This window comes from Chiloscyllium punctatum, chromosome 51 (genome assembly GCF_047496795.1).
Source record: "Chiloscyllium punctatum isolate Juve2018m chromosome 51, sChiPun1.3, whole genome shotgun sequence".
NCBI classification, from domain to species: Eukaryota; Metazoa; Chordata; class Chondrichthyes; order Orectolobiformes; family Hemiscylliidae; genus Chiloscyllium; species Chiloscyllium punctatum.
The window spans coordinates 30,781,016-30,853,104 of NC_092789.1; positions in this window are offsets into that span (position 1 = coordinate 30,781,016).

Below are 72,089 nucleotides of genomic sequence, written 5' to 3' on the forward strand. Positions count from 1 at the left end.
CAGTCTCTCTCATTGTATGTTTTGTTCCTTTTGTTCACTCTATCAATTTATGTGGCTCCTACTCTCTCGTCTCTCATTGATCTTTCTCCCATTTTCTATCTGCCTCTCTCATTCTGCCTCCTTCTTTTACTGGTCATTCACTCTGACTGTCTCTCTCTTTGTTACTATTTGTCTGTAGGAGACAGTGAAGTCTGCAGATGCTGGACATCAGAGTTCAGCGTGCATTTCTGGAAAAGCACAGCAGATCAAGCAGCATCTGAGGAACAGGGAAATCGACGTTTCTGCTCGGAGCCCTCAGGATTGAGGTTGGGAGCCTCGGTGGTGGAGAGATAAATAGAAAAGGGGTGGGCTGGGGAGAAAGTAGCCGAGAGTGCAATCATTGAATGGACGTGCGCGTTAAGTTGATAGGTGGAGACGAGGGTGGAGGGGATAGATGGAATGGAAGATTGACACGTGGGACAGATCATGAGGGCTGTGCTGAGCAGGATGTTTGGAACTGGGGTAAGGTGGAGAGAGGGAAAATGAGGAAACTGGTGAAGTCCACATTCATATCCTGGTGTTGAAAGAACCCGAGGCAGAAGATAAGGCTTTCTTGGTCCTGGCATCGGGTGGTGAGGGAGTGGAGATTGAGGAGACCCAGGATCTTCATGTCCTCAGCAGAGTGGGAGGGATAGTTGAAATATTCGGCCACAGGGTGGTCGGGTTGATTGTTGCATGTTTCCCAAAGAAGTCGTCCAGTCTTCTCAACGTAGGTCAGACTGCATCGGGAGCAATTGGGAAAATAAATGACGTGTAAAATTGCAGCTGAAACTTTGATGAATATGGAAGGCTCCTCTGGGACCATGAACAGAGGTAAGGGTGGAGGTGTGGGCAGAGAGTTTGCAATTCATGCGGTGGCAGGGGAATGTGCCAGGAGTGGTCGATGGCTTGTTGAAGGGCTAGAAAAGATATTCACAGAAGGAACAAACTTTGTGGAAAGCAAGGGGTGGGGAGGGAAATATATCCTTGGTGGGAGTGTCCATTTGAATGTGGTGGAAATGTCGGCAGATGAAGCAATTTATGCGGATGTTGGTGGGGTGGAAGGTGAGGACGGGGAGGTTCTGTTCTTGTTGAGGTTAGAGGAGTGGGCGTCGAGGGCGGAGGTGCGGGACGTGGATGAGATGCTGTGGAGGGCAACTTCAAACACTTCGGATGGGAAATGTCAGTCTTTAAGGAAGGAAGCCATCTGTTGTGTTCTGTGTTGGAACTAGTACTGCTGGGAGCAGATGCGGTAGAGGCGGTGGAATTGGGTATACTGGATAGCATTTTCGCAGGAGATAGAGTGGGAGGAGGTGTAGTCCTGGTAGCTGTGGGTGTCAGTGGGTTTGTAAAAACTATCAGTGATGAGTCGGTCCACACGGATAGAGACAGAGAAGACAAGGAAGGGGAGGGAGATGTCATAGATTATCCAGGTAAAGTTCAGGTCGGGGTAGAATTTGTTGGTGAAGGTAATGAACTGTTAGACCTCCTCGTGGAAGCACGAGATGGCGCCAACGTAGTCATCAATGAAGCATAAGAAGAGGTGGGGAGTGGTGCCTTTGTAACTCCAGAAGATGGACTTTTCTACGTCGCCAACGAAGAGATAGGCAGAGCCAGGGTCCATGTGGGTGCACAGTGCTAACCTTTTCGACTGGAGCAAGTGGGAGGATTGGAATGAGAAATTGTTAGTTGTGAGGACCAGTTCAGTCAAACAAATACGTATGTCAGTGAAAGGGAACTGGCCATACCATCCAGAGACGAAGAAATGGAGGGCTTGGTGGCGCTGGTCATGGCAGTGAACATGTCGAGCCACGGATGTCGACGGTGAAGATGAGGCGTTTAGTGCCGGGGAAAAGGATGTCTAGGAGAAGATGGAGGGCGTGTGTTATGTCATTTACGTGTGTGGGAAGTTCACAATCTTCTTGTTTCAGGCCCTGTATCTCTTTGTATCTCCCACATTCTCTCACCATATCTCTTTCTCTGCTTCTCACAAAGTCTCTCTTGAGCTCAACCTTTGCCTCCCTGTCTCCTTCTGAAACCCTGCATTTCTCACTCATTATGCCGCTCTGTCTCTCTCACTCGCTCTTCTACTCGGTTTCCCTAACCCGGTTTCTGTCTGTCTGGAATCACCACCCATCCGATTTCATTGCAGACTCTAGTCACACTGATTTTAATGTTTCATTGTAGATTCTCCATCGCCGGTAGTTTATCCAATAGTTTTTCTCTCCTGCTTGAAAACCTTCTTGACTCACGAAGCCCCTGAACATTTTCATCCGTTGTAGAAATCTGTAAAATAGAAAACAGTATTATTATGGAACATTATTATAAACAGTCCGTGCTCAAAATAGGCCGAAGCAATGATACATCGAAGAGAACAGTGCAGTGTAGTCAAATAGAGGAATATTGAAAGCGGAATTATCCAGCGTGCTCCACGTGTTCACCAATGGAAGGATGTAGAGAAGGGAACTCTGCAGTAACCTCTGACAGAGGATCATGGACATCCAGGACTCCGTCTCTTTAAATCCTGCTTAAAAATACTGAGTTACAGTGATCCACAAATGGTGAGCTCAGAAAGGTTTGATAGTGATGGGTTTTTAGACCTTTACAGTACCGATATAAAAACCTGCATTAAAAAACCCAATGCAGTCCTGATCCAAATACCTGGCAGAATAGAATGAACGGGCAGAATGGCCCCATCTGCATTGCCCCTGTCCATACAACCAGAGTGGTTTCTGCAATTTTAACTGACCTGCCAAAAAAACCTTCTTTGCAATTCACTGTCAGCAGTGTTGTGCTGTGCCAGCGCGATGGCAACAAGAATTAATATCAGAGATGTCCACATCATCAGACTTGCTGTTCCAAGCTACAATGAGCAGGGTGGCCCACTGCGGATGTTTATATGGACTCAAGGGAGTCTGCTGGGGTTAATCATCACACATGTATGTTTGGATACATTAAAAACAACACAAACACACCAAGACATGCATACTCGCGCGCGCACACACGCACACACACACACGCACGCACACACACACGTGCACACATACACACACACACAGAGGTACAGACACAAACAAACCAAATGCACACACAAATACTGACAGGAACACACGCACACGCACAGACGTGCATACACATCCATTCAAGCACGCACACAGGAACACATGCACACATACACACGAAGGATACACACCAAAATACACACACAAACACCTCCACCCACACACCCACATACAAGTTCACACACACATCCATACACGTACACACATTTACAGGCAATCACATGCACCAACACAGAGAATCAGTCTCACATATACACATACGCATCCACACACACATGCACATACAAACACATCCATTCACATATACCCGCACACAACCACGCACTCACACCCACAATAAGATACAAAGCCAAATACACACACGCACACAGACAACCACACCCACACATGCACGCACACACAATCACACGCACACCGCCATACACACTCGCACCCACATCCTCAGATCCATGCATAAAGATACACGCATAAACCAAAACACACAGTTGCGCACACATGCAGACTATGCATATTGATACCCACTCAAAACTACACACATACCTATACAAACCCACTCACTTACATACACATGCACACACCCTTTCATACGCAAAAATCCCCTGACTCACGCACACACACATGCAACCACTTACACACACAGACACTCCATCAACACATCAATTCCCCGTCCACACACACACATTATGCATGCACATGCACACTCTCTCTCTCACAATCCCTATTAACTCCATGTCCTGGCCGATGAAGGCCAGTGTGCTGTCAGCCTTCTTCACTGCCATGTCCATCTGTGACTTCACTTTCAGAGAATCATGGACCTGAATTCCAAAGTCCATCTGTTTCACGACACCCCTGAAGGTGCTAACCTTTACAATGAAATCCTACCTTGATGTGACTTTCCAAGAAATGCAAGACCTCATGTGTATCTGGAGTAAACTCCATTTGCCAATTGTCAATCCACTTCCCCAGCATTTCAAGGGCTGCTGCAATTTAGGTCACTTTATTCACTCTCCATGGTTCCGCCTCTTTTAGTGTCAACTGCACATTTACTCCTCCCACCATTACCAGTCTCATCCAAATCAGTGATACAGATCACAAAAAACAGTGTGGCTTGTACCTATCCATGAGGCACTCCATGAATCACAGGCCTCCAGTCAGACAAACATCCGTCCACGATTACACTCTGTTTTCTACCATCAAGCCAGTTGTATACCCAACTTGCGAGCGCCTCTGGCTTCCGTACGAACTGACCTTCCAGAGCAGCCTAATGAACCCTAATCAAAGACGTTCCTGAAAACCATATCGGCCAAGTCTACCGCCCCGCTCTCGATAAACATCCTGGTCGCTTCATCAATGATCTCTAACAAATTTGCGAGGCATGATATCCCAAACAAAAAAAAAGGCATGCTGACTGTTCCTAATTAACCCTATATATTCAAATGCGTGTTTATCTTATTTCAGAATCTTCTCACGTAACATACCTACCACAGATATTCGCCTTCCTGGTCTTTGTTTCCCAGGCTTTTATTTACAGCCCTTCTTGAATAACGACGCACAATTCGCTATCCTGCAGTCTTCCAGGACGTCACCCGTGGCTAATGACTACACTTAAATATCGGACAGTCCCCCCGCAACGTCTTCTCTAGCATTTTGCAGGATTCCAATTCAGATAGCAAAAACCAGGCAAGGCCACATGGATTTGTCATCGGACAATGAAACAAACCAGATGTGATATTTCAATGTAGGGAAGCAGATCGGTGATAGTGACCACAATTGGGTTGTTTTTTCCTTTGGCGATTGAAAGGAAGCGGTACATACCGCAGGGTATGATAGATAGCTGGGAATAAGGCAATTATGATGAAATTAGGCAAGAATTAGTGAAATAAAGTGAACCATATGGACATCATTGAAAAGTGGAGTTTGATTAAGGAATAGGTACTGAGTGTTGTTGATAAGTAAGTGCCTGTCAGACAGGGAGGAAGGGGTCGAGTGAGGGAGGCGTAGTTTACTAAAGAAATTGAATACGTTGTCAAGAGGAAGAGGAGGCTCAAGTAAATATGACACGTGATGGCTCATTTAGGGCCCTTGAAAATTACAAGTTAGCCAGAAAGACCGAAAGAGAGAGCGAGCAGAGTCATGAGGGAACATGAAAATATTTGGCAGGTCAGTTCAAGAAAACCCGTAATCCTTTGTATCGCTACATCAGGGATAAATCAATGACAAGGTTTAGATTAGGAGCAGTCAAGGATAGTCGTGGGAAGTTGTGTGTGGAGTTCGAGGAAATATGAGAAGCACTAAATTAATATTTCTCGTCCTTACTCACACTGTAAAATGACAATTTTGCCGAGGAGAATACTGGCATACAGGATATTAGACAAGGCGGGATTGAAGTTAATAAGGAAGAGATGATAGCAATTCTGTAAGATGTGAAAATAAGTAAGACACTTGGAACGGATGGGATTCATTCAAGTATTCTCTGGAAGGTCAGGGAGGAGATTGCAGGACATTTGGCTTTGCACTTTCTGTCGTCATCGTCTACAGGAATAATGCAAGAAGACAGGAGGAGAGCAAATGTTGGCCCTTTGTTCAAGAAGGGAGGGAGAGATAACCCTAGAACTTACCTTAATTCAATTGTGAGAAAAGTTTGGAAAGGATTACGAGAGATAGGATTTTTAATCATCTGGCAAGGCACAATTTGATTAGGGCTTGCTTGTTAGCATAATTTTGTAAAGGGTACGTCGTGCCTCACAAACCTTATTGAGTTGTTTCAGAAAGTGAACAAATAGGGGGTTGCATGTAACGTTTTTAATGCAGTGTCTATAATTTCAATAAAGTGTTTGATAAGGCTGTTCGCTGTACGCTGTTGCACAAAATATGGAGGCATGGGATTGAGGTTGGTTACCGGTTTGGAGCAGAGGTTGGATCGCTGAAAGAAGACAAAGGGTTTGTCATTAATGGGAAATGTTCATTTCCTAGTGGTATATCGCAAGAATCTGTTTTGGGACCGGTGCTGTTTTTCAATTGTTTTGAAGGAACTGGATAAAAGCGTAGAAAGATGGGTTAATGAATTTGCGGATGACACTAAAGTCAATGGAGTTGTGATCAGTGCAGATAGGATGTTGCAGATTCCAGACCGACACAGATAAGCTGCAGAGCTAGGCTGAGAGATTGCAAATGGAGCCTAAGGTGGAAAAGTGTGCATGGTAAGATTCTTAGCAGTGTGGATGAGCAGAGAGATTTCAGTGTACATGTCCATATATTCCTGATAGATGCCACACAATTTGATATGGATGCCAAGATATTGTATGGTGTGTTCGCTTTTATTGGTAGAGCGATTGAGTTGCGATGCCATCAGATCATGTTGCTTTAAGAATCATTGGTGCAGCTGCACTTGGAGCATTGCATACAGTTTTGGTCGCTGCATGAGAGGAATGATGTGGACAATTTGGAAAGGGCGCAGAAGACATTTACCGGTTTGTTGCCAGGAGGTCTTAAGATGAAACGCTGATGTCTTTGAGGCAGCTTTCGTTAGAGAGAATGTTGCGAGGTGATGTAATTGAGACATAAAAGATGGTGAGAGGATGAATAAGTTCGATACTGAGAGTACTTTTCCTCGAATGGGGATGGCTAGCACGAGGGGACATAGCTTGGAAATTGAGGGAAGATTGACGGAGTACAGATGTGAAAAGTAGGTGTTTTAATTAGAGAGCAGTAAGGGCCTGGAACAACTTCCCTCCAACAGTCGTCCACACTCCAACGTTTAGGGCGTTTAACAGTCATTGGATAAACAATGGATGACAATGGAATAATGTTAGTTAGATGGGCTTCAGATTGGTTTCACAGTTCAGCGCAAAGATCTGCTGTGACTTTCCTTTCTGATTACGTATCGCTTTCCAGGGGTATATTGTATAACTGAGTGAACTTCCAGTTCTCGTTGCCATGGCATGTTCCAGTTAACCAAACTTGAAAGCGTTTTCCACATTCCCCAAATCAGCCTTTTCTCAGTTCCTATTGGTGCATCTCTACCAGTGACTGAATCTCACCCAACCTCAAACGCTGCCTTGAAGCAGACCTCGAGATTTACCTCCAGTTCTCTGGCACCAATACAAAAACCTCTCGATCAGACCATCCAACACTTCCCTGCTAACCTTGCGAGTATACTGTGTGAAAATTACAAGCCTTATCTCCCCGATTAAATCATTGGCCTCACTAATTTGTTATTACACGTCTATCAAACATTCGAAGACACCTTGGGATTATCTCCCGCTCCCGCTATCCACAGTATTTTATAAAGTTGCTCTACGTCTGTTTCGCAGTTGCTTTCCAAGGCTCCACTTGTCCTTTTCTATCTATTAGCAACTGGGAAAAATGCTTCAACTTTCCACCTTCGTGTCATTGCTATTATGTCAATGTTGAGGTTGGGTCCCTGGTTTGCCAATTTTACTATCCGAATGATGTCAACAATGAAGATTCAGTTCGGGCATCAGCTGAGGTAAAGATCATAAGGAATAGGCTCAAACACCACTTATCCAACACGATCGACAATGCATAACTGAGAATGTACCTCTGTTTGTATGAGCATCTGGGTGTGTTTTTCGGTGGTGTCTGTGCGAATATTCATGTGTTCCTAAGCATCGTTGACATTATGTGTGTATATGTCAGTGCATGTGGTCAGTCCTGGATTTGAGTCTATGCTTGTGCATGTTACTGTTTGAGTCATGAATGAAATGCCTCGCATGGGCATCACAGATTCTAGCCGTCTATTGTTTTTCACAGTTATTAACCACAGGACAGCCTGCGTTATCGAATGAGTTCATTTCATTTTCCAAGTAGATTATACTGCAGCAGAAAATCAGCAGAGATAGAGAACTGTCCAGTTCTTAGTTTTCAGATTCTTGGTGATGGTGGAGGGACCGTAAGATTTGGCTTTGGAAAACGCATAGAAGGTCAGGCAGCACCCAAGGACCAGGAGGGTTGACGTTTCTGGCAGGACTCTTCAACAGTTCAGGGGAATGGAGGGGAGGACTGAGAAATGAATACCAGGTTTGGGGCTGGTATAAAAGTAGGTTGGATGAAGATAGGTGCATATAGATAGAAGGTGATTGCGTTAGGTATGGAAAGCGTGCACAAGAGTTATCCCAGCAAGAGATTTTTATTAGAGGGCATTGACTATAAGGAGACCCTAGAAATATTTCTGCAACAGCGAAGGATAGGAAAAAAAAAGACAGACATGGAAAAGGCTGACGGTCAGAACCTTCTTCGCTGAGTTGAAATGTCTAAAACTAAGGGAACATGTTTAAAAGGCGAGAGGGGAAAAAATCATATATATGTGAGGGGCAGATTCCTTTACACAGAGAGAGTCAGGATTCTGTAACGCGTTGTTCGGGGTGATGGTGGATCCAGGTACCATGGAGGATACTCAGGAACACTTTGATAAGCATATGAATATGCAAGGAATGAAAGAATGTAGACAAGGGCAAGAAGAAGCGATTAATCTATTTTGACGTCATGTTCAGAACAAAATTCTATGATGAAGGGCGTCTTCTGGTGCTGTAAGCTTCTATCATCTGGCAGTTTCGAGCTTCTAAGGGATTCATGCGATGTGATGCGTTCTCAAAAAAAATCTGTTTCTTGTGCAGTGAAGTGGGGAAGCCAGCAAATGTTGGCATTGCATCAGTTTTACCACGAACGAGTGAGTGAGCGAGAGAGTGAGAGTGAGAGAGAGAGAGAGAAAGAGAGAGAGAGAGAGAGAGAGAGAGAGATAGAGAAGCACACAGAAACACACAAAGAGAAGCAGAGAGACGCATTAACACAGAGACATAAACACAGGCACATGCAAAAAACCACAGATGCGCACACACGCACACTGACAAGCACACATGCACACACATTCACAGGCACATATTGACAGACATGTAAATCATGACAAACACACAAATGCAGACACACATGGTAATCTATACAGAGACAGACATAGACATCAAAATGACGAGAATCACGGATATGCACATACGTGCTCTGAGTGTCGAAATGCAGAGCAGATTCGGTAAAATGTTCATAAATATGAGGTTAACGAATTTGATTGTAAAGTTATTAAGGTCGATTATTATTTGAGTGACTGCAAATTTGGAGATTTGATTGTTCAGTGAGAGTGTGGGGTTTGTGTGTTCAGTATGGGGTCACTGTGGGGGGATGTGTTGAGAATAGAGTCTGAGTGTTCAATGAGATCAGTGTGGGTTCAGTGTGCGCGGTATGTGTCTGTATATGTTCACTTTGGGATCTGGATGTTCAGTATATGATCTGTATGTTCAGAGTGGGGTCTGTGTGGTCAGTGTCGATGCTGTATGTTCAGAATGGGGTCTATATGTGAAGTGTGAGGTCAATGTGGGGCCTGTATATTCACTGTGGATTCTGTGATTTCATTGTGGGGTCTGTGTCTTCAATATGGCAACTGTATGTTCAGAATCAGGCTTGTGTGCACACAGGTTCTGGTCAGCATATTCAGTATGCACATCTCTGTGTTCAGTGTCGGGTCTGTGGGATCAGTGTTTGGGCTTCTGCGTTCAATGGCGAATCTGTGTGATCAGTATTGGATCAGTGTGTGTTCAGTATGAGATCAATCTGTTCTCAACGTGGGTTCGGTGTTTTCAATGTGGCGTCTGTGACAGCACCAAAGAATGGGGGAGGGAGAGAGACAGAGAGAAAGAGAAGGAGAGAGCCTTCTGAAACCCGCATACGCCCTATAATCCTCCTCCACTTCTATGGTTCTGTCCTGCCTACAGGGAGAGAATACATGCAATCAATCTGCATCACTATTGTTGCACCACAAAACGCCGATGAATTTCGACAGAGGTGAGTTACTGATGCGATTTTGTTTATTAGGGACCCTGGTGGTTAGGGTTATTGGGAATTGCCATTCGTCAAAAGGTGCCATCACAGAAAACCCTGAATTGAATAAGTCAGCTGTCAGAATCTGCGACGTCGTTGGGTTAGCTGACATCTACCCATCAAGCAGTTCGTCTCATCTGGTAATACGTAGAGTGCGTGTGCAGCCGTGTGTGGCTGGGGATTGTCCTGGTCGGCAAAGAGGTCTGGCGCAGTTCCATCCCAGGCTTTGACATCCCAGTATCATTCCTGAAAACAGCAAAAAGAAAGCTCACTGCTGGCCCCGGTCATCTCCCCACTCCCCCACATTATCTCCCTTTGAATGCGGCTTTCATTATCCAAAAAATCGTTCATATTCCCCCTTCACATCTTTGTCACATAGTCCACTCTGATAGCCTCCCAAGTGAAGCTCCACTCACTCATTCAGCGATCCTGACCTCCAATAGCATTTCCTCATTGAATCACATCACTGTCAATATCCCAGATCTACCACTGAGAGAGAATCTCACAATTGCCACTTGATGATCAATGCCATCACCATCACCGTACCAACCCTCGTCCCTCACTGGCTTAAAATCCTGGACTTCCCACTCTGACAATTTACCTCGAGTCTGTCTTCACCATACAGGCTGCAGTGTTTAACGACAGAACCCACTCCCACCATCTTCTCAAAGGGGAGTGATCTACGGGATGAGCAACAAATGGTGGACCAGACAGGGCCTACCACATGCCGTGAGTGAAAAGGAATAAAGGGTGATTGAAGACAGTGGTGCTGTGTTTTAGCGGGCACGAATCCTTGCAATGTCTTTTTCCCTTTCCCACCCTCTGACAGCACCACCCTCTCGAATTGTTATACCCCGCCACCCAATCCTATTGCTCAGTTGTTCCAAGCGTTCAGAAGTGTATGTTGGAGCATGGATCGTGACGAGAGTCGAGGAATGTAAAATACTTAATATGATGTTTAGACAACCACCTTCGAGTATATAAGAAACAAATCACATCGTACCAAGATGCTTTCTATCTCCATCCCTGCTGTCATTGAACCTTTTTCCTCTGCTTTATGTTGTTATCATTAATCTCTCAACGCCTACTTCAATCTGTAACATCTTTATTTACAATGCCTCTCCGACATGACTCAATCTCTCTCTCTACTCTATTGCTTTATATACTTTCCATTATTAATCAAACTCTATTTCTCGAACGTGTTTTTCCAAATATTTCCGTATTGTTACTTCTGTACCTCGACTTCTCTCTCTTTGAATCTTATTACTCTCTCGAGCACATTTATCTTTTCACTCTGTTACTCATTATTACCGAAAAGCTTTATTTTCCTGTCTCTTTGCCCCTCACTATTGTCTCTCCTGCTACTTCAGTTTTTCACACCTTTATCATCTCTCTCATTCCATCACTGCTATCTCAGTCTTTGCTTCTCTCTAATAAAGTTATTTAGCCTTTCTCTGGCCCCAATGCTCTCTCAATCTCCGTTTCGATTCTTCTTGCTCCCTTGTTCCACAGTCGATCTTTATTTCGCTCTCTCTCTCTCTGCCTTTATTTCCGTGTATCGCACTTTTCTGACCCCATTTTGCAATCGGGTGTTTCCCTACAAACCGATCAGGTTATATGTCAGTGACGGGACTATCCAGAAACGATTAATTTTGCCTTCCTTTGTGAGGGTTTCCCCAAACCAGTTTATGGAAGGTCCACCCACTTGTGGCTAGGTACCTCACATTCACTCTTCTGGGGCCAGCGACACCCTCTCCGAGCACCAGCATTGCTACGGCCAAGAGCAGAGCTTTCATTCTTTCTCACTCAGCTCTGCAGATTCCCGGTGAGATTGCTTCAATACAGGAGCTCTCTATTGGCTGCTCGGAGAAACACCTTTAGTTAATAATTTATGAGTTTCTGTGCGAGGATTAGCACAGCCCGCCCTTCCAGACAGTCTTAGACTTGTTAACGTGGCAGACAGCGAACAGAGTATGGCAATGTGCCCTCACTGTGGAAAGGGTATGTTGTTTCCACTACGGAAATTTTAAGCAAATGGCCGTGATCACCCCCTAACATCATGTCTAGTATGGCTCCTTTCTGAGCTGGACTACTTTTATAATGCTCTATAAAACTCTCCTGGATGCTCCTTAGAAACTATAATCTATCTGTTCCTCTAACATTTAGTGAATCCCAGTCAATTTTGGAAAATTTAAATGTCTTATCACCACCTCCCTATTGCTCCTATATCTTTCCATCATCTGTTAAAATATTTGTACATCTATCTCACGCTCACTCTTAGGATGCCTGTAGTATAGCCCCAACAATGTATTCACACCCGTCCTATTTCTGAGCTCTGTCCATATTGCCTGAATGCTGAGTCTTCTATTTTGCGCTCCTTCAGCACAGCTGTGATAGTTTATCTGACTACAATTCAAATCCTCCACCCATTTTAAGTCCCTCAATATTCTGAATTATCTAAACCCTGGGAATGCTATTTGCCTTTCACGACCTTCCCTTAAGCAAGTCTGTGTAATTGCAATAACGCAACACAGCCAGGTACTAATACAAACCCTCAGTCTATCTGACTTACTTTCTCCCCATCTCGCATTAAAACGAATGTACATAAAATCAACTGTCCCTTTGTGTTCATCATCTATTCCTGCCTAACCTTCCTCTTAGTCAGGCTGATTTCATTATCCAGTTTCTTCCAGGGTTTAGTTTAAGGAACGATAACTTTTTTCTGTACACTAATCTACTTATTTAGTTCCGATTTACCTGCACATGAGTTTAAACCCTCCCTTACAGCGTTAGCAAAATACCCGTCATTGGTTCCAATCCGGCTGAAGTGTAGACAGTGCAATTTCGAACAGATGCACCTCCCCAGAACGTGTCCCAATGACTGACTCTGTCTATGCATGTTACATGCACGATGGTTAATATTGAACTGCCTACTGTCACATGTGACTCCAGACCCAGAGCATTGTGGCTAACACTGACTTACTCTGTAGACAAATGTGATCCTCGACGCACAGAAATGTTCTTGTTCTTGACCTGGTCTGCTCCTATATGGGACACCAGACCAACTTCACAGTGGTGACCAATGATCTGCGAATGTCATGTTGTCCTTTGTTTCAAATGGGATGAGGTACCTGCCTGGACACCCATCTTAGGCAGGATGTTGCATATTTCCGCCACTCGTTTGAGTGAGAACAATATTCACTTCTAAAACAATTATTCCTGGGAGGAAACTGTTAGGCTCTGGTCGGAGACACACCAGCAATGGGGAAAAGATTCATATCATCTGCTTTGTCAATAATTCCCAAGATTTTGCATATATCAATCAGTGCCGCCCCTCCCCCACCCCCCACACACACACACACCCAGCGATTTCTGCCCGTATCAGAACAACACAACCTGTCAATTCATTCATTATAACTAAGACATTTCATCGCCAGCAACTTCCTGGTCAATCATAACACCGTCGCCTATGTACTCTCGCCCTTCTGATAGGTGGCATAAGAACGGCACGTTGCATTCCATGTGTGGCTGAACCAATTCTTTAGTAACAAGCCTTTCTTGCTCCAAATTTCTAATGCCTAATGATGGCAAACATCCCGTACGTATTCTTCAGCACTTCTTATTACTGTGCTGATATCTTCAAGGATTTATTAACTTGTACACCAATATCCCTTTGCTGCTCAGTGCTCCCTGTGGAACTAGCAGACATTGGGGAGATATTTCCCTTTTCTGACCTCGCCAAATTCTTACCACTCTGAGCAGAATTTAAATACACCTGCACAGTTCGGTAGCTGATCAGTAACAGAACGCTGCCTGAGACAATCCTCCTCACTATCAGCAATACAATCAAGTTTCGAGTTTGCTGCAAACCTCCTGATTATCCCTTTTACATTCTCTTTCACGTTGTGAATGTACTGTCCATAATCAAGAAATATATCTTCGTCATTTGAAAGTAAAGAGATAGAACTGAGATGAAGAAACATCACGTTTCTTTCAAGGTTTGTGAATCTTTGGAATATCCCTCCCTAAAAGCCAATGGATGCAAACACTTTAAGGCAGATTCAGAGAAGTTTTTGATGACCAAATGAAGGGAAGATGATCAAGCACTGCGAAAGAGTGCAGAATTGTGAATACATTTGGAACAACCATGACCGAACTGAATAAAGACTGAAAGAACTGTGCATCCTATAAAGTAGAACATAAAATAAATTTCTGGAAAAGCTCCACGTGTCTGGCAGCTTCCGTGGAGAGAAATCAAAACTAATGTTTTGGGTCGAGTCACCCTTAATTAGAAGTCAGGTTCACTTGCCCAGATCTGATGAAGGGTCACTTGACCTCAAACGTTAACTCTAATATCTCTCGGCAGATGCTGCCAGACCTGATGAAATTTATCAGGAATTTCTGTTGTTAATAATGGTATTGTTTTGGTGGCGAGTAAACGTGCGGGGCTGAGTGGTTTAAACCTGTTCTTATTGTATTTATTGGGATGACTTCACTGAGAATATCTGGCAGACTATCCTTCAGTTAACCGCTGATTGAATACCGAACATTCTTTTTGTGTGTTCCGCCCGCGCAATGGTTTGTTCATCTCCTGATGCAAGCCAACGTTAGTCGAATGTTCACTCCGTGATTCCACAATGTGCATAAAAATTGCTATGAATGATGGTCACTTGAAAAATGGCCAGCATGCAGGATAAATTTTGTCTCCTGCTCTGTACAATGTCGCTGACAATTTCCTTTCCAATCTATGACCTCAGAACGCGAGACAATGGTGATTCTTAGCGTGATGCAACTGTGCAATGCCTATCTTCCCTCTGCGTGGAATATCACGTCCCCCATCTCTCTCCCAACAGAAGGATGCTGAAAGGCCCAGTGACTTTGGGATGTGGTGTGGGTGTTATCATCGTAGAAACATTGAATCAGAGTATGTCGGAGAGGTACTTCAGCCTATCGAGTCCATACTGTAAAATATTACATGAAATCTATAGCTGCCCTACATTTTAAACCATGGAGCATGGCCTTCAATATTTGAACAGTTCACGTGGCTCATAAAAGCGCGTTTGAAAAGGTGCAGGTTTCCCACATTAGCTACACTCCCAGAAAGATTATCCCAGATCCCACCACCCTCAGGTTGAATACATTTCCCTTCAACTGTCCAAACCTTTTGCCTTTCAATTTCAGATTATTCCCACCTGCTAATGACATTCTGACTGATGGGTGCAGTTGCTATCGGTTTACTTCATCTGTGGCTCTCATCGGAATACACATCTCAAGCGCATCTCCCGGCAACCTTCCCTGCTTAAAAGAAACCAAGTCGAACATACCTTGCTTATCTTCGTAGCTGAACTGCTCCGTTGGATATAACACTGGACAGCACAGTAAGGGGTCTTTCGGCCCACCATGAAATCCATTTTAAACTGATGCGAACTGCCTGCACATCGTGTGTATCCGTCTATACTCTAGCCGAACATCTGTGAATCTAAATTCATTTTAAGCTTTGCTATCATATCCACTACCATCTCCCTGGCACTGTATTCCAGACACCAACTACCCCCGCTATACAAAAATACTTTCCTCAACCATCTCCATAAAATTTATTGCCCTCAGCTTTAATCTAAGTCCACCGATATTTGACAGTTCAGCGCGGGAAAGAAAAAAAATCTCCTCCTGGCTAATCTTTCATTATTTTCTGTACTTTGATGAGGACGCACCTCTTTCTCCCACACTCTAGACGAAATGATCCAATGTTTGTCATACACTCGTTGCAGGTAATCCTCTGCTGTGCTGGTAAACCACTTTTACAGCCTCCCTGAAGCCTCCACATCATTCTGATCGTGTCAGAACCAGAACTGCACATGCTCCTCCAACTTCAGTGTAACCAAAGGCCAGCACAGCAGCTAACCTGCTGCGATGGGAATGCGAGCACATTATCTCGCATATTTTTTAACTGCAGCCTTCCTTCCTCTCACTATGTTAAGACACTGATCTGAATGGGAAATGAAGATTGGACAATTAATATTTACCAGTGTCACTGAGTTTTATTCACGTGTCTGAGAAAGCAGTGCACCAGATCACATTGCATAGACTCCGTCAAATGAAGCCTTTATTGAAGAGAAAACAAATCTCTCCAACCGGAAATTCAGATGCTTTCCAGTGTTGCATGTTGTCTTTCTTACTTCGCTGGCAGGAAACGCATACAGCACACTTGGAAGTGTGGGCATGTCCCTTTGGTCCGTACTGAAACATTCTCATCACATGGTACTTCACTGCAGGAACTGTTCTCTAACACACATGAAAAGATTTCATCTAGGACAGGGAAGAAAAGAGAAAAATGTTTTTTTATGTTAACATTCGGACACATTAGGATATTGCCCTGTGATCTCACTGCGGTACACAAAGCCAGAACAATGGAAACTGCTGCTTCCGTTTCTAATCAGAATATTTTGAGACTGGAATCATGGAGATTGTTTGAATTGGTCCACACTAAAGTTTGGTGAAGTCGAGAACTGTGTGTAGTGGTGCATTTCTGGCCGAATATTGAGAAATGATCAGCCAATTGAGAAATGATCAATTTTGTTCCAAATATTAAGTTATTTCGGTCGAGGGACTGTAACGCTCTCAAGCAGTTTGCGTTTGGTCGTAAGAAGTTTTTGGAAACTTCAGCTGCGTTAAAAGTGAACAGATCCCCAGGTTCGTAACTCACTGACGTTTTTACTCAGAGAGTTGTTTGCGTATATAACCCACTGCAAGGGACACGGTTGGAGGCAGATTCGACAGGAGGTTTCGAAAGAGAATGGGATATTCATGTGAAATGGAAGAATTGAGAAGGATATGCAGACAGAGTTGGGGGATTGTGCTTACAGGGCAGCTCGAATATGTCGAACAGTTACCCTCTAAACTGGAGAATTCCACGACTCTGTTATGATGCAGAGCTGGATAAGCCTTGCTCAAACTGGTATGGTATCCGATCGATATTAAAGGAGGAGATAGACGTGGTTACTGTTAAAGAGGATCTAATGCAACAGACATCTTCGGCGTAAACAACAAAGGCAGTTTTATTTATACAGTGAAGAACACAGAAGGCCAGCCTTGGAGGAATGCAGATATTGTGAAGGCTCTCCAAATGCAACCACTTGCAGAGATCAGACCAAAAGATGGAAGAGCGAATGTAGGCCATTCAGCCCATCGACTCTGTTCTGCCATTCAAATAGATCGAGACAGATCTCATCATTCTCAGCATACATTTCCCGCCATTTTGAAATAATTCATCGATTCCCTACGTATTTGAAAATCTGTATATCTCACCGTTGAACATGCTGAATGATTCAACCTCGACAACCCTCTGTGAGAAATAATTCCCCGAATTCACCACCTTATGATTGACCCAATTCCTCCTCATCTCTGTCTTAAATTAGCGATCCTGTATTCTGAGATGAGGCCCTCTGGTTCAAAACTCTCCCACAAGGGCAATCGACCTCACATCGATTACACTGGAATGTCCTTCAAGAGTGAATGATTCTTCAATATGCTCAACACTCATTCGCCGAAACTTCAGTAAGTACACACCCAACCTCCTAGAATTCCCCATCTAAGACAATCCCTCCACAACTGGCAACTAGCCAATGTACTTGCTCTGCCACTGCCTTCAATTCCAGTCTATCTTTCCTCAGATGCCGATGACTTCACAAAATCCCTGTTATGCAGACTGGAATTTGTTTATCTTTAATGAAACGTCTTAAATTTCATACTCCATTGCCTTTGAAATTAAAGTCAGGCACAGCCATGCATGTATAAAAAAAAACCTGTTGAAATGTTGCAATTCAATCTGCTCGGTGAATGTTATTGCACAATACGAGAACAAGTAAACTTGAACACTCCACTACACTACGATAACTCACTATCACTGTGTTTTCATAAGTCAATCGCACGTGTGAGAGATCATGGGTCATCTCCTTGGCGAGCAATATTTGAATTAAGAAATATTGCAAGCGTACAATTTTCATACGGACTTGGAAACATGATAGATATCTTGCTACGTGCAATATTATTCCTGTCCAGGATTACAGAAACGGGAAGGGGTGAACTGTTGATGTGAATGAGCACACATGATCAACCCGAGCGGAGCAATAGCACAGTGGCCACTGTCCAAACTTTTCTTCTCTTGGTTGCCCACGAGAAGTTTTGCAATTCTCTGCACGATTAACTAAAGTACTTACAAGTTTTGACTTCCACAGACGCCAAGGTTCCAAGCAGCAAAAGCAGTGTCGCCCACATCATCACTGTCATTATGAGTGGAAGACTGAAACACAAATCCTCATTGCATGGGTTCAAATATTGCACTGGAGTTTTTCATCACTGACACATTGAAGACCGGCTCCAGTATGGTTGGCATTAAAAGGTAGATCATTCACTGAGACTGGCAATGACTGGAATGAACGATTAAAACTATCTTTTGAAAGTTTACATTATGTACCGAAAGAAGTTATTGACCTGAGGAATAAGTGAACTGATGAGGAACGAAATAAATTATTGGTAGGAATTCACGAACATGGCTTGTCCATTTTGGTACCGAGCCTGCTCAGCCACTTGCTAAACCGTGTGTAATCTGCAGGCAATATCATATGCATGCCTTGAGCCCGTATCCCGTGCCACCCTTGCTTAATAAAAACGTATCTTTCTTAGATTAAATTTGCCAATTCAATGATGATCAGCCGGAATTTGAGGACGAGAACTCGAACCCTACACTATTATTTGTGTATAGAAGAGCTTTCTGTTATCTTTCCTGAATGTCTGGCCAGAATTCTGTACAATCATGTGGACATCGCTGACAAGTCCCCAAATGTATTGCCTGTTTGTGTTTGACGTCTCGAGAAGGTGTTGGTGGGTTGACTTCTAGAAAAGTTACAGTCCATTTGCTATAGGTTTGCCAACAATGCTCTAAAGGAGGGAATTCGGAGATGTTCTCCGAGCACAGTTTTGACTTTTACTTTGATCTGTCGAAATAGTTTATCTTTATCATGCCTGTCTTTGTCTATTGATGTCCCGAAGGTCTTGATTAGACCAAGCATTAAACTTTCAGATTCCAGAGATGAAAAACTGAATGTGCCTCATCACTCCTCGGAATGTAACGCCTCATATTCAAGGTTTGTGATTGTACGCTGGTAATTAACTCCTTCCAGGGCCTAGGTCTACTTTTTGCCGACGATTGCAGAATGAATGATTTCTCTCTTTGGGGATTTCCGTTTTTTTGGAGTTCTGGACCAATCCCTCATCTTCTGGAATGGCCTCTGTCAATGGGCACTGGACGCAGACCTAGAATAACAGATTCCCCGCAGTGTGGAAGCAGGCCATTTGGTCAATCGTGACCACATCGACATCCTGAAGATTATCCCACGCAGACCAACCACCATGTCATGTTCCTGCAAACGTGCATTGCCGATGGGGAAATCAAAATAATATGAATATATTGGGACTGTGGAAGGTAGATCCCCTGGAAGAATCGCACGCAAATATTGGGAGATTGTTCTAAAAGTCAGTCACAATGTGTGGAATTGAGGCAATGTCCCTGCACTGTGAGGTAGCAAAGGTTTCCAATGATCAACCATGCCACCCAATAACATTGCAGAGATCGATTGCAGAAATTTTTGGGAAAATAACAAAACAGCCATATAAGCAGAAAAAAGGGGAAATGGAAAGAATTAAATATACTTGATTAATGTGTAGTTTGATGAGAGTTAGTCAGCATGGCTTTGTGAGGGTCAGGTCATGCCACACAAGCCTTTTGGAATTATTTGTGAAATTGACAAAACATAATGTTTAGTGTCGAGCAGTGGAAGTTGTCTAAAGCTTTCATATCGTTCCTACAATGAGGTGATCGGAACTGAACACAGTATTCCAAGTGCGGTCAACAGAGGACTTTACAGAGCTGCAGCATCGCCTCGTGGCCCTCAATATCAATTGCCTGCGCGTGAACGCCCAGCACACTGTAAAACATCTTTACAACCATATCAAATTGAGTGGCTACTTTGAGGGATCTATGGATGTGAATCCCAAGATCAATCCATTCATCCACACTGGCAAGAATCCTGCCATTGGCCCTATATTCTGCATTAAACATCGAAATTCCACAATGCATCGCACTATATTTTTCCTGGCTGAACTCAGTTTGCCACTTCTCAGCCCAAAACTGCATCCTGTCAATGACGCATTGCAACCTACAACAGCCATCTACATGTCCACAACTCAATAACCTTTGTGCCATCAGCAGATTTACTACCCCGTTTTTCCAGGACCTCAAAAAAGTAATTTAGAAAAATCACGATGTGCAGTCATCTCATAACAGGTCCGTGCAGAACAGCACTGGCTACTGTGCTTCAGTATTAATAATTTCGATTTACCACCGCTCTCTGTTTTCCAAGTGGCAGCCAATTCTTGATCTAAACAAACAAATTTCCCTGTATTGCACGTCTCGTTAGTTTTTGATTTAGCCTACCATGTCTAAGCGCCTACTATTACCAAAAACGATATTTCCTTACCTCAGGCCTAAGTGACATACACATTATCCCGAGAATGTGGGCCCAGTTGTAGCCACTCCATCCAAGGGAAGGAGAATGCCTCTCAATAGCTCCACTCTCACACTGCCTCCTCACGTCAAGCAATTCAAAGAGCAGGAATAGGAAATGAGGGATATGGACAGGCAGTCAGAGAATGTAAAACACTGTAATGTGAATACACACAGACAACGAGAAACAAATAGAAACTCATATTGAAGTAGACGTTGAAAAAATAGAATTCTCGATTGGAAAAAAAAGCGAATAATTCAAGCACATCCTTTCACAAGCTCACGGCAGCAGAAGCATCATTAGACCCAATAAGGTCCATTTGAAAGGTGAAGGTGAGGGTTGTCAGCTTCTGAGAATGTTTGATAAAGATGTTGATTCCGCAGTTAATACTGATCATTTCACCAGCATTATAATCTACAAATACATAATTAACCTGTCTTTTTCTCCACTGATGATTCCAGGCCAACTGAGTTACTCTGTCATTCCCGGATTTGTTATTGCATTTCCGTCATTCAGTGGTCTTTGTTTCGTGGTATCATGAATAATGCTTGGAACAAAACTTTTTAACTTCTCACCTACACCTTTAATTTCCTGCTTGAGACCGCTGTCACCGGGATCATGTTGCAAACATACAAAGCGCTGGTTAGACAACACATGGAGCATTGTGTTCCTTTCTGGTCGCCTTGTCATAGGAATAATGTGGAAGCTTTAGAGAGGGTGCAGAGGAGATTTACCAGATTGTTGGGTATACTGGAGAGCATGTCGGATGGAGAAATGTCTCAGGAGCTCGGGCCTTTCTCATTGCTGTGAAGAAGAATGAGAGGGGACCTGTCAGAGGTGTTTCAGATGATGAGGGCTATAGATAAAGTGGAAAGCCAGAGACGTTTTCTGAGGTGGAAATTGCTATCACGAGAAAGCATAATTTAGAGGTGTTTGGAGGAAGGTTTAGATAAGATGTCAGAGAATGGTTGATACGTGGAATGCACCAGCAACTGTGGGAGTAGAGACAGAAACATTGGTGGCATTTAATCGATTCTTGGATGGTCGCATAAATAATAGAAAATAAAGCATATGCAGGCAAATTGATCTTAGAGTAGAATTTAATGTCGGCACAAAATCGAGGTTCGAAAAGCCTGAACTCTGCTGCACTGTTCCATGCTCCAAACATACTGTTTAAAAAAGTAATGCAGGTTTGTTAACTGAACGGTACCCATTGCTGTCTTTATTTTTCTGAAAAGACGGGCATCAATGTTGTGTTCCCTCCATCAGTCTCTCTCTCTCTCTCCCTCTCTCGCTCTCTCTCTCTCTCTCTCCCTTCATGAGTTAAAAGCAATCAGACTGGGTGAAGCATGTGTTACCTTTCTGCTGCTCTTGTTTAATGAGTTGTCAACTCGATCCACAAATGATGCAGCCATCACTTTTTTTGACGTGTCATTCTTACTGACAGAATAACTCTTGAAATTATAAAGAGAAAGCTGGTGGACTGACTTCAGCCCGGAGATGTGAGAAACTCAGTGGAGAATGTCGAAGGCACCAGTCATAGCACTCGATGTCCTTATGCTCATATGGTCCATTGCTTCAGCTGCACATTTAGAAGTTCCCGAAATCCAAGGTTATTGCTTTTTTCTCCCATTGCGTCATTCGTAGGGATACGAGAAGCCTTTCAGTTCTACCCACCCCCTCTAAACTTACTAAGAGTCTGTAAAATCGGTACGTTTTCAGGTTTTCTCTTTTGTTTTTCCTCTCTCCCTTTGAACAGTCCTGTGCTGGCTTTCAGATTAGCGGCACATGGCTCATAGGGCTGTTGCATGTTCCTCCTGCAGAATGTGGCAGGTGAGAGACACTTCACATGTCTCCGCCGATCACATCTACAGGAAGTGCACCAAATTCCAGTTCCTCGAAAACCGAGTTAAGGAACTGGAGCTTAAGCGGGATGAACTACTGGACATCCGGGAGACTGAGGGAGAAATTGAGAAGATGTACAGGGAGGTGGTCACTCCTCAGACACAGGACAAGGACAGTTTGGTTACAGCCAAGTGGAGGAAAGAGAATCAACAGGTAGAGCAGGGATCCCCTGTGGCCCTTCCCCTCAGCAATAAGCATACCGTTTTGAATACTGCTGGTGGGGATGGCCAGCTAAGCAAATGCCATAGTTGTCAGGTCTTTGTCACTGAGCTTGGCAATGTGGCTCAGAAGGGAAGGGGGAAGAATAGGAAAAGGTGAGTGGTAGGAGACTCAATAGTTAGACTGATTGACAGGTAATTTTGTGGTCAGGAATGGGACTCTTAGAAGGTATGTTACCTCCCCGGTGCCATCGTCCGTAATGTCGCTGATCAGATTCTGAAGTTGGAGGGTGTGCAGACAGAAATCGTAGTACATATTGGCATCAATTATATAACTAGGAAAGGGATTGAGGATCTGCAGCGTGATTACAGCGTGCTGGGTTCGAATCTGAAGAGCAAGACAACTAGAGTAATGATCTTGTGTTTGTTACCGATGCCGCAAGATAGTGAGTTGAGGGACAGTTAACGAATGCAGCTTAACGCGTGGCCCCGAGGCTGGTGCAGGAGGGAGGGCTTCAGATACCTAGACGATTGGGACACCATTTGGGGAATGTGGGACCTGGACAGGAAGGACGGTTTGCAAATGACCTGGAGGGGCACCAATGTCTTGTGTGGGAGATCTATTTGATAAGGGGGTCTGAATCAGAGCTAGAGATCTCAGAGGGGGATAGTTGCAGATTGAGCAGTGACACAATGTCGTGAATCTATCGGGAAGATTTCTTACGCAATGAAACGGAGGGATCAGCTAAAGAGTGTCTGCTTCAACGCAATGAGTGTCAGAAATAATAGAGACAGACTTAGAACGTGAATTCATACTTGGAGCTATTTTGTCCTGTCCATTACGTAGATGTAGGTTTCAAAGGGGCTGGAATGGTTGCTTGATGTTCCAGGGTTTAGAACGTTTAAAAAGAACAGAGAGGGTGGAAAAAGAGGTGGGGATAGAGGATTGCTGATCAGAGAGTGCATCACAGCTGCAGAAATGAAGGTTGTTGACGAAGGTTTGTCTTCTGAGTCAGCATGGGTGGACGTTAGGAACAGCAGGGTCTCAACCACCTCGTTGGAGTTTTTCTACAAACCCCCAAATAGCAGAAGAGAAATTTAATATCTCGTCGGCCGGCAGATTTTGGAAAAAATGCAGATATGGCAGGGTGATTGTTATGGGTGATCCCAACTTTCCCAATATCGACGGGGACCTCCTTAGTACAGATAGCTTGGATGGAGCCGTTTTATTCAGCTGTGTTCAGGAGGGTTCCCTTACTTAGTATGCAGACAGACCGATGAGAGGAGAGGCCATTTTCGGTTCCGTGCTCGGCAATGATCCAGGACAGGTGTCAGATCTCGGGATGTGTGAACACTTTGGGGACAGTGGTCACAATTGTCATACGTTTACCATAGCCTTGGAGAGGGAAAGGAGCAGTCACCGAGGGATCAAATTTAATTGGGGAAATGGAAAATTATGACTCTATCAGACAGGAGTTGGGAAGTATAGACTGGGAGTAATTGTTCCACCGAAAGGGCACAGCAGACACGTGGAGACTCTTTAAGGAGCAGTTATTGCGAGTGATGCACGAACCTGTTCTCTGAGATGGGTAAAAAGGGGTAAGATTTAGGAACATTCGATGACGAGAACAGAGGAACTTCACGTCAAAAGGAAGAAGACAGCTTATGTCAGGTGGAGAAATAAGGATCTAGCACATCTTTAGAGGATTGCAGGCTTGTAAGAAATGAGCTCAGAAATGGACAGATGAGAGCCAGGAGTGGGCACGAGAAAAGGCTTGGCAAGAAAGATTTGGGAGAACCCAACGGCATTTTACTCTTACTTGAGGAATAAGAGAATGATCAGGGAGAAGGTAGGGCCAATCAGGGATAGCGTAAGGAACTTGCGTGTGGAGTCTGAGCAGATGGGGGGAGCCCTAAATGGTTTTTTTTGCTTCTGTTTAAACTTAGGAAAGGGACCTTGTTGTAAATGTTAATTTTGAGGTGCTGGGATACAGGCTTGAACAGATCAAGATTGATGAACTTGATGCGTTGGAAATCTTCTGAAACATTAAGATTGATAAGTTCCCAGGTGTCAGACCAGATTTCTCCTCGACTGCTCCGCGAAGCGAGAAAAGACGTTGCTAAGCTGCTGGTAAAAAAATAATCTTTGTCTCCTCATTCTCAACGGGAGTCGTATCAGAGGATTGGAGAGAGGTGATTGTTGTTCGTTTATTCAAGAAGGAGAGTAGGGAAACCCCTGTCAATTACACACCAGTCAGTCTTACGTCTGTGGTCAGCAATCTTTTGGAAATAGTTCTGAGGGATAGGAATTATGACAATATGGAAAAGCATAGCGTGATTAAAGAAAGTCAGCATGGCATTGTGAGGAGCAGGTCATACCTCACAACTTATTGAGTTATTTGAAGTGACAAGACTGATCAATGAAGGTCGAGGATTGCATGTGGTGTATATGGATTTCATCAATGAAATTGATAGGTTCCCCATGGTAGGCTCCGTCAGAAATTCAGGATGTATGGAATACGGAGAGATGCGGCTGTCTGAATTCAGAATTGATTGGTTGATGGAATGCAGAAATTTGGTTGTGGATGTAATGTATTCTGCCTGGTGGTCAGAATTGAGTGGAGTCCCACAGGGATCTGTTCTGGGGTTTGTGCTCTTCGTTGATTTTATAAATGACTTGGATGAGGAGAGTGGGGCGTGGGTTGGTAAATTTACCGATGCCACAAAGGTTAGAGATGCCATTGATATTGTCGAAAGCTATTGCAGGCTGCAGAGGGATCTGCGTGTGCAAGTACATAGATCCCTCAAAGTTGCCACGCAATTGATAGGGTTGTTTAGAAATCACATAATGTTTTGGATTTCAATAGCAGGGGTATCGAGTTTATGAGCCACAAGGATTTGCTACGGGTCTGCAATTCCCGGCGTGACCACACTTGGAATATCGTGTCCAGTCTTGGCACCTTACTATAAGAAAGATACAGAGGCTTTGGAGGGGGTGCAAAGAAGGATTACCAGGAATCTACCTGAACTGGAGGGCTTGCCTTATGAAGAGAGGTTAACTAACATCGGATTTCTTCTCTGGACAGAAGGAGGAAAGGAGGTGCCCTGATCATTGTATATAAGGTAATGAGAGGCATGGATTGAGTCAATAGCCAGAGAGTTTTCGCCAGTGCACGATTGACTGGCATGAAGCATTATTGTTCTAAGTTATTAGGACAAAGGTATCGAGGGGATGTCAGCGAGGGTTCTTTATGCAGAGAGTTGTGAATGCATGGAATGTGTTGCTAACTGTGGTGGTGGAAGCAGAGTCATTAGGGAAATTTAAGCGACTGCTGGACATGCACATGGATAGCAGTGAATTGATGTGTGCGTAGGTTGTATTATTTTATTTTATATTTCGAGTAATCCTCGGCAAAACATCGTGGGCAAAACGGCCGGTTCTGTGCTGTACTTTTGTAGCTCTAGATCCATTCCGACATCCCAGAACACTGTATTAGCATTAAGCCAAATTTAAAATATATTTCTTTTGTTTTAGTATCATTGAATTTCTCCAAATAAAACCAAAACTTATTGTTGGATAAGAATGATTTTTGCAATTTATTCGTTAATAATCTTCCACTAATGTCCAATTTTGTCAGTCCTCCCCACACTGATCATTGCCTTTTCTTGACCTCATCCATCCCCTCTTCTGTGTGATCATCTGGACCACACCTTTACTTTGAGAAGAGGCTTTTCAATCTCGGAACTGTTACCCCATGTATCAGAAATCGGAAGAATGAATCCAAAAGATAGTAAATATGTTTTGGTCCACAATGCGACCATTTAGCTCTTTATCTAATACTGGTTCATAAGTTGATATTACTGGAGAGTTGGGAATAATTAGATATTCAAAATATATCCTCCAAGGAATCCAATATAAACGAAGGAAGTGCTTCTGCAACCATAGAAAGCATCATTGAGTCTGGCGTTGGAAAGTTGTGTTGAGTTTTGATCGCCTTACCTGAAAAGTTATATATAGGTAACGGGAGGCAATTCAGAGGGGGTTCAGTCAATTTATTCTTTAGTGAAGATTTGTCTTGTGAAGAAAGTCAAACTGTTAAGGCCTTAAATGTCCCAGCAGTTAGAACACTGAGCGGAGATCAAATCGAAGTCTGCAAGATGCAAGTACGACTAAGAAAGTAGACCTAGAACGGATAATTCATCAGGTCGGGCAATATAGAAGGAGAGGTGCACGTTTTAGAATAAAGGGCACAAAGTCAAAGCAGATATAAGGGAGAATTCATTTTCTCAAAGTGTCGTCGATCTGTGGAACTCATTGATCAAGACTGCAGTGGGTGTCAGGGCACTAAGTAAATATAAACAGGAGGCGCTTCAGTTTTTTACCCGACTATGGGTTGAAGGGAGGGGACTGGAATGCTGAGTTGGGGTTGAGATAAGATCAGCCACGATTGAATGAAATGATCTCAGGCTTGAGGGATTAACTATCCTTCTCGTTTTTCTAGTTCATCTTCTCTCACACATCATGTTTAACGCTGGCCTTGATTATTGTAATGAGATACCGGCATGTTCCCTGAACACCTCCTTACAGCAACACGATTCTATTGCCTCCACAATGCAGAAATGATTCAAGATCTTACCTGCGTACTGTCTCCAATAGGCTCGCCTGTACCAAAAAAATCACAGATTTGATGATGTTCTTCTCTATTTATATTCAAACAATATTTGAACTTCAAAATCATTTGCCTTTGAATTACTTGAAGGCAGCCTACATTCATCTTCCCCTTCAGCACCATCAGACATCCAAATGTCCCATTTATCTTTTTTCCACCAATTAAAGCAGCATGGGACTCAGTTAGATTAAAAAACAAATCTGAGGGAAACTATTGATGGGAAGTTGTAACAGGGAATTTGGATGATTTGAAAGGCAATTAGGGGAAAAAATCAATTTGCTTTGTTGAAGATCATGGTTTGTGGATGCTGTTTGAATTAATTGAGAATGCTCGTTGTCGACAAAGCAAACACGTTAACATGGTGTAAGTAAATTTCAAGAAGTCATGATATAAAGTGCTGCACCGCGGAGAAAGAATGTCTGGTGTGCAAGGATGGTATATCGGCATGGAGAGAAGAATGACTGGTCTGGCAGGAAATACAAAGGAGCTATGAGTAGGACGTTTTCAGCTTTGCAAGTCATGCGACAGAGGATATGGGCTGGAACCTCAAATGTTTGCTGTTTTTACAAATCTTTCACAGAAAGGGACACGAAGTACAATTTCCGAATTTGTGGACGGCAGACAGATAGACCGACAGAAGAAAAAATAATAGCTCAATAAGGCAGTTCTTAACATGACTTCACAATTGGATTTCACCTTGATAAGTTTAGGAAACTCAATTTGGAAGAAGGATCAAGGCAGGAGAGTACTCGTGACTTCTGTATGATGAGGAGCCTCAAAGGAATTAAGGTATCTTCGGGCCTTTGTCCATGTGTTAATGGTATAATTAAGAAGGACCGTTTTTATTAGCATTCAAGGCATATATTATAAAGGCAGGAGGTTTTGCTTGATCTGTAGACAACTTCAGTTTGGTCACAGCTGAACTATTACTGGTAGTTCTCGTCACCACACTACAGGAAGGAGATATTTGTACTGGAAGTGGAGAAGAGGAGCTGGCAAGCTCAATTGAGTCTCGAGGTTGGAGTGATGCAATTTTTCCACTCCGTCTTAATTCTTCGTATTCTCAAACTATGTTCCTTCGTTTTAGATTGCCTGATGTGAGAAAACATCAACTCGACCATAAATTTGTCTTTCTTTTAGAGAGTTCATACAGATGCATAGAATCATACAGTTTGGAGAATCTTCCTGTATGAACATGAAAGTGAATACAAATGGCGGTAGTCGTGCTTCAGTTATGCCGTACATTGGAAATATTGCATCTGGAGCACTGAGCAGTCAGCAATTTCAAAGTTTTCAGATGATTCGAAACTTGGCAGAAATGTAAACAATGGGGAGGACTGTGCAGAGATCCAAAGGGACACTGTCAAAGTGATGGAGTTAGCCGACAGGGAAATGTGGAGAGATGTATTTCGTCAGAAGAACACTGACAGTCAAAATTAAATTGGGAGTGGGTGGTACAGGTCGGAGAAATTAAAGGAGGGGAGGTGTTTACAGACGCAAAGGGACATTCCTATATCTGCACGCAGATAATAGACCTTGGCAGAACAGAGCGAGAGAATTGCAAGGGAAGAATAAATTAGGTGGGACTGTACTCTCTGGAGAGAAGAACGCCGAGAGGAGATCTGACGGAGATTTCCAGAATCATGACAAGCAGGCTGAACTGAGTATATATGGAGAAGTCTTTACCATTTGTAGAAGAACAAGAATAAGAGGGGGGGGTGGTATACATTTAAAGTAGTGTCCAACTGATTCAATAATGAAGTACTTCGCGTTTGGAATACATGGCCTGGAATTGTAGTCAAAGCAAGCTCAATTAAATCTTTCAATACTGAAGTTGGATATTTTATAGGGATGGAAATGAGAGGCAGTGACCTGGGGAGAGAGTCAGGAAATTTGCATCAGTTGACAGAACAGGACTGTACACAGCGGGTCGAATAGCATCAGCGTGCGCCCTAAATAATTTGGGGGATTCGTTACCTGATAATTCGACTTTCTCCGCCCTGCTTTCCCAAAGAATAAAGAACAAAGATCAAATAAAAAAAATACAGTTCAGGAACAGGGACTTCGGCCCTCCAACCCTGAACCGATCCAAATCCACCGAGCAGATCAGACATATAAAACAGTCCATGCTTCCTTGCAGATTATGAAAACGATTGTAAAAATGTTGGTAGGATGTGTTCGTTCAATATGTGCCCGGCACTTCAAGTGAAATCTGTCCGGAGGCTGTGCCCATCTGAACAACACCGTTGTAAGAATCGGCGATCTCAGGCACAATTCCTACACGAGAACCATGGGGATGCTGACTTTGCTTGATGCTTGAGTTGACTGGAGGCTGTGTCAGGTCGTACTCCTAAACTTGTTCTTCACTGAGTGTTCTAAATTAAAGCTCGCGAATTGTTAACCAGTCCTTGTCCATGTCCCATTTTAGCGACATGCACGATGAACGCTGGCAGTTGCAACGTAGAGAGAGAGAGAGAGGGGGGGGGGGGGATGTGGGGGGGAAGCGGAGTTGATACTTCGAATCTGGTCGGACTTTTCTGCACAGAGAAACCCAACTGTTCTGGCAGCAAATATGGACAGAGAGAAGAAGAAGATGGATAAATAGAAGAAGAAGAAGAGGGCTGAGGGGGGATTGAGAGAGAAAGAGACAGAGAGAGAAAAAGTGAGAAAACGCAGAGGGAGAGACATTGCTCAAGAGGTGAGGGAAAAGAAGGAAGCATATGTCATGTACAGACAGAAGAGTGTAAAGGAAATAGGAGGATGCTTAAGAGGGAAATCTGGAGGGCAAAATGGGGACATGTGATAGCTTTGGCAAATTGAATTAAGGATTTTCCAAAAGTGTTTACAAATATATTAAGGACGAAATGATAACTAGGGAGAGAATAGAACGCCTCAAAGATCAGCAAGTTGGCCTTTGCGTGGAGCCACAGAAAATGGGGGAGATACTAAATGAGTATTTTGCATCAGTATTTACTGTCAAAAAGGATGTGCAAGCTATAGGCTGTAGGGAAATAGATGTTGACATTTTTCAAGATGGCCATATTACAGAGGAGGAAGTGCTGGATGTCTTGAAACGGTAAAATCCCCAGGATAAATCCCCAGGACCTGATCAGGTGTACACAAGAACTCTGTGGGAAACTAGAGAAGTGATTTCTGAGCCTCTTGCTGAGATATTTGTCTCATTGATAATCACAGGTGAGGTGCCAGAAGACTGGAGTTTGGCAAACGTAGTGCCACTGTCTGCGAAGTGCAGAAAAGAAGTGCTTCCTATGTAAGGTCATATTTAACTATACTGTAATGACATGTATGAAATTTAACATAGGTGCCAGATTTTTTCCATTTCCAAGCAAAACCTTTCTCTCAGAGGCTGATCGGTAAAATTTTTTTTTGACTACGAAACTATGCCTACAGCTCGTAAACACTCTGAACATTCTGCAATTCTAAAATATAACACTTGCTCGAAATTATTTCCATTGATTAATACTGTGGCAAGTATTGTTTGAAAAAAATGTGGTTGAATTATTTGATAAATATCCTTGAGGTCATTTAGGAATTTTCTGCAGGAACTACATTAATGAGATGATTAGATGTCAATGTAAGCCACTATGTGATTATTTTTTCTTGACCAACGTATTTAGTGTGTCTAATGATTGCGAAACACTAACACACCTTTCAAATCTTGGTGATCCATTGAACCCTTTCTCATTTAGCACAGTTTTGATTGACTGTAATCTGAGTACACTCAACAGCAAAGTTTAGATTTTTTTGTCATATCATCCTGAACTGTGAGACAGAGGCAATAAGTTCATAAACGTCAGGGCAAGTGATCACATTTTCTCATTTCTCCTGGTAAAATTGTGATACATGTTATTATCTTGGATAAGTGTTCTCACTGCATTATATCCGTTGGTTGGTACAATGTAATACTACAAATGAATGTTTGAATTATCTTCCAATCAGTTGAGAAGGCTGTTCTGTGTTTGGTCTGCGGTTATTTGTGCGTAGTATTTCGATGTTGATCTTGCCTCGTGTAGTGTGTGTTGTAAACTGCGTGGCTTACTCTGTCCAGATACGGTTAACATTACCATCTGCATGTCCTTGATAACTATGGTCTGCTTGCACTGATCACAAACGAATCTTTTCACATCACCTCGTTATACAGGACAATAAATCGAATCAAGTCAAATCAAATCATAGATTTTCCAAAAGAAAGCGGAAATATACTGTGTGAATAAGATGCAAAATGACGGTGCACGTTCAGGAATAAATGAAAGTACAACTTCAAGGTACAAGCAATATAATGGAAACAACTGACAACACTTGCACCATCCTACAACTACACGCACTATTCTCCTTTTGCAGTACCTTGGTTTAATTTCTCTGCAGAAATGGCTGTAAAACGATCAAATGTGAAAGCAACTGTGAGCCAAACAAAACAGCGCATCGTCAATAGAAACAGGAAAATTCTGAATGCGTACCGACATCTGTTAGCCAATAATTCAACTGGGAAGTGAATAATGTTAATTCTTTCCAGGTGGATAGTGAAAATGACAGGTAATAGATCTGATTCTGGTATTGCCAACAAGTAGGAAGTGACGAATTTGGAGAGGCTTAAGTCTTCTCGGTGCACGATCACAGTTTCAATTACAAGGTGCAAAGATTCAAGGTGAGGGGGGAAGTTTAAGAGATGTGCCTGTTGGAATATTTCCACACAGAGAATGGTCGGAACCTAATCGCTCTGCCCGAACAAGTGGTGGAAGCACTTCTTGGTTGGCAATATATATGAGGCATGTGGATGTTGATATGACTGGTGATGGAATAGAGGGATAGAGACCGAATAAGGACAGAAGGTTTGTTTTTATTTTATTGCTGCATTGTGATCAGCACAGGCTTGGAGGACCAAAGGGCGTGTCACTGTGATGTATTTCACTTAGGTTCATTGGTTTTGTTGTTAACACATCAATGAATCAGAAACAACACATAAGTGAAAGTGACTGTAGTAGATTGGTCATCACTTTATTTCCATTAATTATGAAAAGAATCATTCTCTGATCCTGTGGCAAACTTTTTTTTTGGTAACAAGTATTTATTATGACAGGTAAATAAATAGCCAGGTTTTCAAAAAAGATGCACAAATGTTCTTATTAATCAATGTGAGTGCATTATCCAATTTTATTTTCTTTTACTTCAATGGGAAAAAGGCAGATTACAATTAAAAATAGAGAAAAACAGAGGTCTTAGTAAATAAAGCTAAGGCTACTTATCCCGAGATAGCTGGAATTCTGAAACGGCCTAAAGTACATCTCCTGTTAAATTTCATGTGGTTATGGTCACTAAACTATTCGCTGATATAAATTGAGTTTATTTTCACTTACTCCAAATTCAACAGCTGGTTATTATACTGAGCGTGCCTTATGTATATTCCAGGGGAAAGTTATATGTTTCTTTATAGCATCTGAAACACTCAGCCACATAATATCATACAAAATTATTGTTGAAACTGAAACTTTCTGATCACCCTATGATTGAACATGGATGGCAATTAAGCTGAATGTTCGACTCTTACCAGTCTTTGCGTGAAAAAAGAACACTTGCCACGCACATCCCCCTTAAATTGACCTCCTCTTACCTTGAAGCTGTCCCCCCTTGTAATTGAAACTGATCCCAATTCGAGAAAACTGAAGCCTCCCAAACACGTCAATTGTTGCTTGTTGGCAATGTCAGGAACAGATCTAATCATATGTCATTTACGAGGTCCTACTAAACATAAGTAGCATTACTCATTCCCTAGTTGATCCTTGGACATCACTACTCTCCATGAATTCAGAATCAGAATTGCCCTGTTTCTTATGCCCCTGCTCTGTTTTGTTTGATTGACAGTTGTTTTCCCATTTGATTGATTTACAGCCAATGCCAGTCTGAAATTAAAGTGAAGGTACTGCAATAACAGAACAGCGACTGCCGTTGTAGGATGTTACGTGTTCTGTCAGTTGTTTTAGCTCAACTGCAAGTACCTTATAATTGAGCTTTCCTTTTATTTCTGAAAATGTGCCGGAGTTTTGCATTGCAACACCACAGTGTTATTCCCCTTAATTCTGGACAGTCTACGATTTAATTTGACTTGATCTATTATCCTGCATAACTAAATACAGCGAAAAGATTTGTTTGAGAACAGTCACAGCAGATCACAGTAATCAAGGGCATGCAGATGATGGGGTGAAAAAGAAACTGGATGGAGAAAGCCATGCAGTTTATGACACACAAAGCATTCACGAGGTAAGATCAACATTTAAGAAAATTGTCGTTAGAGACTCCATTCATAGATCTAAGAACGAGAGTGAAGAAGCTGTACCTGAACTTGTCGGTGTGTGTGTCCAACCTTCTGAATCTACATTCTGACAGAAACGGTTGTCGCAGAGCATTGCAGAGTGGGTTGGGTGTTTGATGGTACTGGTAACATTTCCGTGGCAACAGGACTGTTTCAGTAGAGCCCATGAAAGGGAAATTGGCTTCTGTGATGGTATCGGCTAAGTACACGAACTTCTGTCGATTCTTAGGTTTCTGCACAAAGCTTTTGCCATACCAGGCTGTTGTGTACTCGGACACTATGTTCGATATGGTGCGCCTGTAAACGTTAGAGAGGATCGTCATGGACATTTCAAATTACTTGAGCTGCCTGAAAAAGATGCACCGTTTTTGCAACTTCTTGACAGTCTAATGTACGTCGGAAGTCTAGGACAGATAGTTGGTTGTCGTCACACCTGTGAACTTGAAGTTCTCACCTCTCTCAAATTCCACCCAGTGGATATAGATAGGGGTGTGTTCTGTTTCTTTCTATTGGAAGTCAATTATCATTTCATTACTTTTGCCAACACTGAGAGAGAGATTGTTATCACTCTGCCACGTAACAAAACCCTCTATGTCTTCTCCATTCTGACTCCTAATCGTTGTTTGATATCCTTCTTAGCATGGTGGTGTCAGCACATTGTAGATGGCGTTTGTTTGGCAACACTGTTGTGAATGTTTCAGACGCTGAAAGAATTAATAAATCAGATTATACAACCAATTCAGTCTATCAATATTTTTACCATTGGCTAGACGATTATAAAATTACAGTCAAAGGAGAATATTTTACCATTGCAGGTTGTAGATATTGCGGCACATTGTGACCCAGCTGTTAGCACTGTTTCAATGAAACATTGGGGAATGCTTGTTCGGGGTGTGTCTGCGTGGGATAGCCTTCAGAGGTTCGTTCTGGAACTGATGGGCAGAAGGGTGTACAGTAGGGGCCTAAGAACGCATCGTTGGGGGTAGCTCCAATATTGGGTGTTTTGATGGAGGAGCTGCCGCTGTCTATCTTCACTGATTGACGCCAATGGAACCTCAGGATGCAGTTACAAAGGCTGGGGTCAGTGAACTATCGCAGAATTTTGCGATTAGTCTGGTTGTGATATTGGGGTTTAACGCGGAGCTGTCGACAGCTTTCAAGTTATGAAAAGAAAACATACCTCACACTTCCTTTGCCATACAGCAATATCGAAACACCCAATGTTTCAATTTTATGTAACAACAGTGGTATTTGCATCAGTCTCTTCCAACTTTCTCTGATTGTTTCTGCATTTCACCAGATGTCATTGTAATTCTTCACCTATATTTGTTGAATCTGCCTTTACAAATATTGCTCAGAAACTAAGATTATGTTCTCCAACAACGCCTAATGCACGAATAGCATAAGGTGTAAGGAAGAACTGTATCAGTGTTTGCACCGATGTGAGCTTGGCTATCGTATCCAATATCACCAAGCACTGGCGAAACTAGACAAGTTTCCTTTCTTTATCTACGTCACGCATTTTTAATAACACGTTCACATCTCCCACATTCGGTCGAGGAGGTGAATAACTAACAATGAAGCAGCTTTCCATAAACTTCTCAACCTTCCCTCATTAGAGTATTGGTTAACTTCATAATCATTGATTCGAATGCTCACAAATTATTGAGTGACTGAATTTATAATTTCACACCAATTAATCAAACAGGGAGTAAGTGAACAGAAAATTGTCTCCTCCCCCCCAAAAAAAGTACTTACTTCACTAAAAAATCATAATCACAGTACACTTGCTAGTGGAAAGTGAGTCAACGATAAGTCAACAAGATAAGGTGGCAGGCCAGCAATAATAATAGCTTAATTTTGATCATCAGATGCTGAAACAATGAAAAAGTCAGATTATACAATTAATTCAGTCTGTCAGCATTGTTTACCATTCACTAGACTATTATTAAATTTCAGTTAAGTGAGCACATGATATTATTGCAGGTTGTGGATATTGCAGCTGCATGCTGACCCAGCGGTTAGCACTGCTGCCTGACAGCACCAGGAACCCGTACTCAATTCCAGCATCTTGTGGAATTTCAGCAGTCTCCCGAATGTTCTAGTTTCCTATCCACAGTCGAAAAAATGCCCAGTTTTGATCTTCTGTGGTATGCTTATTTGGGGTGGGTCTGCTTGCGAAGGCCTTCAGAGGTTCGGTCTGGACCTGATGGGCCGAATGGCGTGATTCCAAAAGTGTAGGTGTTTTGTGATAATATTAGCACTGACGTGAATGCGGAAATTCATGAATTAGTTAACGAGAAGGGAACAGGCTGTTGGGAATGAAGCCCAGATCGAAAGAAAAATGCGATTAAGTGGTGATAACAATGATAAAATGTCGAAGCTGTGGACTCGAGAGGACGTTTTCAGTCTGTACAGCAAATGCACTTGCATGTTCAATGGTCAATGGAAAATAAAAACAATTGACAGAGATTCATGTTAGGTGACGACAAGGTACATTTTCAATTTTAAGTACTGGACAGATACCTACCAGGGACAAAAACAAGGAGGAAGGAGCTTCAACGCCTGTGGAATGGAGCATTAGTATCCAGAAGATCAAGCAACTGCTGGAAGGAACAAATAAGGAATTAAAAACGATTGACCACAGGGACAGAAACGGATTTATGGATAATAAGGCACTCCATCACGTGTTATATGCATCCCAGACCAGAAAGAATGGAGTAATGAAAGTACATCCTGTAATTTGTGGCTCTTGGTGTATTCAGGTGAAGTTGTGAACGGTGATCTCTGTGAACGCTCGTTCAATGTATATCGATAAAGGAAATTGAAAGGATAGCTCGATGCACATTTAGGGTCCTTCCTGTCTGTGGACAGCACAGTAGAGAATGGGTAATGGCGAACATACCACTATATGGGTACTTTGTGGACATGGGGATAAATTTGTGTTCCTTTGTTAAAGAGGCCTGTGCTCCTTGTTCTAAATAATCTGCAGCTTTGTCTCTGTATGGATTTCAGGTCTGGGGCCCATGTGTGAGGTGGGCGGTTGGGCGTGGAGATGGGGATAACCGATGGTTAAGCAGATGCAATCTGTATTAATCTATTGAGCTGCTGCTTTTCCCTTACACCTCCTCCGTCTCTTTTTCGTCCCAACCTCCAAAACATGCCTCTTGCTGTTTTTCATAACTGGAGGAAGTGTCCTGACTGGAGGAGCTGTTAGCGGGCTGTATTCCCAGCCAGAATTCCGTTTTGCCACGTGGATTGACCAGTAGCTTAATATCAGACATTGTTTGTCTCTGTGTTTGTGAGTGAGAAAGAGTGCGCTTATTGTTGCAAACTCTAGGCCAGTTTTTTATCCTTTCACGTCAAATGCTTCGAGAACCAGTCAGACTGCAGCAAACCAAAGGAGCCTGGCATATGCCTGAATGATCGGTGGCAGTGAGGGAAATGGTCGAGAGACTTTCGTAAACTCCTATTTGTCTCTATTTCGTTTTCCCCGTTTCTTGTTCACTTTCTCTTTCTGTCTATACCTGTCTAGCTTTTTCTCTGTCTTTGTTTATTTCTCTGTCTCCCTTTTATCCCCGATGTTTTCACCCTTTTTGCATCACCATCTCTTTCGCTCTTTTTAATCTCTCTTCTTCTCCCTCTCTTTATTTCTCTTCTCTTTCTTTCTCACTCACTGTTTCTTTCCATTCCTCTCTCTCTTTTTACTCTATGTGACTCCCTCCTCTTTCTTCCCAATTATCTTTATCCATTTTCTTTCACTTTCTTTCTCTTGCGCTATCAAAAGTCTTGCATTTTCTGTCTATACACTTTCGTTTCTCCATCTCTTCTTCCTTTCTCTTTCTCTGACTGTCTCTTCCTGTGTCTCTTTCTCCAATTCCTTTGCTTTCTTTTTCTTTCCACCTCTCACCCACTTTCTCGCTTCTTCTATCCGGCCCTTTTTGTCACTCTCTGCTGCTGTATAATTCTCTGTCTCTTCTTAATTTTAATCCTGGTTTCACTTCGTTCCCTACTTTTCCTCTGTCTTTTTCTTAACTCCTGGCTCTTTTTCTCTGTTGTGTTTCTTCCCTCACCTATGTTTCTATCCGTCACATATCGCTTTATTGTCCGTGCCTCATACTCCACCATCACATTTTTACTCTGTCTCTTTTCCTCGTCTCTGTCTTCTACTTCAATTTCTTCCCCGCCTTATATTCGTTCTGCCTCATTTTCTACTCTCCCTTTCTCCGTCTCTCTTTTTTCCTCTCATTCATTTCCCTTGTCGTATTTTCCCATCGACTACTTGCTATCCAGACGGTTTCTTATTCCCGCGACTCTTTTTCTCCACCCCTCCCTCAACCTTTCTCTGTTTTATGCAGCTTTTCCACGATTTTGCAGGCACTCTGATGTGGCATTCTCCCATTTTTATGACCCCACGACATTTTGTGCTACGCAATATTGCGGTGGTTTCGAACAAATTAAGCTGCCTTATGAAAATTCGCTGCAGTCTTCTGCCCAATTTTTTGAATCCGAAAATTTTCAGACCACTATTTCACTACATGCTCAAGTTTATGGCCCTCTTCCCAATTTTGTGCGAATCCTTCTATTTCGTGCTCTCTTAAGTATTTCCCCCAAATAGGTTGCATTCGGACACATTGTGCTGTGCCCCATGAACGTTTTTCCAGCCCTTAGGTGTTTGCAGACTCTATTCACTTCGTTTAGCGGCCCCTAAAATTTACACAATCCTGCAGGTTTACCTGCTCTCAATTTTTGCACTACCCCCAAAACGACATTTTTGCTCCCTTTTTTGCAGACAACACATTTGTACCCTTCATCCCTGACGTATGCAACACCCGTTACTTGCTCTACTTGGTTTCATGGCTTCCAAATGTTGCACCCCGAATTATTGCACATCCATCAGACACTCTCAAGCATAATTTGCTTCATCCTGAAAAAATGAAGTGTGCCCAAATTTGGCACTCAACTACCGAATTTTACGTTCCCATCAACTATTACGAAACCCATTAAATGAAACCTCTAATTTGCACTCACCCCAAAGTTTGTGCTGCCACACCTTCCCCATTTTTCAATCCCAAGTTTTTCCTCTGAAGTTTCGTTTCAAAAGTTCTGAACTTCCAATTCTGCATCTCCATTTTCAAATTCCCAAGTATTGGGCACCCCACAGAATTTGTGACTTTTCAAAAAGGTGTGTCAACAAAACCATTGAAGCTCCTACTTCAACAAGATATGTATCTCACATCTCTGACGCTGAAAACCCTTCAATATTTTCAACCTGCCTTCTCAATGTTTTATTCTCTCAACTATTGAACCTACAACCATTTTTCCTCACTCAAAATATTTTGCCCTCAGTTTTGCCCCTCAACCGCAAGCATTAACGCTCCAATTTCGCACCCATCAAATATTATGCATCCTCCCTCAGTTCTTCGGACCAGAGAGATTGAAGACAAAAGAGATAAAACCACGAAAAGAACATTCAGGGATACAGAAGGGCTGGAAAAGGAAGGGAAAACAAGAACAAGAGAGAGAGAGAATGGAAGAGAGAAAGACAGACCGATAGAGAATCAGGGAAAACGTGCCCCTCCAAATTTTTAGGTCACATATATTTGCATTCCCCAAGATTTTGCAGACCCCCGTACAAAGTTAGTTAAACTCTCACACAATTTGTGCCACTCATTCTTCCCATCTCAAACACTACTCATCTTCATCTGTGTATTTTCCCTCCCTATGTAACTTCCTTAATTTCCTCACACTCCACGAGCCCACAAGCTATCTTTGACTTGATGTTAACGAGGTTTCAGAGTATTTGTAGCCCAGGTTGAGGTTTTGGATGCTGAGCTGGAAGGTCCGGTTCAGAGTTTCCGTCAACATGCTAGAAAACATTGTAAGTGAACCTCCGAATGAAGTACTGGTGGCATGGCCCACTTTTTCCTCATATATGTAGGCTTCCTTGGGTCTAGATATTGTAGTCCCGTGATTTTTCAGTCAACGCAAAATTATTTATACATGAAGACTTTCAAATTTTAAATATTGTTATCCCTATTTTAGATCCATCCTTTGTTGTCACATCCTCAAACTTTGCACCTTATCAGATTATGTCTGCTCCAGAAATGTCACGCCAAAATATTTTGCATCCTTCCTAAAGTTTTCCATGAATTTTCCACCCCAAATGTTTTGCCCATCCCAAACGTTATTGCTTCTAGGTTTTGCATGATACCCTCTTCACCTCATTGGCCTTCTCTGCACATCTTCTCCACGATCACAATTTTGCGACACATTATCCACTGTATGTAAAAACACCTATGCATCTCCACACGTTGACCACGCTCCCCAGGACAAAGAAGGAAGTGGAGGGGAAAGGTCCGACACAGAGACTGTGTGAGAAGGTAAAGGCAGAAAATTTGGAAAGGAGGAAGTGTGAGGTCGGGGAAAGGGAGAGTGAGACAGTGAGAAGAACAGACATAGTAATGCGAAAGACCAGATTCAGTGAGAAAAAAATCAGAGCAGAAACAGAGTGAAAGGCAGAGCAAGAGAATGGCAGGGAAAGAAGTCCCATGCAGCGAAAAAATTCTTCTGTATTTGTCTCCCAAAATCCTCATGGGACGCCCAGGCCTTGATAGCAAACGGCGTGCGATGCCCTCTGCCCTTTAGGTCACCGATCCTTCCTTTTTTCAGGTCCTGCACACCCTCCATGCAAACCTTTCTCCCCACCAAATACTTTCCTCCATCGGCCCTCAATGGAACAATACACGATCACATGGATCAACCAGTACTTCACGGGTAGGGTTCAATGCCACATTACACTAATTATCCAATCCTCCAGTTAATCAAACAGTTAGTCATGATGGATCCATCCCAAATCAACCCCCTCCCCTCTTTGAATAATTCCTATTTTTTTGGACTTCTCCGGTCCGTTGTCCTATGCCAGGCAATATGTATGCCACTTCCTTTTGATTGGTGCTAACTCTATCTTCTCTTGGAAATCTTGGTTCTGCCATGTTTTGTTATCATGCAAGTAATGATGTTGCAGTTCATCCTTGCGCTGCTATAATGTATTCTGTTGTTATTACATGGAATATTTCCGGTAATGTTTCACAATCTAACACAGATGTCTTGTGCCTCATATCGTTGTACTTACGGCCAATGAGATCAGGACATTTGTCGCAGAGTAACGTACATTACTCTCCATCATATTCATTATATTACTGCCATTAATTCTCAAGGGTCTTCAGAAAACTACACTGTTCATTGTTCATTCTCATTATCCAGTTCCCATACTGCTTTAGCCTGTTTTCTGTTCGAGGACTCAACATTTTGGTTATGGAAACCAACTCATTTCAACTCCAGTAACTCCTCCTCTATCGTGGTTGATTTCCCCAATACGTACGAAGATTCAAGTGATTGACGATAATAGATAATGCTTTTGTTTGCTCTCCTCTCCCTTTTAATTCGAGTTTAATGTCGCTCCCTGCAATGACCTTGCAGATCAATTTTTATTTCTGAGTCTTGGTATGTGTCAACATAATCCAAACAGATTCCACAAGATGGGAGCCAATATCTAAACGCAGTATTAGTTTAATTTTTCATTCACTATTCTGGTATCTGTCTAAACGCCTCTTCAAAATTGCTATCATACCTGACTCTATTAGCACCACTGCCAATGCCTTCCGGGCACCTACCATCGTCTGTGTGAAGAAATCATCTCACAAGGGTCTTCAAATCTTGCCCCATGTTAGTTCAAATCTATGCCACCCCTACGTGACATTTTCACACTGAAAAACACTTTGAATATCCACCCTATCCACTCCGTTCATCATTTTATACACTTCAATTAGGTTGCCCCTCAGACTTAAATGCTTTTGTGCAAAGCAATCTAAATTTCTCCAAACGATTCTTATAGCTAATTCAATCCAATCTTTGGAAACATCTTCCGCATCCTATACAGAATCTTTACATCGATGCTATAGTGAGGCGACTAGAAATACACACGAAATCAATACGTGGCTGAACTAAGGTTTTATGCAAATATGACATGACTTCCCGTTGTTTACGTTCAATGCTTCGACCAAGGAAGGTACGAATGTGGTACGCCATTGTCCCATCTTCTCGTCAGACTTCTGGGGTTTCGCCATCATCTAAAGCATATGAAAATATACTTATAAAGGTTCCAGCAATCTCTCCCCCTTTGCCGCCTCAACATCCGACGATGGGTTCCATCCGTTCTAGGCGACCTATCTGCCTTATTGTTTTTGAATAGTCTCGATATCTCCCCTTTCATAATACCGACATGCTCCAGGAAGTCGACATACCCAATCGCTAACCTTACCACCACACATTTTGTTCTCGTTGTTTTAAACCGAGACAATGTACACTATCGTGAAATAATTCAACTTTCTGGATTTGTGCATATATTCACTCCTTTGGCCTTGAGTGGATCCGCCCTTTCCCTCGCTTCCCTTTTGCTCTTAACATATGGAAATAACCTCTTACATTTCTCCTTAATCTGAATGGCTAAGAACATTCCATTAACCATTTCAGAAATCCTAATTTCCTTCCTGATTTTGGTCTACCCCTCAGCGGTCATGTTTTAGCTTACTGCACCTTCTGTACGTTTCGTTTCATTTTTTAACACCCGTCTTTCAATATCCTTTGTCTCCCTGGACGTCTGGCTGTCTTCTTCATTCATCCTCAAATGAGTCAATTGGCCTTCAAAATATACAGCACTTTCTAATGTGTACATACGTTCACCAGCTGCCCCAATGTAATTCCACGACTTTCATCTAATTCAGTTGTCGACAGCTTTCCCAAAATTTCGCATTTTTATCCGGGGATCAGTCTTATCGTTGTCCATAATTTATTTAAAACTTACAGATTATGATCATTGCTATTGAAATGTTTTCCTACTGAACGTTTGAATCACTTGGCTCGGTTCATTCTCTAATAGCAGGTCGAGTGTGGCCTCTTACTGAATTCGAAAACTTATATGCTGTATCAAGAGCCAATCCATTCTCCATCAGTTTCCGCACCGCAAATGGAACTATCAAACACTGTCCCTTCAAAATCCCTGGCACGAAGAGTGTCCCAGTCAATAGAAGGAATGTTAAAATCACACACGATAGCTACGCTTTTTTTTACAGCTTTCAATGATCCACTTGTGTATCTGTTCCTTTATCTTCCTTTGGCTATTGGGAAGCCTATAATGTAATCCTACTGTAATCGCAACTTTCTTATTTCTGAGTTATACCACATAGGTTGTTGGATAAGGCCTGCAAGATATCCTCTCTTACAACAAAGTGACATTCTGCCTCTTAATTAGCATAATTATGCCACCCTTTTCAGTCTCTCTGTATCTTGCCTGAACGATCCAAATGCTGGACAGTTTAGCTGCCAGTCCTGCCCTGCTCTCTGAACAGTCGCTGTAATGATCATCACATCGTCAGGCTTGGAATGCAGGCTTGGAAATTCTACGCCCCATCCCCCCGAACCTCACAGTGGACACTCATCTTGTTGCAGCAAAAGTTTTGAGGGAGATATTTCCTTGGGTTTGGCCACATTTGGGAGATTTATGCAAACCTTAGATAAGCACTTGAATGATGTTGAGACAGTGCAGATGGACGAACTAAGAATAGTTCACAGGTCGGCGCAACATCGAGGGCTGAAGGGTGTTCTGCGCTGTATTGTTCTATGTTTGAAATATTACGAACTGTAACATCACATTCTTTCAGAAGGTCAGATCGTCCCTTGAAGAAGCATATCATATAATCCTTATCGAGCCATCCGTTTGTTCAGTTCACCCAGAAATGTGGCTCGCAACATTCCACCAGCTGCTATATTTGCGACCCAGATGTCCCCAAATGTTTTGACAAATCCTCGATAAAGGAGAAAACAATGACTGGACGACACATCTTGTTTCAAATCATTTTCTTCAAAAACAAGCGGATAATTGTGAAAAATCAAGAGCAGAGCAGGATTAGTCGCAGTCAGAAACTGCAGTTCCAAAGAGGGCTGTTTGATTTAATAAGGATTGAGCTAAAGAATTGCAAACGCCCTGCCTCAGCTGTGGCAATGCAATTTAAAACCTGAAATAATCAGATGGGGGAGAAGAGCAAATGAATTCGCTCATGTCTGAGTAATGCAAAACAATAATTAGGAATTGAGGACGAGAGGGTATCAGTTTAAGATAAGAGGGTAAAGAAGAAAAGGGACCCAGAGGGAATTCTTTTGTCACACAGATGTTGGTGTGCCTATGGAATGAAATTCGTATGGATGTCGCTGAGTTGGCTCTTTAACAACATTTAAAGTGCATTTGGACAAGTACATCGATAGGCAAGGTTTACAAGGACAATTGCAAGGAAATGGAGTTAGCATGGATGAACATTTTGCACATCATAAAGCGGTTTGGGCCAGAGGACCTGTCTGCGCGCTGTAGGACTCCAAGACTCGATGACTGTAACAACACAGTAAAATAAAAGAGATGTGAGGACTTCTATATCTACTGGTTAATCATTACATCAAACGAATGAAGGTCACAGAAGTCCATTCAGTGCAACCGATTGGAAACTCAGCAGTGAGTACACACTTCTTCATTGAGTCATTACAAGCATCGTTGGCTTGCTAACCGCGTGCTTTTGGGTGAACGTAGAGTTTCTCCTGCTCATAACTCGTTTTATCTGAGTACAATTTTGGGTAAGGACAAAAAGCAGGAAATGAAATTTTTCTCCTGGATAATAGCAATCTTACTAATCTGAAGAATGATTTCTACAAAGATCGACGAAAAATATCTGTGTGAAGACATATGGGATACTTCACTTCAACAGCCGAGATAGAGACAAGGGAGGCGTTGCCCATAGTGTCCGTAACACCGGCTGGGCCTCAGCAACAGTTTTGAATGCAGTTCTGAGATCCATCGTATTGGAATAGTGACAGAGTGAGTGCCCTGAACAGTCCGTATGATGGTTCCCTTTTTGATATTAATGATTGAATAAAATGAGGATTAATGATGAACAAACACATTCGGGCGTGCTGAGGCTCGGGTGATGAATGTTGATGAGAGATGAGAATCACTGTTTGATATTTCAGTAGACAGAAATGCTATGAACCGATTCACACTTTGTCTGTAAATAGGATTGGAACCTGGTAATCTCCAGAGAGGTAACAAGCTAAAAAAATGTGTATTTATTCAAGTTCATTAATTTATTTTGGATAAAGTCAGAACTTTGGATGCTTTGCTGTAAATTATCTGAATATCTTTATAGGTCTTTATAGGAGGTATGTGCAGAAATCTCGCTGGGATTTATGGCTGTGACTTTTTGTAGTTGATCTCAAGGGCAGGTAGTTTGGTGAAATGGCTTTTTGCTTCGAAATAGATGTGAGTCCTGCGCTTCCAAGATCTCTAGGTTATTGCACACTCCCCTGCGCCACGACCAGTGCAATCGTCCTGGCTGGTGAGAGCTTGTCCTTATTGATATCTCACTGCTATCAAGTTGTATGAGCATGATGGACCGAATGCCATAATCTGTTGTACTAATTCCATACTACTGCATTTAATTGTGTCACGAATGGAGGACCTGGTGGGGATTAGCGTGAGACTAAGCTGCCATCTTTCGTAGAGGAATCGGCTGCATTTTATGATTTGGAGATGCCCGTGTTGGACTGGGGTTTACATAGTTAAAAATCACACAACAGCAGGTTATAGTCCAACAGGTTTAATTGGAAGCGCACTAGCTTTTGGAGCGACCCTCTTCATCAAGTGATATGGAGCGTCGCTCCAAAAGCTAGTGTGCTTCCAATTAAAACTGTTGGACTATAACTTGGTGCGGTGTGATTTATAACCGGTTACATTTTAGGCAGTGTACACCACTGTGTCTGTGTCTTTTGCAGGCCACTGTAAGCCCAATCGAGGTAAGTCATTGTGAGCATATTTCCTATCTGTCATATATTTGGTCATCAGTTCCCATCCTGTCTGAAAGCCTTGACTGACGTTAGACATTCATGACTGTGTCCGACAGCTCACTGCCGCTCTCGTGGATAAATACTGCTGTCTATCTAATCAATTTGTTTCATTCTGTGGTGTGATGGGTTTCAGTGTTGGAGGGAATGCACTTGGGAAAGCTATGAATTGCTGAGATTAATGCGTTGAAGGGGCTGCCTTTCTTATGCAACCATGGTGTGACTTACAGATTAGCGACATATCGTCACTGGTACCTCAATCACAGAACAATTCTCTATTGCCCAAACCTCAGTTTTGGTCAAAAACAAACAGCTAAATTATGTAATTCCAAATTCGAGCACTTGATGCATAGACGCCTATACCTTGGTATTGCAAGTGGATTTCTTAGTACTTCACTGTTCTTAGGGATTGTGCATCTACCACCCTTACAGGCAGCACATTCCAGATTCACACGACATGCTGGATGAAAAGGACTTTCCTCGTGTCACTGAACCTGCTGCTCCTTTGACGTAAATCATTGATCCCACTGACAAAGGGAAGCATTCCCTCCTATCTACCTTATCTTTTACCCTCACATCTCATCCATGCCCTCTCTAATTCTCCTCTGCTCTAAAGAAAACAAATCGAGTCGGCCCAATCTCTCTTCTTCACTGAAAATCTCTGGGGAAGGCAGTCTCCTCTGCTCCCTTTCAAGTGCAATCAAATTTTTCTCTGATGTTGGCTCAGGAACTGCACACAATTCTTTAATTCAATATAAACAGAAAGGGGTTGTTGTGCTGCAGTGTTTGAGAACCTAACTGTCAGCTACTTTACCCGGGTTAAAGTCCCACCTGAACTAGAGCTGTGTCAACATACCTGCAAATAGGTCTGTTTGAAAATATGCGAACTGAGCAAAGGAATAGCTGGGCCAAATTTGGGATCATCAAAGTAATCTGCGTCGGCGCCTGGAAGACGTGGGTTCTACCTGAACACTTACAAAGCATTGGTTTTCACAAAGTGAAAACGGAAACGCAGCAAAATCCATCAGGATGCATCGACTTTAAATTTTAGATAAAATTACTGCAGACAATAGCGAGAAGCTATCGTTTCAGCATCAATAAAAGTACATAGATCTTCAGTTATGGATATGATGCATCCCTGAACAATAATATTCAAAAGAAAACAAAGAACTGAGAACACTGTAAATTGCAACCAACAGCAATAATTGCTCGGAAAGTTCAGCAGGTCTGTCGGCATTTGGGAAGAGATAGCAGAATTCGTTTTCAGGTGTTGCCAGATGAGTTGATTTTTCCCACTGATTTCTGTTTTTGTTTGTTAACTTTCCCTACTTACTGAGGCGGGTAAGAGAGTATAGACCAGCGCCATGGCAGTAATTTACAAACACTCTTTTATTGCGGGTAAGTTGCGAGAGAGCTGGTAACGATAATAAGATTCCATGGGACTCAAAGCATGTTTCACCCCAAATTTTCTGTGAGAGAGATGGCAGGGGGATGCATTCATTGTTGCAGATCTTACTGAGCAGTGTACAGATTTAGGATTTGAATGGAACTAAAAAGTCAGAAGTCGACAGCTGAGATAAAATTTGGTAGGTGGTTAACAGTCAAGAGTACAGCAGTGGCACAGTGTTTAGCACCACTGTTTCACAGCGCAAGAACCCAGTTTCTATTCCAGTAGTTGAGCGACTATGTGGATATCACGCATTTTCCCCGTGTCTGCAAAGGTTCCACTGGGTGGACTTGTTTCTTCCCACAGATCAAATATGGGGTATTTCTGGTGGCTTGCCGTGGCAAATACCCCGTCGTGTTCATGGACGTGCAGGCTAGGTGGATTATCCGCGGCAAAAGCACATTTACTGGTGCGGAGTGAGTCAGGGTGGGATGTTCTTAACAAGGTCAGTAAAAATTTGATAAGTGGAATAGCCTTTTTTGCACAGTCGTAATTCGGTGAGCTTGGCTAGAAATTTCAGGCAGATATCACCGTGTTGATTACGTGTCAAATACAAGACATCTGGAGAAAGAATGTGATAGACTCGATTCATGACGAGCTCACAAGACAAATGATGATATCATCAGGGTGGGACACTGGGAAGTCTGGAAATAGCTGACAATTAAACAATGTATGCGCAAAAAAGTCACTCGCAAGTTTGTTCAGGACTATTTTATGATTCAACTGGCAGAATTTGAATCCGAACACTAACTCAAACATTTTAATATACACGGGTCTCTGAAGATAACAGTTCATGTACATGAGGTGGATTTTACAAGGCCTATGGAATACTTCACTTTATTAAAGAAACAATTACTACATGATATAGACAGAATCGTGGAGAGTGAGGAAGGTTATCAGAAATTGCAGTAGGACGTTGATCGGGAGAGAAATGGGTAATGGAGTTTAATACACATTAGAATGTGGTCTTTCATTTTGGAAGACAAATCAAGGTAGGAGCTTCATGGTAAATGGCCAGACCTGAAGGAGCTGGAGTTCAGAGCATAATCCCATGAAAGTGTAATCACAGATGACCAGAACAGTGGAGAAGGCTTTTTGCACGCTGGCATTCATCAGTCAGGGCATTGAGGATAGGAGTTGGGATGTTATGCAGCAGTTGTGCGGGACGTTGGTGAGGCTGCACTTGGAGTATTGTGCTTAAATTTGCTCAACCTGCTATAGAAATGCTGCTTTGAAACCGGAGAGAGTTCAGAATGTATTTGCAAGGATGTTGCACGGAGTCAATGCTCTATGTTATAGGGAGAGATAGGACAAGCCAGGACGTTTACTTGTTTGCGTACTAGACTACAGGGGCCTGATAGCATTGGAAGAGATAATGAGAGAAAGGTTAGCTTCAATGCTTCAGTCTCTTTGCCAGGTTCATGAATCAAGGAGGGTCGGCATCAGTTAGAGTTTAGAGGGGAAAGTATAAAAGGGAACCTGCGTTACAAACTTTTGAAATGAGGTTTGTACGCATATGGAATGAACAGCGATCCGACGTGGTGAAGGCGGGTACACTAGCAAGATTTAAAAGGAATTTGGACAAATATACTGGATTGGTAACGTTTCGAAAGATATGGGCCAAGTGCAAAGAAATGGAGTTAGTCTGGATGAGCATTTGGTTGGCATCCATCGATTTGGGCCAGGGACCTGTCTCTGTGCTGTAGCAAATATGAATCTGTCTCTCCAACAGACAGTAACCATTCTTAATGCTGATGAAAATACTGCCCCCATTTTAAAATCTGTTTCGTGCTGCCTAGGTATGAGGAGGAAATTTGTGAGACAAATCCGAATCTCCTGAATCAAAGAGAGGTCTCTTCCACTGCACCACATGAGTCCCCAGTAACTTGACTGTTATTGTTACATCATTACAAGAAAACCAGTGTGTGAGAATCTGCTGCAGACTAATCTCGACACAGAAAAGCTCGGGCAGGCGAAACGCCCTATGGATGGCATAATTACAGAAATACTTACATTTTGGGGATGTGACGAGCAACAATCACTGACCATTTTGGACAGTCTACCTGTCCGCTAAATATTCGGCACTCACACAGACCTCACTGGCCCCAAGACTCCATTCAGTCTGTCAGAGTTCAACAAATTTTGTATTGTCTCACTGTAAAGACTAGAAAAGACCCAGAATCTCTTTGTGAGCTTGTGTTTTCAATATACATACAGCACACTGCTGTAAGTATCTACTTTCCGACTGTTGTGAAGCTGAATAGAGGACTTGTGGATTGGTAGGCAGGAAGTTAGAATTTGGTGTTTGCATAATGCTGGCAGGAAAGCATTGCTTGTTTGCTTTCAAAGATGATGCGCTTCTTCTATGCTTGCAGATTTAAAATGGATATCTGTTGGCCGTAGCCAGAGAGCGTGTAACGACACAGAGAATACCCAATTTGTAACGTTTGTATTAAAAAGGCCGTACAGTCAGCAGGACAATCAACAGTTTAACAAGGCGACAGGCTTTTGAATGTAACCAATCAATTTGAACCAGGCACTTCGATTCCAAAATCCGATACATTTATGCCTGCTGGTTTTGACAACATGGCATCAATCCTATTTTAAAAATTATTAGTATGTCATCGTACAAAGAAGGGCCCAGAGCTAGCTGCCATCCACTAGATACAACAGTCATTAGCTCCAGACAGAAAATGTCTAGCTCTCACAAATCCTCCATAACTGAGAGGAAGCCCCATCGAAATACTAACCATAACATAAACGCATCTATCTAATATTCCTGAACTTCGACTCAACACAGAAAGCAAACAGTACTCAGGAAGACTAAATTTTGGGAGAATAAGTTCCAATTTTCTAGAAGAAATGGGACCTGTATTTATTGGAACAGCATTGTGATTGGAATAATTGCAGCTATTTTAATACAAGTATCAAGAATACAAGTATCAAGAATAAATGTGAGCAACTCAGAATGTAGATCATTACTTCGACCTGTCATGTTGTCATCATTACAGAGACTTGAATATCGAAAGGCAGGTGTGGTATTGGATGTTCCTGGGTTTAAACGTTTCAAACCAGAATGGAGGTTTTCTGTAAAGGAGGTGGGGGAGTGGTATTGCTAATCTGCGATAATATCACAGCTGCTGAAAGGAAGATCGTGGAGGAGCGTTTGTCTCCAGAGTAATTCTGGTTGGAAGTCAGAAACTGCAAAAGAGCAGTCATTTTATTGGGAGTTTTCTGCAGTCACCCCAATAGCAACAGAGGCACGAAGGAAGACACTTGGAGTCAGATTTTGGAAAGGTGCAGAAGTAGCAGGATTGTTATCGTGCGTGACTTTAACATCCATGATATTGATTGGAATCTATTTATTTCAAACAGCTTGGATGGAGCAGTTTTTGTGGAGTGTGTTCAGAAAGCATTCCTGACTCAAATTGTGGATTGGTCGGCAAGAGGGGAGGCCACATTGGACTTGGTGTCTGGCAATGAGGCATACCAGGTTTTCAGATGGCAACTGGGAGTGCTTATCAGCCACAGTGATCACAACTCCCAGACGTTTACGTTTCTCATGGAGAATGTAGGAACAAACAGTTTGTGAAGGTATGTAATAGGGGGAGTGGGATTACAATTCTATCAGTCTGCAATTGAGGGTCGTAAATGGGAATACATGTTCACAAGAAAATGCACGACAGAAACGTGAAGGTTGCTTCGGAAACTCCAGCTAATATTGTTGGATAGGTTTGTGCAATGGCGACAAGGAAGGAATATTAGGTTGAAAGAACCTTGTGTGACAAGGATAATGGAACGTCTTTTCATAAGGGAGAAGGAGGGCTACGTAAGATTGAGGCAGCAATGACTAGAAAGGGTTTCAGAAGTTTACAAAGACCAGAAAAGTGTACTTAGGAGAGTTGGATGGGGCCATAAAAAGCAATAGAGCCAAGGATTAAGGGGAACTCGAAAGCAATCTACACTTATTTAAGGGACAAGCGGATGGCCACTGTGAGTTGGGGCTGATCAGGGCTGGTGGAGGGAACTTGCTTCTGGACTCAGAGGAAGTCATTGATAAATACCTTGATTCAGTATTCACAACAGATGGCGCCCTTGACGTTTCTGGTGACAGCATAAAGTAGATTTTTATAATCAAGCCGTTGGTGTTAGGAAGGAGGTTGTGTTGAATATTTTGTAAAATGCAAGAATACATAAATCCCTTTGGAAAACAGAATGTACTCTAAGATATTACAGGAAGCCATACAAGAGTTTGCCTCTGGCCATAATCTTTGCGTCATGACTGTGCACTGGTTTAGGGCCACATCGTTGGAGTGTGGCAAATGTTGCCTCACAAATCTTATTGAATTCTTTGAGGATTTGACAACACATGTTAATAATGGTCGAGCAGCAGTTGTGGTGGATATGGAATTTCACAAGACGTTTGATAAAAATCTCCATTTTAGGGTTATTCACGAAATAAGGAGGATCGGGATAAAGAGGAGGCTGGATGTCCAGATATAGAATCGGCTGGCACATAGAAAATGGAGAATGACAGTAAATGGAAAGTTTACAGCCTGGATTTCGGTGACCAGTGGTGTTCCGCAGGGATAAGTTCTGGAACCTCTGCTCTTCGTGATTTTTATCAATGACTTTAGTGACGAATTGAAGGTGGGTTCAGACGTTTACCAATTATGTGAAGTTTGGTGGTGTTGTGGATAGTGTGGAAGGCCGTTGTAGAATGCAATGGGACTTTGCAAGGATGGAGATATTGGCTGATAAGGAGGAGGTGAAGTTCAACCTGCAAAAGTGTGATATGATTCACTTTGGAAGGTCGAATGTTAATGCAAGGTATAGAATTCCTGGCAATGCGGAGTAACAGAGGGAACCATGCCCATAGATCCACCAAAGTTGCCATCCAAGTTGATAATTTGTTAAGGAGGTGTACGATGTGATCACGTTCATTAGCATGGAGATTGAGTTTAACAGCTGCGCGGTTTTTATGCAGCTCTATAGACCCCTGGTAAGACCACTCTTGGGATCTTTCATTTAGTTTGATCGCCTCATTAAAAGAAAGATTGACAGAAAGTGCAGAGAGGTCTTCCCAGGATATTGCCTGGACTGTAGGACATATCTTATGAAGGAAGGTTGAGGCAGGTAACGACTTTTCTCATTTGGGGGATGACGTATGAGAAGTGACTTCATTTTCGTGCACAGTATGTTGAGAATCATAGATAGAATGGATAAACAGATTGTTTTTTTCCCATAGCGTTCATGTCTAAAATGCGGGGGAATATTTAAGCTCATTGGAGGAATTGCTCAGAAAAGATGGGAGAGCTGGTTTGTTTACACAGGCAGTGCTGGGTGTGTGGAATATGCTGTCAACAGTGGGAGTAAAATCAGATATGTTTTTAAGCGACTAGTCCATCGTCACGTTCGCTCAGTGGTTAGCGTTTCTGCTACACAGCACCACTGACCCGGGTTCGATACCATCCTCACTGGAATGTCTATGTGGAGGTTGCACGTTTTCCCCTTTTCTGCGTGCTTGCCCTCCTGGTGCTCCAGTTTCCTTTCAGAGCCATAAATATATGCAGGTCAGGTAAATTGGCCATGTTAAATTGCCATTAGTGGTCTGCGATGTGTAGGCCAGGTAATTTATGCAGGGGACATGTAGATTCATAGGTGTGGGGCCATGGGTTTGGGTGAGATATTCTTTAGAGGACCAGTGTGGACCTGTTGGCCAAATGATTTGTTTCCACATAGTGGGGATTTTAATTCTCTTAGTGCAATGAAAGGTATGCCGGTTTGCCTGATCTTAGAGTAGGATAAAAGTCTGGCACAACACTGAGGGCCAAATGCATTTACTGTTTTGTACTGTTCTATGTTCTTTATTTAGGCTTGAAATCTCACAGAATCTGGAAGGTTATTGGGAGATGTAATCGAAGATTCGATTACTGACAGGGAAAAATAAGAACAAACAATGTGCAAAAGTTGGCGTTGAAGTCAAATATGTGCTGGTACAAAATCACGGAATTCGCGCCCTCGGGTCATTGTGGGTAAACTGCAATGTATGGATTACTGCGAATCAAGAAGGCAGTTCACCACGACATCCTCACAGAGACCACTCGGGTTGGGCATTCAGTGTTTGCCCCCAACCAGAGATGTCCACATCATAGTCTGAGAGCGAGGGTCAGGCAATGCAGGAAAGATGCCAGAACCCACTTCTACACTAAAACAGTTTTGGAGGTTTGGAACTCACACCCTCAAATGGTTCGTGATGCTATTCAATTGTTACATTTAAATGTGATATTGATCATTTTCACTGAGGCAGAGGAGCAAGCGATATGGTCCCAAGCCTTGCATATGGAGTTGCCTTACAAATTAGACATGATCTTTCTGAGTAGCTGAACAGATGCAATGTGCCAAATCGCCGATTCCTGTACCTCCGTACTTGTGAAAAATTGACTTCAATCGTCGACAGTTCACTCATTACTCGGGCACTTAACTCTGCTCGCTTTATGACATAAGCGTTAAAGAGATATTTCCAATTTTTCATTCCAGTTTCTGTCAGTCTGAGTTAGTGATCTACACCTTATTAGAACGTAAAGTGCAGCCAGTCGCCATTGTATCAATAATTGATCCCAACACCCATAAAGAGAGGATGATCGTTTCTTCTCTCATAACCACAACGATGATGTGTGCGACAGTGTTATTCCGACTTGGAATCCTGGTATATATGAAAGGCACCACAATTCGTAAGTTTCACTTTTTGTCTTCGTTGCAGTGATTTTTTAATCTCCGCTTTGGCATACATGGGAAACATGGCTTGGAACAGTAACTGATGTGTTCTTTCGATGTGTGCTCCCATCTGTGTGTCTCATGTGTGTCTACTCCGTCAGAACATCCTGTTTTTGTCATCTTGGAAGAGAAGGAAATTTTGCTAAGACTGAACAAGAAACTCGACAAAGCACTGGTGGAATACTATAAGTAACGGTGGGCATCTTATCTGAGGAAAGATCATAAGATCGGAAGACCACAGAAATTGGGCCATTTCGCCCAGCGAGTGTGCTCTGCCATTCAAACGCGGCTGCTCGAGTTTTCAACCCCATTTTCACGTTTGCTTCCTTCAAATTTTGATCACCTTCGCAACCAAGAAACTAACTATGTCAGTCTTATATATACTAAATGACCTGGCTCCATGAACTTCTGTGGCAATGTATCCCATAGATTCAACAATGCTTATCTCGAAATGTTTCTGTTTATCTCCATACCAGGAGTTCTTCCCTACACTCAAAAGCTGACTCCTCGATTACTCGTTTTTTTCAGCCAATAGAAACCCCTTCCGAATTCCACTTTGTCAAGGACTTTCAGTATTCTGAAAGTTTCAATCATGTATACGTGATTGTTCTGAACTCCATCGAGTTCAGTCCCAGAGTACGCAAATCTTCCTTAAATGTCCAGTCTTTCATTCCTCGAATGACTCTTGAGAACACCTTCCAGACCGCTGCAGAGCCAATACATCATTCCTGAGGAATGAGGTCCGAACTGTGCACAATACTCCAACTGTGGAATGAACAGACTTACAGTGCCGGGAAGGAAAGCAGTGAGTATAAATACTCACCCTTCGACGCTAACGGTCATTTTGAGTGCGAGCAGCAGCTAAGGTAAGACTGTTTGTTTTAAAAGTACTTACCGGTAGCGGGCAGCGGTGGTTTTTTTTCACTCTCTCTTCACAGAAAGAGCGGGAGCAGTAGGGGGAAGTGACGACGACCAGAGAGGCAGCCGGGAAGGAAAGCAGTGAGTATAAATACTCACCCTTCGACGCTAACGGTCATTTTGAGTGCGAGCAGCAGCTAAGGTAAGACTGTTTGTTTTAAAAGTACTTACCGGAAGCGGGCAGCGGTGGTTTTTTTTCACTCTCTCTTCACAGAAAGAGCGGGAGCAGTAGGGGGAAGTGACGACGACCAGAGAGGCAGCCGGGAAGGAAAGCAGTGAGTATAAATACTCACCCTTCGACGCTAACGGTCATTTTGAGTGCGAGCAGCAGCTAAGGTAAGACTGTTTGTTTTAAAAGTACTTACCGGTAGCGGGCAGCGGTGGTTTTTTTTCACTCTCTCTTCACAGAAAGAGCGGGAGCAGTAGGGGGAAGTGACGACGACCAGAGAGGCAGCCGAGACCCGGAAGCAGGTAGAGCGTAAGCTTACCTGGGTAGGTTTGTTTCCCCTTTAAAAGCGTGCAGCTGAAGAACCCGAGGCACTACGGAGGTAGTGCCTCCCTCCCGCCCTCCTCCTCTAACCTAATAATAAGATCCGTTGTGGTAAGGAGGTAAGTGCCGAATTTTGCTTGTTGTATTCTTTAGACCCAGTTTTTTTAAATAAAGGTTAGCTTTAGAGGGATGGCAGTGAAGGCAGTGCAATGTTCCTCCTGCAACATGTATGAGGTGAGGGATGCCATGGACATCCCTGCTGATTACACTTGCAGGAAGTGCACCCATCTCCAGCTCCTCCAAGACCGTGTTAGGGAACTGGAGCTGGAGTTGGATGAACTTCGGATCATTCGGGAGGCAGAGGGGGTCATAGATCGGAGCTATAGGGAAGTAGTAACTCCAAAGATGGCAGATAGATGGGTGACAGTGAGGGGGACTGGGAGGAAGCAGCCAGTGCAGGGACCCCCTGTGGTCGTTCCCCTCAAGAACAAGTATACCGTTTTGGATACTTGTGGGGGGGACGACTTACCAGGGGTAAGTAACGGGGCTCAGGCCTCTGGCACGGAGCCTGTCCCCGCTACTCAGAAGGGAAGGGTGGAGAAGAGCAGAGCAATAATAATTGGGGACTCGATAGTTCGGGGCACAGATAGGCGGTTTTGTGGGAACGAGAGAGACTCACGTTTGGTATGTTGCCTCCCAGGTGCAAGGGTACGTGATGTCTCTGATCGTGTTTTCCGGGTCCTTAAGGGGGAGGGGGAGCAGCCTGAAGTCGTGGTCCATATTGGCACCAATGACATAGGTAGGAGTGCTGAGGATGTTAGACAGGCTTTTAGGGAGCTAGGTTGGAAGCTCAGAGTTAGAACGAACAGAGTTGTTGTCTCTGGTTTGTTACCCGTGCCACGTGATAGAGAGTCGAGGAATAGGGAGAGAGAAGAGTTAAATGCGTGGCTACAGGGATGGTGCAGGAGGGAGGGATTTCGGTATTTGGATAACTGGGGTTCTTTCTGGGGAAGGTGGGACCTCTATAGACAGGATGGTCTGCACCTGAACCTGAGGGGCACCAGTATCCTTGGGGGGAGGTTTGCTAGTGCTCTTGGGGGGGGTTTAAACTAACTCTGCAGGGGCATGGGAACCCAGACTGTAACTTTAGGGTGCAGGACCTGGAGTGTAGGGAGGGTAGGAATATGGTATCAATCTTAAAGGATCGTGCCTGTAAACAGAAGAGTGGCTTGAAGTGTGTATACTTTAATGCCAGAAGTATACGAAATAAGGTAGGTGAACTCGCAGCGTGGGTTGGTACCTGGGACTTCGATGTTGTGGCTATTACGGAGACATGGCTAGATCAGGGACAGGATTGGCTGTTGCAGGTTCCAGGGTTTAAATGTTTTAGTAGGGTCAGAGGTGGGGGTAAAAGAGGGGGGGTGTGGCTTTGCTTGTCAAAGATAGTATTACAGCGGTGGAAAGGAAGATGGATGAAGATTTGCCATCTGAGGTAGTTTGGGTTGAGGTTAGGAATAGGAGAGGTGAGGTCACCCTGTTAGGAGTCTTTTACAGGCCTCCTAATAGTCCTAGAATCGTTGAAGAAAGGATTGCGAAGATGATTCAGGAGAAGAGTGACAGTAATAGGGTGATTGTTATGGGAGACTTTAACTTTCCTGATATTGATTGGGAAAGCTATAGCTCAAGTTCGTTAGATGGGTCAGTGTTTGTGCAATGTGTGCAGGAGAGTTTCCTGACACAATATGTAGATAAGCCAACAAGAGGTGAGGCCATACTGGATTTGGTTCTGGGTAACGAACCAGGCCAGGTATTAGAACTAGAGGTAGGTGAGCACTTTGGGGACAGTGACCACAATTCGGTGATTTTTACTCTAGTGATGGAGAGGGATAAGTGTGTACTACAGGGCAAGAGTTATAGCTGGGGGCAGGGAAATTATGATGCGTTGAGGCATGACTTAGGATGTGTGGATTGGAAAAGTAGATTCCAAGGCAAGAGCGTAATTGATATGTGGAACTTGTTCAAGGAGCAACTATTGAGTGTCCTTGATAAGTATGTACCTATCAGGCAGGGAGGAAAGGGTCGTGTGAAGGAGCCGTGGTTTAATAAGGAGTTGGAATCCCTTGTTAAATGGAAGAGGGCGGCCTTTGTAAAGATGAGGCGTGAAGGTTCAATAGGGGCGATTGAGAGTTATAAGGTAGCCCGGAAGGACCTGAAGAGAGAGCTAAGAGCAGCAAGGAGGGGACATGAAAGGTCCTTAGTTGGTAGGATTAGGGAAAACCCTAAGGCTTTCTATAGGTATGTTAGGAATAAAAGAATGACTAGGGAAGGAATAGGTCCAATCAAGGATAGTAATGGGAAGTTGCGTGTGGAGGCTGAAGAGATTGGGGAGGCGCTGAATGAATACTTTTCGTCAGTATTCACTCAGGAACAGGACATTGTTGTCGATATGAATACTGAGGCACGAATAAGTAGAATGGATGGCTTTGAGATATGTAGAGAAGAGGTGTTGGAAATTCTGGCAAGGGTGAAAATAGATAAGTCCCCTGGGCCTGATTGCATTTATCCTAGGATTCTCTGGGAAGCAAGGGAGGAGATTGCAGAGCCATTGGCCTTGATTTTTGTGTCCTCTTTGTCTACAGGAGTAGTGCCAGAGGACTGGAGGCTAGCAAACGTGGTTCCCTTGTTCAAGAAGGGGAGTAGGGATAATCCTAGTAACTATAGGCCAGTGAGTCTCACTTCTGTTGTGGGCAAAGTCTTAGAGAGAATTATAAGTGATAGGATTTATGCACATCTGGATAAGAATGATGTGATCAAGGATAGTCAGCATGGTTTTGTGAAGGGCAGGTCGTGCCTCACAAACCTTATTGAATTCTTTGAGAAGGTGACGAAGGAGGTAGATGAGGGGAAAGCGGTAGATGTAGTATATATGGATTTTAGTAAGGCGTTTGATAAGGTCCCCCATGGTAGGCTACTGCAGAAAATACAGAGATATGGCATTGAGGGTGAGTTGGAGGTTTGGATTAGGAATTGGCTCTCTGGAAGAAGACAGAGGGTAGTAGTTGATGGCAAAGATTCATCTTGGAGTGCCGTCACTAGTGGTGTTCCGCAAGGATCTGTTTTGGGACCATTGCTGTTTGTCATTTTTATAAATGACCTGGAGGAAGGGTTAGAAGGTTGGGTGAGCAAGTTTGCGGATGATACGAAAGTCGGAGGAGTTGTAGACAGTGAGGAAGGATATGGCAGGTTACAGCGGGATATAGAGAAGCTGCAGAGCTGGGCAGAAAGGTGGCAAATGGAGTTCAATGTAGCTAAGTGTGAAGTGATTCACTTTGGTAAGAGTAATAAAAAGATGGATTACTGGGCTAATGGTAGACTACTTGGTAGTGTGGAAGAGCAGAGGGATCTTGGTGTCCATGTACACAGATCTCTGAAAGTTGCCACCCAGGTAAATAGTGCAGTGAAGAAGGCATATGGCGTACTGGCTTTTATTGGTAGAGGAATTGAGTTCCGGAGTCCTGAGGTCATGCTGCAGTTGTATAAGACTCTGGTGCGGCCGCTTCTGGAATATTGTGTGCAGTTTTGGTCGCCATACTATAGGAAGGATGTGGAGGCACTGGAACGGGTGCAGAGGAGGTTTACCAGGATGTTGCCTGGTATGGTAGGAAGATCCTATGAGGAAAGGCTGAGGCACTTGGGGTTGTTTTCTTTGGAGAAAAGAAGGTTTAGGGGTGATTTGATAGAGGTGTACAAGATGATTAGGGGGTTAGATAGGGTTGACAGTGAGAACCTTTTTCCGCGTATGGAGTCAGCTATTACAAGGGGGCATAGCTTTAAATTAAGGGGGGGTAGATATAGGACTGATGTTAGGGGTAGGTTCTTCACTCAGCGAGTCGTAAGATCATGGAATGCCCTGCCAGTAGCAGTAGTGGACTCTCCCTCTTTATGGGTATTTAAGCGGGCATTGGATAGGTATATGGAGGATAGTGGGTTAGTGTAGGTTAGGTGGGCTTTGATCGGCGCAACATCGAGGGCCGAAGGGCCTGTACTGCGCTGTATTGTTCTATGTTCTATGTTCTATGTTCTAGATGTACATCCGTGCGTCTTTGTTCTCGTCTTTCGAGATGCTTGACAACATTTTATTTGCGTTTCTGATTACCGAGTCAACTTGCACGTTTACCTGAAGAGGATTATAGACCAGGACTCTAAGTCCCTTTGATCGTCAGATTTCTGAATTTCCTCCCCATTTATAAAATAGTCCATACTTCTACCTGCTCTCCTAATCTCTAATCCTGTTTGAAGCCTCCATGTCTCCTCAATTTTACCCTCCCCTCGACTTATCATTGTCTCATCTGCAAACTTAGACAGAATGCTCATAGTTGTTTCATGTTGATCGCTAATATATGAAGTGAAAAGCTGTGTTCCCAACACTGAGCTTTATGGAAAAAACACTGGCTACGGGTTTCTTTTCTGTTTGTTTCCCACTCTCTGCGTTCTGCCAGACTGTCAATCTTCTATACATGCTAATACATAGCGTTTAACAACATCCGGCTGTTTCCTACCATGTTGTTTCATTCGTCATCTTATCAAAACCCTTCTGGAAGTGGAGATAGACAACATCGATTGGCTCCCCGTGGTCTAACCTTCTCTATGCCCCCCCCCCCACAAACAAAATTAAAAATCCCCTTGATAAAACAATACTGAGTTTGCCCTGTTTTGCGATGCATTTCTAAGTATTAAGAATTCCCAACCTTCACAATGGATTCTAAAATCTGCCCATTGACTTAAGTCAGGCTTTTCATTCTGTAATTTCCTGTCTTTCTCCCTATTCCCTTCTGAAACAGGGGTTTAACATTAGTAAGCTTCCAGTATTCTTGGAGTCTCCATGAATTTAGTGACACCAGGAAGATGACTATTGAAGGCCCCACGATCTCTTCACTTATCTGCTTCAGAACCGTGGGACGTTGCCCATCTATATCAGGTAATTTTCACACTTCCAGATGTTCCGTTTTTTTTCAGCAGTTCTCCTTGTTGCTGGCCACCGTACGAATTTCTGCTGTCCACCCCCACCCCCCAACGATGTAAGTCGCCCTTTTCACAGCAAAGACTGATGCAACTTACTCATTCAGCTCCTCAACCATTTATTTGTTTCCAGTCGGAGCAGAATTTGAGGCAATCCAGAGAAGATCACGGAACTGACATCAGCTATGGAGAGATTGAGTAGGACAGGATAATATTGATGGGAGTTGAGAAGAATGAGATCTCAGCCTGCTGAAACATGAAAGACTCTTAGAAAAAAAAACATTCAGTGGAGAACAGGAGATATTGTTTACCGTTGTGCAAGCATTGTGGACCAGAGTGAATCAGCTCTGAATAAAGTGTAGCCCATTTAAGTCTTCATCGAAGAAGGTTATCTTCTTTTGAAGGGCATTGAAACAGTGAAATTCTTCAGCATAGAGTGCATTTTCATTCAGTACGTTTATGGGTGAGGTTGACAGATTTTCAGTCAGGATGGCAATCGAGCAATTGTCCTGGAGGTGTACGAAAGGGAAGTGGAGATGATCAGCTCAATCATGACACCAGATTCACACACCGTTTTACATTCGAACATACTTACGCCGACCTTCTTGCAGATGCACACTCTCTTTCAGACATACATGTGCAGATACACAGACACACACACTCCCCCTCTCTCCCACCCACACATACATGCACAGACACTCTCTCTCTCACGTCCTCACTCCCTCACATGCACACAGAAGCACACAAAAGTCGATGGGGTGACTTCTTTTTTAAATACAACCTTTTATTATCTCGGGAATACAACTTGAAAGAAGTTCTGGGATTTACAAATTAAGGAATCTGAACCTGCAGCCCCATTCTAAAAGACAAAAGACTGAACAGCAATCTCTGTTTGTATCATATATTGCATATGTGTATGGCATACTGATATGTTTCTCTAAATGTTTCTTTGTCCTATAATCCAACTCCACGAGATACGCAACAAAGGAGCAGCACTCTCCGGTTGCACTTTCAAATAAACCTGTTGGACTGTAAACTGATTTCGTGCGATTTTATAAAAAAAAATGTCCATCAGAGTCAAACATCAGCACTGACATATCATCAAATCGAAGAGCAAGTTTGATTGGCTAAACGGCCGCCTTCTGCACATCCAATTTCTTGTCTAGTGTCTGCAAATGGATGCAGGTTGACAAACGTCGTAGAATCTGAGTTTGTCCAAGTGGGAATTCTGTTCTCGACGCTTTATTAGTGAGCTGGCGTTATTGATCTTGACTCATGACGTCTGTTCTCCGGTCGTGTACCTACTCACAAACGCCAGTCTCATTTAATCCCGATCTTGAAGCATCCTTCCTTACCGAGACCTGTTGAGTTCTCTGTCACATAATCATCATAGAATTGTATAGTTAAAATAGGGCATTCTTACAATCGTGTATGTCCTGATGCTGGAAAGTGCTGTCCATCTAGCCCCATTCGCCAGTATTATTTTGATAACCCATCTAAATTAATTCCATTGAACTCCACATCCAGCTCTCTTTGGAAACCTGCTGTGGAATCAGCCTCTGCCACTATCCAAGGCATTCCAAATCCCAGCACCTCTCTGGGTAAATAAGTTACAGAGTTATTGACTTTGGTATCGTTCCATTCTTACGCTCGCCACAATTGTCGATGCATTTTCACTCCCTGAAGGTAAGCTGCTTGAGTACCTCACAATTCCTCACCACAATGCCTCACAGTGAGAACGCACTTCTCAGTTGTCAGTAGACTGTACCAATACGAGGTTGGACGTGGAGAACTGCATCCAGTTCTGGTCTGCACGAACAATTATTGGAACACAGTTCAAGCAATATGCAAGCTTACAACTCCAAGAATGTCTGGTTAGAACAGCAAGGGTGAAATCTGCAGTGTTCTGGCATTGCGTATCTGAGTCAGGTGCAGGTGGATGTCATATCGCATCTGACTGTTAACATCAACGAATCTTAGTTTTTCTTTTTATTCTCTCTCCGAGCGCCAATATTTTCATGTATTTGAGAAGGGACTTACTGCAGCAGCGTACCATGTGAGAAGGGCATTTCAACGAGGGTTAAAGGAGTGTGCCCCATCTTACAACTGTGTTGCGTACATTTGTGAAATCGAAGAAGGAAAGAGCAACATGCAACACTGGAAAACATCTGTGTTTCTGATTGGAGAGTTCTGTTTTGTCATCAATTCAGGCTTCATGTTATTGTTTCAACTGAATGATTGCTGCCCCACTGCTTTCTAAACTACGTGAATAAAACTGGGTGACATTGCAAACATTGAGTTTCCATGTCACATTTCACTTTCATATCAATGTCTTAACACAATGTCAGGAAGGAAGGGAGTGCCCAGAAAAAGGGTATTATGCATTGATGATCTATACACTGTCGTAGCTTAGCTGACATGTGGGTCTTTGGTGTGTCCACAACTGGAGGATCGTTTGCAGTTCATGTCACCACACCGTAGGAAGGATGTAAACGCTTTGGAGAGGCAGGGAAAGAGGTTTACAAGGATGTCACTTGGATCAGAGACGACTGGTTACCAACAGCCTTTTGACAAAATTTGAGCAGTTCGTGCTCGGGTTTTGGAGTTGAGAGGCGATTTGAAGGAAGTATATAAAACGATGAGGGGCTTGGATAGGTTACCTCGTCGGAATCTTTTGCCCAGGTTTGAAATTTATTTGACAATGGTTGAAGGTGGGGGGACACGTTAAAATGATAAGCATGAGACAGTTTTTGTTTAACAGAGAAAGTTGTAAATGTCTGGAAAGGATTGCCAAAGAAGGTGGTGGACTTGGAAGAATAGCAAAATTGTCAGGCAGTTAGATAGATGGAAGAACAGACAGTGTGTACAGTTTTATGGACCATCTGAAGGCTGATAGGATTAGTTTGGAATAGTACACTTGTCTTCACAGACATATTGCGGAAGTGTTTGTTCCTATGCTGTTCGCTTCTCTGTTCAATGCAGCACTTCAGCTTCGGTGAGAGGCTGGATTTAAACGGGTTGTTTTCATTGGAGCAGAGACAATATTGCGAAGGCCTGTTTCATGTGAAGAGGTTCATGAGGAGCAAGAGTCAACAGAAAGCAGCTACTCTCCTCAGTCCAATGAGGGAACACAATTGCTGATGTGAAAAGCATAAGATCTGGAACGGCGTTGAAAGTAATCTCCAAGCCTTTCTGAATCTCTGCTCGAACAGACACAAACAGCAGCCCGCAGACAATGTAATTGGCTCGTCGTTTCACCTATTACCTTTGGGGAAGGGGAGCGTGATGTTCCATTCATGTGGGCAGTTTGGCCATCTCCAATACATCACTCTCCCGGCTCCAGGACAGGAGGGGGATTTGGAGGCACACTGGGAAGTAACAGGAGAGAAAATGTGCGCTCTTTGCTGGCATACTAGCGAGAGAACACCAGTCGCGTCACTTTTTCAATCATCACAAAAGTAGATTTAGTCTCATGTAAGACGGTGTTAATAATACGGCTGTGAATGTGGATGAACTTGTGAAGACAGAACAAGTTAGTGCTAATCACAATACCTTATGTCTGGCCGCAAATGTATAGACACAGAAGATCAGCAATAATAACAGTGTTATGCATGTGGAGTTACTGCTGGAACTGAAACAGGTCAGTGATAACCACGGTGATGGGAGTCTGGAATCACCAGTCGAAACAAAGTAGGTCATTGGGAAGCATAGTATTGAGGTTCTGTAGTCAATTGCGAGGAAAGTCCATGTCAGCGGTAACGACAGCGCTTTGACTCCGGTTAATATGAATTTAAATGCTGTGGGAATGAATCCGCATGCAGGTACAGAGCAGGTCAATGATAATAAGATGGTTGTGAGGATCGAATCACATGCTGCGGGCCAAGGAGACACTATAGATGCGGCAGAATGAGGAGACGGAGTTATAAAGAGGCTGAAAGCGCTCAACACTATTAATCTCTGAAGAGCTGCCAGGGTCACGGACTAGTGTTGCAAGGAATAGAAAAATAGGGGAGATGAATACATGGAGAAGAAACTGATGCAAGGTGCATGGCTGTTTTGGATCTTGGATCAATGGAAGCTCTCCTGCTGCCAGGGTGAACTGTAAATGAGGCACTGATTGCTCCGAAGTGGAGAACAACCAATGCACTCGCTGCAACTTCCGCTCTTACTAAATGGGAGGGCTTAAACTAGAGTGGCAGGGAATGCAATTACAGCAGCAGGACAACAAGTGAAGACATTGACAGGAAGGCTGGTGCTCAGACCAGTGAATAAGAAAGAGAGGACAAGCAAAGACGGGTGAATGAACACAACAGCACTCATGGTCTAACGTTTATAAATTGACTTCCACCAGTTTTATACCTAACCGAAGTTCAATACAAGGAATATTACCGGTAAGACAAATGAGCGTAGAACTTGGGTGATTACGTTAGACAAAGATGTTGTGCCCACTGCAGAGACGTGGTTGAGAAAGGGACTGGAATGGCTCCAGGATTTCGTTGGTTTAGACGACAAAGAGAAGAAGGTAAAAGATATGGAGGAGTTGTATTACTAATCAGGCAGAATGTTAGATCTTCACTCTGAGAGGAAATGCAGAAGGGCACATCCATTGAGGCAAGGCAGCTAGAGCTGAAAAATTAGGTGGATGCAAACAATGTGCCAGGATACTATCGTAGGATCTCCAACAGAAATTAGGAACAAATATGTGGCCGATTATGGAAAGATTCGATAACAAAAGGATTTTCATAATGGTTGACTTTAACTTCCCCAATATTAGTTGGGACTCCCTTACAGCAAGAGCCGGAAAACAGAGTGGACTTCCTTAAATGGATGTGTGTGTTTCTTGAAACATTATGTGGATAGCCCAACTGGCAGAGCGGCCACAGTGTAACGTGTGTTGGCTAATGAGCCCGGTCAAGTGATGACCTTTCAGTGGGCGAGTATTTTGAAAACAGTGATCATAGCTCTTTAAGATTTAAGATAGCTATGAACATGGAGAAGTCAGGAAATTCGGTTAGGTACAAAACTGGTGGAAGGCAATTTACATCAGCATGAGACAGGAGCTAAGGAGCTTTAATTGGAATACACAGGTATCGGACAAGACAACATTTCACATGTGTGAATTTGTGAAAATCTGGTGTAGAGAATTCCAGACCGATATGTTCCAGTAAGGCGGATGGACAAAGGTAGCAAGGTAAGCGACATATGAAAACGTGGGTGGCTGTGAATTTCTTCAAAAGAGAAAAAGATGCATGTGTAAGTTTTAGGAAGGTAAAATAGTACAGGCCAGAGAATAATATTTGGAAAGCAGGTAAGTACTCAAGCGGGAAACTATAGACCAAGAAGGGGCCATGAAATGTCCTTGAGAATTCAAGTTAAAGAGAGTCCCAAAGCATTCTATACATATAATAAGAACAGAAGTATTTCTCGGTAGAAAGTAGGACCACTCAATAATACAGGATGGTATTTATGCTGAGAGGCAGAGGATGTTTAAATTCCAAAGTGAATACTTTGCATCACCATTCTCTCCGTAAAACGACATGGAGGATAGGGAGATATGTGTGGAGCATGTCTATCGGCTCGAACATTAAAGAACAAGGAAGTGTGAGCGTTGGATCCCTGGAAGAGTATTAATGCATAGAGCTTCCCAAGGCCTGATGATAGCTACTCCAGTTTATTGAGTGAGGGAAGTGAAGCGATTGCTCAAGCTTTGACTAAGAAAGTGATCCTCTCGAACCACTTAAGAGATCCCGGAGAATTGGTGTGTAGGCTATGTTGTCCCCTATTCAAGCAAAGAAGTAGTGATAATCCATGAAACTATCAGCCAATAAGTCTCACATCAGTGGTGGGAAACTAATGGAGTGAACTCTTAGGAATAGGATTTACTCACGTGTGGAAAAGCATGACCTATTTCGGTGCAGTCAACTTATCTTCGTGCAGCGCAAGCAATGTCTCACTAACTAAACTGATCTCTCTGAGGAGGTCTCAAATGTGATTGATAAGGGTAAACCAGAGGATTTGCTTACATGGACTTTAGTAAGGCTTTGAAAAGAACCGACATGGTCGACTCATTCTGAAAGTTAAGATTAATGGAATCCACGGGGACTTGGCCGCTTGGATTGACAATTGGCTTGTCCATAGAAGGCAGGGAATAATGGTGGAATGGTGCCTTTCCGGCTGGAGGTCCGTGACTAATGGTTTTCTCCAAAGATCCGTTTTAGGACATCTACTATCTTCTGTTCTATGTAAATGAATTAGATTAAAATGTACATGATTATGTGAATACGTTTGCAGATGATACAAAGATCGGATGATTTGTGGATAGTACAGAGTTTTTTTCCAAAGATACTGGGAATATATACCAGTTGCAGATATTGGCAGAGTAATGGCAGATACAGTTTAATCTGGATGAGTATGAGGTGTTGCAATTTGTGAGATCAAACCTGATCGAAAAGTATACAGTGAAAAGTAGTACGAAAAACAACATTGATGTATAGAAGGAACTTGTGATTCAAGATAATAGCTCTCTGAAAGTGGCCATGCAAATCGATAGGTGGTAAATTAGTCATATGGTGCGCTTGACTTGATTGGTCAGGGAATTGAGTTCAATGTTCAAGATGTCATGTTGCAGCTTTCTAAGACTTTGGTGAGACCACACTCAGAGTGTCACGTTCAGTTGTGGTCGCCACATTACATGATTGACGTGGTTGCTTTGGACAGCGTGCAGATGCGATTTACCAAGATGCCGCCTGGATTAGAGAGTTTGATCGGTAAGGAGTGGTGAGCAAAATGTCAGATTGTTTTCTATTGAAAGAAGAGACTGAGAGGAGACTAGATAGATGTCTGTAAAATTATGAGATGACAAGACGAGTTTGACAGACAGAATCTTTTCCCCAGAATTAAAAGGTCTATGCGCGGAAGCATAAGGTGACGTTGAACGTTCACAGGAGACGTGTTGAGCAGATTTGTAAAACAGAATGTGGTAGGATATTGGAATGCACTGGCAAGGATTGTGGTGGAGGCAGTAACTATTAGCGTACTTAGGGGACGTTTACATAAGCACATGAATATGTAAGGAATGGAGAGATATGAAGCAAGGACAGACATAAGGGATTAGTTCCGCTTGGAGTCATGTTTTGCACAACATTATGGGCTGATGGGCCCATTAGTGTGCTGTGCAGTTCTGTGTCTTGTATCAGTGTTAACAACAGTGCAGCGGATATTTATAGACAGAGCAGATCAGTGCAACACTCAGTCGTGCTGGGCTGGAATCACATGCAATGACAAGAATGTCAGGGGAAAATAAGATGGTATGGTTCTGGAGTTAGATGTAGAGACAGAGTACGCCATTGGTACGCACAGCGCTGTGTGTCTAACGTCATCGAATCACACAGTTAAAAAAAAGAACCGTTGCTCCAACTCGGCCATGCTGAAAAGATATCCGCAATCGATCTAAACCCATTTGGCAGCATTTGCCCCATATCACTCTAATTACTTCCTATTAAAATACGCAACCAGATGCCTTTTAAATTATATAATTGTTGTGGTATTTTATACTTTCTCTGGCGGTTCATTTCATACATGCGCCATCCTCGAGGTGAAAGGAAGATGCCCCTCAGTTCTCGTTTCAATCGTTCCCCTCTCAGCCTGAAACAGAGGCTCTTTTCTTTAGGTCTCCCCTACCGTGGAGAAAAGACAAACACTTTGCACCCTCCCCATGCCCATCGTGATATTTTAAACTTTTATAAGGTCAGCCATCACTCCAGAGAACAGGAAGAATCAGGATATAGCCAGAAAAAGGAACGAGGATATAAAAAGTTATTTCAGGGAGTTCGGCTGGAAGCTGAAAAGCAGGACGAACAGAATAGTATTTTCTAGTTTACTACAGATGCCACGAGGTAGCGAGGCGGGAACAGCGAGCGCGAGCAGATTAACACGGGGCTGCGCAGCTTGTGTAGGAGGGAGGGTTTCAGATATGTAGATAATTGGGATGCATTCTGGGGAAGGTGGGTCCTCTACAAGAAGGACGGGTTGCATCTGAACTGGAAAGGGACAATTGTTCTGAGTGGAAGGTTTGCTCGAGTAGTTCGAGAGGGTTTAATCTCGCATGTCGGGGGGGTGGGAACCTGAGCTATATAACGGTGGTGAGAGTTGATGCAGATGAGGCAATAGCAAGAGGTAGTTCCGCGAGTTGGAAGAATATTCGTGGGAAGGAACCAAGGGATCAGTTCAATTGTGTTTGTTTTAACGCAAGGAGTATCAGAAATAAAACTGATGATCTTAGAGCATGGATCAGTAACTGGTGCTATGATGTTCTGGCCATAACAGAGACGTGGGTTTCTCAGGGGTATTTTGCTGGATGTTCCAGGGTTTAGAGCATTTAAAAAGAATGAGGACGGTGGAAAAAGAGGAGGGGGTGTAGCACTATTAATCAGAGAGTGCATCACCGCGATAGAAGGTTCCATTGTCGAGGAAGATCTGCGTACCGAGTCAGTATGGGAGGAAATTAGGAACAACAAGGGAGCAGTCACTTCGTTAGGGATTTACTACAGGCCCCCCACTAGCAGCAGGGAGATTGAAGAAAGCATAAGTCGGCTGATTTTGGAAAAGTGCAGACGCAGTAGGGTTGTTGTAATGGTTGACTTTAACTTTCCCAATATTGATTAGAATTTCCTTCGAGCAGAAGATTTGAATGGAGATGTTTTTGTAAGGTGCGTTCAGGAGAGTTTCCTAACACCATATGGTGACAGGTCGACGCGGGGAGAGGCCATTATAGACTTGGTTCTCGGAAACGAGCCGCGGCAGTTATCAGATCTTGGTAGGAGAGAATTTTGGTGAAAGTGACCACAACTGCCTCACATTCTACATAGTCATGGAGAAGGAGAGGATGATGCAAATTTGGAAGGATATTTAATTGGCGAAGATGAAACTATAATGGATTAGACATGATTAGGAAGCATGGACTGGGAGCAGTTGTTGAATGGTAAAGGCACTATAGACATGTGGAGACTGGTTAAGGAACAGTTGTTGCAAGTGATGAATAAATATGTCAATCTGAGACAGACAAGAAGGAGTAAGATAAAGGAACCTTGGGGGACGAGAGCGGTGGAGCCTCTCGTCAAAAGGAAGAACGTAACTCACATAAGGTGGAGGAAGCTGGGTTCAATCTCAGCTCTAGATTATTACAGATAGGCGAGGAAGGAGCTCAAAATGGTCTGAGGCGAGCCAGGAGGATGCACGAGAATGGCTTGGCAGAACGGAGTAGGGAGAATATAAACGCATTTTACACTTATGTGAGGAACAAGAGAATGGTCATAGAAAGAGTAGGGCCGATCAGGGATAGCATGGGGAAATTGTGTGTGAAGTCTGAGGAGGGAGGGGAAGACTAAATCAGTTTTTTGCTCCTGTCTTTACGAAAGAAGCGAACTTTGGAGTGAATGAAACCTTTGAAGAGCAGGTGTGCATGATGGAATGTAGAGAGATAGAGGAAGCTGATGTGCTGAAAAGTTTGTCAAACTAGTCGCCAGGCCCGGACCAGATTTGAAGTCGGCAGCTTTGGGAAACGAGAAATGTGATTGCTTCGCCACTTGCGAAGATCTTTTCATCCTCGCTCTCCACTGGAGTCGTACCTGAGGACTAAACAGAGGCAAATGTAATTCCTCTCTTCAAGAAAGGAAACAGGGAAATCCCCAGCAATTACAGACCAGTAAGTCTTACAGACCAGTCAGTCATCTGAAAGGTGTTAGAAAGGATTCTGAGGGATAGGATTTATGACCATCTAGAAGAGCTTGGCTTGACTGAATGCAGTGAACACGTCATGCCTCACAAACATTATCGAATTCTTCTTCTAGAAAGGTTGATGATGGTCGAGCTGTGGATTTGGTGTATATGGACTTCAGCAAGGCATTTAATAAAGTTCCCAATGGTAGGCTCGTTCAGAAGGTCAGGAGTAATGGGATACAGGGTAACTAAGCTGTCTAGATACAGAAGTTTCTGGCCAACAGAAGACAGCGAGTGGTAGTAGAAGAAAACTAATCTACCTGGAAGTCAGTGATGAGTGGTGTTCCACAGTGCTCTGTCCTTGGGCCTCTCCTGTTTGTAATTTCTATTAATGATGAGGTGATGTAAGGATGGGTAAGCAAGTTTGCAAAAGATACAAAGGTTGGAGGTGTCGTTGACAGTATAGAGGGCTGTTTTATGCTGCTGCGGGACATTGACAGGATGCAGAGATGGGCTGAGAGGTGGCGGATGGACTTCAACCTGGATAAATGCGAGATGATGCATTTTGGAAGTTCGAATTTGAAAGCTGAATACAGGATTAAGGATAGGATTCTTGGCAGTGTGGAGGAACAGAGCGATCTTGGTGTGCAGGTACATAGATACCATAAAATAGCCACTCAAGTGGACAGGGTTGTTAAGAAAGCATATGGTGCTTTGCCTTTCACTAACAGATGGATTGAGTTTAAGAGTTTTGAGATGTTGTTGTAGCTCTATAAAACTTTGGTTAGACCGCACTTGGAATACTGCATCCAGTTCTAGTCGCCCTATTATAAGAAAGAAGTGGATGCTTTGGAGAGGGTTCAGAGAAGGTATACCAGGATGCTGCCTGGACTGGAGGGCTTATCTTATGAAGAGAGTTTGACTGAGCTTGGATATTTTTCATTAGAGAAAAGGAGGAGAAATTGGGCATAATTGAGGTATACAAGATAATGTGAGACAAAGATAGAGACAATTTCCTCAGGCAGAAATGGCTAACACGAGGGGTCATAGTTTTCAGCTGATTGGAGGAAGGTATAGAGGGGATTTTCGAGGCGGATTCTTTACACAGAGAGTTGTGAGAGCACGGAATGCTTTGCCAGCAGCAGTTGTGGATTCAAGGGCATTGGGGACAGTGAAGAGACTGCTGGACAGGCATATGGTCACAGAAATTTGAGGGCGCATACAGGAGGATCAACGGTCAGCACAACATCATGGCCTGAAGGGCCTGTACTGTGCTGTGCTGTTCTATGTTCTGTGTACTAATCAACTTCTTTAAAATAATCCTCAACGCCAAATCCACCAAACGTGACGATATCCTTATAAATCTTTTGTGGTACCCTCAGAGCTGTGGGTCTGGAGTTACATAAAGACACAGATCAGACAAGTCGTAACTGCAGTTCTGTGGACTAGAGTCACGTGTGGATTCACAGCATGTCAGTGGTAACCAGGGTGCTGTGGGTCTGATCAAATGTAGAGAGAGAGGAGGTCAATGGTAGCCACAGTGCTGTGGGTCTGGAGTCATGTATGGAGACAACTTAGGTCAGTGGGAATGAATCGCCATGTTCAGCGTCTGGAGTCATGTGCAGAAATAGAGAAGATGATTGCTAAGCATAGTTCCCCCCCCCCCCCCCCCGTCTTCCTTATTGAGACAGAGTTGGTTAATGGTGCACTCAGTGCTATGACCCTGTAGTCACAGAGCAGGTCAATCATAACCACGGTGCTGTGAGTCTGAAGTCACCTGTACAGACATGGCAGGTGGGTACTGACAACATTGCTGTGGGGCTGATTCAAATTCAGGTCCTTTGCAGATGAGTGGTAACCAAAGCGCTACGTGTTGGGATTTATAAGTAGAGAAAGAGCAGGTCAGTGGAAACCACAGTGCGGTGTGGCTTGATTCGCATTTAGAGACAGAGCAGTTCAGAAATAACAAGAATGATGTGCTTCTGGTGTCACATGTAGAGCCAGAGTCGAAAATTGGTAACCACAGTGCTCTGGGTTCAGAGACACAGAGACAAAGCAGATAGTGGTAACGACGATGCCATAGGTCGGGAGTCACGTACAGAGCAGTTCAGTGGTAGTCACCGTGCAGTGGGTCGGGAGTCACATGAAGAGACAGGGATGATCAGTATATTTACAGTGCTGTTATTC